At 44.3% G+C, this 71343-nt stretch overlaps 1 protein-coding gene across 4 annotated transcripts; it reads left to right on the top strand.

Moving 5' to 3' along the window:
• Positions 1–13489: 13489 nt before the first annotated feature.
• On the top strand, positions 13490–69189 carry XPNPEP1 (X-prolyl aminopeptidase 1). 4 transcript variants are annotated; one of them, XM_014785715.2, is made up of 21 exons: positions 13490–13596; positions 21014–21102; positions 27444–27568; positions 41377–41440; positions 42616–42720; positions 45923–46015; positions 46351–46494; positions 48245–48340; positions 50504–50585; positions 52106–52316; positions 53948–54037; positions 54648–54698; positions 56170–56228; positions 56361–56438; positions 58674–58745; positions 60346–60406; positions 62148–62217; positions 63141–63314; positions 64007–64083; positions 65327–65425; positions 68637–69189. In XM_014785715.2, exons 1-21 carry the CDS (start codon positions 13565–13567, stop codon positions 68763–68765), a joined length of 2001 nt encoding a protein of 666 aa, XP_014641201.1. In that variant the 5' UTR covers positions 13490–13564; the 3' UTR covers positions 68766–69189. The 4 variants fall into 4 exon arrangements, with proteins under 4 accessions (XP_014641201.1, XP_014641202.1, XP_087288694.1 ...); XM_087432568.1 differs by lacking the exon at positions 13490–13596 and adding an exon at positions 26513–26691; XM_014785716.2 differs by lacking the exon at positions 21014–21102 and having other exon boundaries at positions 13523–13596.
• The last annotated feature ends 2154 nt before the right edge of the window (positions 69190–71343 follow it).

The following is a 71343-nucleotide window of genomic DNA, read 5'->3' as shown; positions in this document are numbered from 1 at the left end:
TCCTCCTCCTCTCAGTTCTCCATCCCATATCCCATCCTTCACACTTACTCTACCTCAGTGGGAGGAGAGAGTTGTGACTGGACCTCGGGCTCCTGATCTCAGGGGAGTGGTGGCTTGGCGTCATCACTCTAGTTATTCGCTGTATTTGAAAACACTGCTGGGGATGGACTGGGATGCAATCTGGACCTGGTCATTCTTCACTTGATATTAGAATCACCCGATGCTAGAGCAGGAACAGGGCTTGGAGCACATCCAGTCTTCAATTTTACAGATAAGGGGATTATAGCCCAATGGGAACAGCTCAGCAGTTAGCAGAACTAGGTCTCCTAAGAGCCAGGACCCCTTCTCCTTCCAGTTTATCCTGCTGCTTCTCCGAGAGATTGGTTGGATCTGCTTTTCGTTAAGCTCTGTGCCAATCTCCCCCAACTCCCACTCCCATCACAGCAAAACTGCAGCCCCTTAGGGCATTTACAATTGCAAAGGTCCTGAGACACAAAGGAAGGTCCCTTTGAGGAACTGGAAGGTGAGGCTGGAGCCTAGAGAGAGGGGCACTGATGAGGTGGAGGGTTGGACAGAGCCTTGCCCAGCCCAGCAGCTTGAGGTTTTTACACTTTTAAAGCCTGTTTGTAATTGACAGGCCCTGAGAACTGGTGATCATGGCACACAACAAAATCTTCTTTAGAGATTTTTAATCTACTACATTTTTTTATTGCTTAACACCCACATGATTCCAATTTCACCTAACTTCAAAGAAGGAAGAAAGACCTGGGGGTGCTGAGGTCATTCAATAGAAACGTTTACTCTCTCTCCATTTAAGAGCAGTTCCTCCTTTGCTCTTACTTCCTCAAGCCATTCCACGGCTTCTTTGTGCCAGAGAGGTGGGGGAAGCCATGGGGACCGGCTGTTTTTACAGCTGTGCTGAACTCCAACCCGAGAGCCGTCCATCCCACTCCTCACACACTTGGGCAACTCCAGGGAAGAGGGAAAAGATGTAAATCACGCCCTCCCACATGTGTTCCCAGCTCATTTGTCTCTGAGCCTCACCCAGGGGGCTCTTAAGTTCTGACTATTAAGTAGTGAGCCGAAACTGCCAGGAAAGGTGACTCTTCAGCATAACAGTAAGGCCTACCCCATGGGCAAATCTACCCTGGTGTCTACAGGTGTGCCTTGCTTTACACAATAAGGGCATTGACAAAACCCTAGACTGATGGGACCACACACCGGTCAAGGCCACCACCTCATCTTGAGGAGGAAACGACTTTTCTCATAAGTTTAGTGAACTAGATGGTTTCCAAGGACTCCTCCAGTTTGACAGTCATAATTTTATGAAGATGTATAGATAGATATCAGATTTGTAAAATGTGCTGTGGGAGCTCACCAGTAATAATAGAGCTAACACTTATTGTGTTCTCCAGACACAGTGCCAAGTGCTTTTCTTGTGTTCTTTTGTTTAGTCTTCAGAATAGCCTTTAGAGTCACCAACTAGCAATTGATTAGAAGAGCTCATGTGCTACACTGCAGAGCAAACTAGATGACACTTTCTGGAAACAAGTAAAACCCAGCTCCTTGCACCTGGGGAGGTGAAAGGCCCCAGCTCACAAGACTGCATGCTGTTCCCAGACCTTTCTTTGTGGGGACTTGTGCCCTGAGGCAACACACTGTCTTTATTTCTCTTTGAAATCTGCAGAGGTCTTGCAGCATCTGCTGCTTATTCTGTGAACTTAGGCCAAAGGGAGGCCCTGCAGAGGCCCCACAGCCTCCTCCTCACTCTACTTTTTGCAGCACCCTGGTGTCCCTGTTTTGATCATCTGGTCCCTCGATAAACCCTCCAAGCCTGCAAAAGCCCAGTTGCCCACCAGTATTTGTCTATCTGTCTGGTACCTGTTTTTCTCTCTTTTAACCAGGGCCATGTAGAGTGGGAGTACTCCTGCAGACAGCAAATGCACCAATGCCTCACGTATGTCTCAGTTATCTGGATTGAGACTCCTAAATTCAAACACTTTAAGGAACTAAGCAGGCAATATGATGAGTGAGGCCCACTGGGTGGGCACTGGGTGGCACTGCTCAACTCCAGTCTGTTTTTGCAGAACTTAAGCAGGAACCACTGGCCCAATGTTAATTGATTTTTTAGGTGAAATCTCTTCATTTTTATGAGTTGGCAACTATTTAAAAAAAATCTTAAAATACCATGTAGGATAAGCTAAACACATCTACGGGCTAGACTTAGCCCTCAGGTACCTGATTCACCACCTTTGACAGAGATTTTCACTTGGGTGGGTTTTGTGGTGGGAATTATCCAGTGAATCACCTAATTCTTCACTTCACTTGGTGTGCGCATGGATGCAGCCCTCGCTCTTCAAATTATAATTGCCCCAGTGTTTGTTAAGCTGGGTTTGCACAGCTGACCAAGAGGCTGTGGGTTGAACTGACAAGAACCATAGAGGGGAATCCCAAGACCTGGGTTCCAGCCTTATTCTGCAAGAAACCAGTTTTGTGGCCTAGCTCACATGAATCTCTGGTTTTGAGCAACCTCGTTTATGAAATGAAAGCACTGGTGAAGGCATCCTTAGGTTCCTCCCAGCTCCAAAATTCCATTCATCTATGGCTTTAAGTGATTGAATTACTTTCTTTTGTTTGTATCTAAAATATCCAGACTAGGTGCTTAGAGACTCAGGCTTATCTTGCCCTGTGGAAACAAATCTGATTTACTAGAGTAAGGGGGACCTTTGAAATATAATTTTTTCAAATGGCTTCCCTAAAAGGAGAGGCTAGGAAAGGGTTCACTTTACAATGAAGTGCCACCTCACTTCCCCCATGGCAAAATTCATTAGGAATTTCATTTGCAATCTGGGGAGAGTTGATGGAGGAAGAAGGACAAATATATCAATAAAGAATAGTAAGAACAGACAAGGATGTGGAGCAATTGGAACACGTATTCATTGCTGGTTAGAAAACAGGTTGGCAGTTCCTCAAAATATTAAACATAGAGTTACCATATGACCCAGCAATTTCATTCCTACGTATATATCCAAGAGAAATGAAAACATATGTCTACAAAAACACTTATACATGAATTTCATAGCTACATTATTTATAATAGCCCCAAAATGGAAACAATCCAAATGTCCAGTTAAAATTTTTTAATTTATTTATTTTTGGCAAATAAAATTTATGTATATTTAAGTTGTGCAATGTGATGTTTTGATATATGTATACACTGTGAAATGATTACTACAATCAAACTAATTAACATATCCATCACCTCTCATAATTACTTTTTTTCCTGTGGTAAATTTCAAGTATATAATATATTATTATTAGCTACGTTCATCATGCTGTACATTAGGTCTCCATAACTTACTTATCTTATAACTGAAAGTTTGTACTCTTTGATCAATATCTTCTCTTATCTCCACCCCCCAGCCGCTGGTAACCACCATTGTACTCTGTGTTACTATGAGTTCAACTTTTTTTTGAGATTCCACATATAAGTGAGATCATACAGTATTTGTCTTTCTGTGTCTGGCTTATTTCACTTAGCATAATGTCCTCCAACTTCATCCATGTTGTCTCAAATAGCAGGATTTCCTTATTTTAAAGGCTGAGTAATATTCCATTGCATATATATACTACATTTTCTTTATCCATTCATCCATAGATGGATACTTAGGTTGTTTCCATATCTTGGCTATCATGAATAAAGCTGCAATAAACATGGGAGAGCAGATATCTCTTTGAGATAACGATTTTATTTCTTTTGGATATCTACCCAGAAGTGGGATTGCTGGGTCGTATGGTAGTTTTACTTTTAATTTTTTGAGGAACCTCCATACTGTTTTCTGTAATGGCTGTACCAATTTATATTCCCAGCAGCGGTGCACAGAGTTCCCCTTTTTCCACATCTTTGCCAACATTTATCTCTTTTTTTTAAATAATAGCCATCCTAACAGGTGTGAGGTGGTATCTCATTGTAGTTTTGTTTTGTGTTTCCCTGATGATTAGTGATGTTGAGCACCTTTTAATATACCTGTTGGCCATTTGTATGTCTTCTTTGGAAAAATGTCTATCCAGGTCCTTTGCCATTTTTAATCAGATATTTTTTTGCTATTGAGATGTATGAGTTCCTTATATATCCCAAATGTCCATTTGAATGGACAAATAAAATGTAGCATAGCCATACAATGGAATATTATTCTGCAATAAAAAGGAATGAAGCACTGATACATGCTACAACATGGATGAACCTTGAAAACATTATGCTAAGTGAAAGAAGCCAGACACAAAAGGTGACATATTGTATGATTTTATTTATATGAAATGTTCAGAACAGGCAACTCTATAGAGACAGAAAACAGATTAGTGATTACCTAGGGCTGGGAGGATGGGAGAAATGAGGAGCGATGCTAAAAGAGATGAGCTTTTTTTTAGGGGTGATGAAAATGTTGAAATTAGATAGTGGTGATTGTTGCACAACTCTGTGAACATACTAAAAACCACTTACTTGTACACTTTAAATGGGTGAATTGTGTGGTATGTAAATTATATCTCAATAAAGTTGTTTAGAAAAAGAATGATAAGGCTAAAAAGTATTTAAGCAAAGGGATGGATGAATAAAAAGTTAAACAAAGGTTAATGGGAAACAGGGGAAAAGAATGTTATATAACTAGGTTAAGTTACTAATATATCTTTGTAGAGATCTTCATTTTATTCTGAGAGGAGGCTGCTTTTAGCAGACAAATGACGATTAGATAAAGGGATGGTTAGCAATCAGAAATTGTGATTTTCATTCTTGGCTAAGGTCCTACACACATGTTTTTCTGAGTATTTTTAGGCAGTGTTTTAAAGCTCAGGCAGCCTGTTACTCTGTTTTTCAACTCCATTTGTTTGAGTTTGGCTGATTTGAGTTAGTAATGAGGATGCATTATGGCAAGGGACACTTGTGACATCAGTACCAACAGGGCTGCCAAAATTCTGGAGGCCTTGCCAAGCCCCAGTGAGTTGCCCCATGCCTTGCAAAATCCAAATCGCAAAACAGGAAGAGTGGAGGACTCGCTAGTTGGTGCTAAGTTTGGGGGATTCTGTGTTTAAGTGCCAAAGGTAAAAATATTCTGGCAAGAAGTGGTTGTTTTTTTTTTTTTTTTTAAAGATTTTATTTATTTTATTTTTTCCCCCCAAAGCCCCAGTGGATAGTTGTATGTCGTAGCTGCACATCCTTCTAGTTGCTGTATGCGGGACTCGGCCTCAGGATGAACGGAGAAGTGGTGCCTCGATGCGCACCCGGGATCCGAACCCAGGCCACCAGCATCTCAGCGCGCGCACTTAACCACCAAGCCACAGGGCCGGCCCAGAAGTGGTTGATTTAATTCAGTTGTAAGGGCAATTTCAGTGGAGCTGAAATCCAGGCCATGCTTTGCCAAATTCTTTAGGAGAAGGAGGAGTCACAAACTGGGATGTCTACAGAGGCCTGGCAGAGGAAATAGATGAGCCTACACAGTCAAATGGAAGGCTCCTTGTCCCACGTGGAGGGAGTGGCCCCTGCTCCATTCATGTTGCTTGCTGCAGCATAGAAGGAAGGACTAGGGTTGCCAAACCAACATTCTGATTTTCCAAAAGAAGCTGAAGATATGGATTTTTAAATAAATAACCTTTCCTTTTTAAACGTTGCTATCTAATTAGAATAAAAAATGCGACAACCCACAGAATGGGAGAAAATATTTGCAAACCATATATTTGATGAGGGACCTGCATCTAAAATATATAAAGAATATTTACAATCCAATAATAAAAAAACAAACAGCCCAATTTTAAAATGGGCAAATGATCTGAATAGATATTTCTCCAACGAAGACGTATGAATGGCCAATAAGGACATGAAAAGAAGCTCAACATCATTAGTTATCAGGGAAATGCAAATTAAAACCACAATGAGATACCACTTCACACCCACTAGGATGGCTAGAATCAAAAAGAAAGATAACAACAAGTGTTGGTGAGGATGTGGAGAAACTGGAACACTCGTACACTGCTGGTGGGAATGTTAAATGGTACAGCCACTTTGGAAAACAGTTTGGCAGTTCCTCAAAAGGTTAAACAGAGTGACCATATCACTCAACATTTCCACGCATAGGTATATATTCAAGAGAAATGAAAACATATGTCCACACAAAAACTTGTACATGAATGTTCATAGCAGCATTATTCACAATATCCAAAAAGTGGAAACAAACCAAATATCCATCAACTGATGAATGAATAAACAAAATAATATTCCATATAATGGAATATTATTTGTCAGTAAAAAGGAATCAAGTACCAATACATGCTCCAACATAGATAAACCTTGAAAACATTATGCTAAGTGAAAGAGGCAGTCACAAAAGACCATGTATTTTGATTCCATTTGTATGACATATCCAGAAGAGGCAATCTGTAGAGATAGAAAGTAGATTGGTGGTTGCCTAGAGTGGGGAGGGCAGAGGGAAATGAGAAGTGACTGCTAACGGGTGTGGGTTTCCTTTTGGGGTGATGAAAATGTTCTAAAATTGATTGTGGTGATGGTTGCACAAGTCACAATTTAGAAAATGCTAAATACCATTGAATTGCTTACTTTAAATGGGTGAATTGTATGGTATGTGAATTATATCGTAGTAAAGCTGTTAGGAAAAAAGCATATAGTGAGGGCCACACAAAATATATCTGCCAGGCTGCCAACTTCAGGCCCTCTAATGAGGACTCGATCAAATGCATGGTAGGTCTGGAAGGGGCAGGTCAAACCCGAATTCTTAGGAAACCAGAGAAAAGGGTGATCTGCAGGTTCTAAAGTCACACGTCTATTTAGTGGCAGAGCCAAGGCTGGAACTTGTCTGTTGACCTTCACCTCTAGGCCATGCTGCCTCTACCTAAAGCCCAGCTTTTAAGGCATAGTCAGAAGTTAATAATAAGGGAAACTGGTTGTAGGGTATATGGGAACTCTCTGCACTACCTTTGTAGTTTTTCTTTAAATTTAAAACTGTTCTAAAGCAAAAAGCTTATTTTAAAATAACAAAAACAAAACAAATAAAAGATGGTGTAAAACAAAAAAAAAAAAAACAAAAAAAAAAAAAAAAGAAAGGGATTGTGAGAAGCCAACATCAGGAACAGCTGGATACACTCTCCTCCCTTTCCCACATTTTACAAAGGTCCTTCAAAGACTTCTTGTGAGAAAGATAAACTATGGTAAAAAGGAATACTCCTTAAAGGAAGATACAAATATAGCGCTTCCCTGAGCCTTTCTTCTTATAGCGTGGGAGGGTCTTTGTGTTTCAGTCGCTTACTCTGTATGTTTCTTATTCATTTACACTCAGCTCATCAATATCTTGTTTGTGCAAGAACCATTTGATGTCCAAGAAACCCTCTGGGCCTCCTTAAGTTTTTTTTTTATTTGAACCAAAGAACTGAACTTTGCCAAGAGTAAATGGAACTCAGATATCAAAAGGTCTGAGTTCAGTTTTCATTGAGTACAAAGGGTGAGTGGATTCTGAACTGAGCCAAACTCATTCTCCCACTCTTAATTTACAGTACATTGTTTTGGCAGACTCTACAATCCTGAGAGTTGGCTTTTCTTCTCCCATTCCTTTCTAGGGTGTAACCACAAGCCTATCTTTCAGTTAACTTTACAAAAAATATGGCCATATTGTAACAATTTAAGAGAGCCTCACTCATCACTGTTCCTATAGCTATCAATTTTATTAGAACAAATTGAAATGTTTGAAAAGGTTAAAACCCTCCCCTGAGGTTGTAATTTTGTTTGATATCCAAAGAGAATTTCTGTTTTTTCAGTCTTCTCATCTGGGGGTTTATCAAAAGGGATGTTGCTCCCTCTCCAGTCAATGGTCAGGCCGTCAAACAGTTATCAAGTTGAATACTGGAAGACTACTACTGCTTGTGGTGCTCAGATTTGGAGGATGGAACAGGCTTTTCATTCTGTCGTCAAAGGAGAAGGGGTCAGAGAAATGACTATTACTTTGAGTTTCCTTTAAGTAAAATTAAAAATCTCAAAAAAAACCAAAGAAGCAGAGCAAAATTAAGATCACTTCAAATTCTGCCACCTCAAGAGAAGCATTATTAATACTTTGTGGATCATTTTCCTTTTATTCTAAAAAATGTATCCATCAGTACAGATATATGTATGTATATACATATGTAATTATAAAAATGGGATATTACACTGTTTTATAATCTACTGTTTCTATTTCTTAGCTCATGATTAATTATCAATGTTAATAAAATTATGTCTACTTCTTGCATACAATTCAGTTGTACAGATGAAACGTAACTTACTTAAATGATTCAGTGAGGAATCTTTTGATTGCAAGTGACAGAAAATCCATGTCAGACTAACTTAAACACAAAAGGAAATTTTTTGGCTGACATCTGAAAAGTCCAGTGGGAGATCTGGTTTCAGGCATGACAGGATTCAGGGCTCAAATAATGACCTGAGGTTTCTGCTTCTCTTCCTTTCTCTTTGCTCTGCCTTCTGCTGCTTTGGTGCCATCCACACGCTACATGTAGAGGCAGCTATTTCAGAGTATATGCATCCAGGTTCTTGTCTGGCAGAGAACAAGGCTCTGTTCCAGCACTCACCATGAAAATTTCATTGCACTGGTCTCCTAGCAATCTCTGAGCCTATCACTGTGGCTTATGCCTGGGTCATGATAGACTCCTGGAATCCAAGTGTTTCACCAAGATAACAGACTGAGAATGATGGAGGGAGGGAAGGAGGAAAGGATGGGTCCTTGGAGGGAAATAGGAGGATGGTTACCAGAAGGAGAATGGATGAATGTTGTGTGGCCAAGATAATGGTTGCACAATTCAAATACTTGGACATTTAGGACTCATTTTGTATTGTTTCCTAGGGCTTTCATAACAAAGTATCAAAACTGGATAGCTTAAAAAAAAATTTGTCTCACAGTTCTGGAGGCTGGCTGTCCAAGATCAAGGTATCTGCCAGGTTGGTTCCTTCTGAGGGCCATGAAGGAAAATCTGTTCCATGCCTCTCTCCCAGCTTCTGGTGGTTTACTGTCAATCTTTGACATTCCTTGGCTTGTAGACGCATCACTCTGATCTCTGCCTTCATCTTCAAAAGGTGTTCTCCCTGTGTCCAAATTTCCCCTTTCTATTAGTACACCCGTCATATTGGAGTAGGGGGTCCACCCTGCTCCAGTATGACCTCACCTTAACTAATTATATCTACAACAACCCTATTTCCAAAGAAGGTCACAATTTGAGGTACTGGGGGTTGGGGCTTCAACATATGAACTTTGGGAGGACACAATTCAACCCATAACATGTTTTCACACACTTAGGTTTCTGGCTGCACTTAAAACGCATCCAGTCTGAGTTTGATTGATGAATCCGGTTGCCTCCCTCTTCCTACTGCATCGACTAAGAGGTTGGACGAGGTGACCTCTAGGGTCCCTTCCGTATAACTTAGTGACTAAGTTTTTGGGGCTAGAAATCCATCCCATTGCCTGAATGTCCTCTACAGTCCCACCACTTACTAGTTTGCAGACTTTGGGTAAGTCATATATTAACTTCTGCAAACCTGTCTTCCCAACCAGTAAAATGAGGCTAACAGTGCTTCACTCATCGGGTTGTTGTGGGCTAGGCATGTGGTGCTCAGCAAATGTTAGTCAGTGTGACTGTTCCACCTTTTCAAACATGTGAGGGCTGCAGAGCCAGGAAAAGAGCCTGACATAACCCCAGTGTTCTCACTCTCTGGTGATAATTCAGCTCAACTTCTCCCTGAGTTCGGCAGAAAGAAGTTCAAGAGGGGGAGACGTGCTTTATTATCCTGCAAACAGGAATTCAAATCCGGTTCAGGGAACACAGAGTATTTCTCTTTCTTCTCTAAAGCCAGATGCTATAAATTCCGAGCAGACTCCTCCCAAGCAATGTGATTACGAAATACCTGTTCCCTTTAGGTCCCACTTATCTGTCTGTCTGACAGCTCCTTTTTTCTCTTACAACTTGATCTTTCCCACCATCTCTCAGATGTGGGCTGGAACCGGTCATTTTATTTACAACCTCTCTCTTTTTGGCTCCATAAATTTGGGGAAATGAAACAGACGTCTCCTGCTTTCCAAGGTGCCACATCTTTTAGTTCTTTCATACTTTTTCTATGGGGCCTAATTTAGCTTGTCTAAATGCTTATTGAATAACAACTAGAACTTTGAGCTCTTATAGGCAGCAGAACCTATTCGATACAGGTGTATTAGTTCTTCACTAAGGTCAAAGCAAGAGGTGTTGATCACCTTTAAAAACGTGGTCATTTTCATTAGCAAATATTTCCTAACTGCTGACTCTCTGCTGGGTGCTGTTCTAAGCACCAGGACATAACAATGAACAAGAGAATCACTGTCCCTACCCTTGAGGACTGCAGATTCTGGGACATTCATTCATGCAGAAAATATATAATGAGTACTTACTACATGTCAAGTATTGTTCACCATTAAACCAAACAGACACAATGCCTGCACTGATGGCTATGTTGTGTGTGTACGTCTGTGCGTGTGTGTTGGGGAGCGGGTGCAGAATACAATACATATGAGTAAATTTTTATGATGTTAAAAGGTGATAAATGCTATGGAAAAAAATAAAGCAGGTAAGGGGGATTAGGAATGTTGGTGGAGGCTTCCAATTTTTTTTTGTTTCTAACTTCATTTATTTTTTATTGAGGTCATATTGGTTTATAACATTATATAAATTTCAGGTGTACATCATATTTTGACTTCTGTATTGACTGCATTGTGTTCACCATCAAAAGTCCAGTTGCCATCTGTCACCGCACAAACGTGCCCCTTTACCTCTTTCACCCTTCTCCTACCCCACCCCATCCCCTGTGGTAACCACCAATCTGTTTTCTGTAGTTTTGTTTGTTTGTTGTCATTGTTTTATCTTCCACAAAGAGTGAAACCATAGAGTATTTGGCTTTCTCTGTCTGACTTATTTCGCTTAGCATAATGCCCTTAAGGTTCATCCATGTTGTTGCAAATGGCAAGATTGCATCTTTTTAGGGCTGAGTAGTATTCCACTGTATATACATACATATACATATAAAAAGAAGATGTGATACATACATATATATGCATGTATCATATATATATATGTGTATATATCACATCTTCTTTATCCATTCACCCATCAGTGGGTACTTAGTTTGTTTCCAAGTCTTGGCTATTGTGAATAATGCTGCAATGAACATAGGGCTGCATATATTGTTTTGAATTAGTGTTTTCTTGTTCTTTAGATAGATACCCAGAAGTGGAATTCCTGGATCATATGGTAGTTCTATTTTTAATTTTTTGATGAATCTCCACACTGTTTTCCATAGTGGCTGCACCAATTTACATTCCCACCAGCAATGTATGAGGGTTCCTTTTTCTCCACATTTGTTATTTCTTGCCTTTTTAATAATAGCCATTCTAACAGGTATGAAGTGATATCTCATTTTTTTTTTTCTTTTGTGAGGAAGATCAGCCCTGAGCTAACATCCACGCCAATCCTCCTCTTTTTGCTGGGGTAGACCGGCCCTGAGCTAACATCTATTGCCAATCCTCCTCCTTCTTCCCCCCTTTTTCTCCCCAAAACCCCAGTAGATAGTTGTATGTCACAGTTGCACATCCTTCTAGTTGCTGTATGTGGGACGCCACCTCAGCATGGCCGGAGGAGCGGTGCGTCGGTGCGTGCCCCGGATCCAAACCCGGGCTGCAAGTAGCGGAGCATGCGCACTTAACCACTAAGCCACGGGGCCGGCCCCTGTGGTTTTGATTTGCATTTCCCTAATAATTAGTGATGTTGAACATCTTTTCGTGTGCCTGTTGGCCATCTGTATATCTTCTTTGGAAAAATGTCTGTTCAGATCCTCTGCCCATTTTTTGAATTGGGTTGTTTGTTTTTTTGTTGTTGAGTTGTACAAGTTCTTTATATATTTTCGCTATTAACCCCTTATTGGATATATGATTTGCAAATATCTTCTTTCAATTGGTAGGTTGTCTTTTCGTTTTGTTGGTAGCTTCTTTCGCCGTGCAGAGGCATTTTAGTTTGATGTAGTTCCATTTGTTTATTTTTTCTTTTGTTTCCCTTGCCTGAGGAGACATAGTCAAAAAAATACTGCTAAGACTGATGTCAAAAACCATACTGGCTTTGTTTTCTTCTAGGAGTTTTATGGTTTCAGGTCTTACATTCAAGTCTTTAATCCATTTTGAGTTAATTGTTGTGTATGGTATAAGAGAGTGATCTATTTACATTTTTTTGCATGTGGCTGTCCAGTTTTCCCAATTATTTATTGAGGAGACTTTCCTTTCTCATTGCACAATTTTAAACAGGGTGGTCAGGCTAGGTTTCATTGAGAAGATGATACTTGAGCAAAGACCTGAAGGCAAGGTGAGGGAAGGGTGAGCAAGGGAGCCTGGATTATTTGGGGGAAGAGCACGTCCAAAGGCCCTGGAGCATGAGTGTCCCCAGCTTTTTCAAGGATAGCAAGGAGGCCACTTTAGCTGGAGCAGAGTGAGCATGGTGAGAAGAGAAGGAAAGGAGGTTAGGGGCAGATCAAGTAGAGCTTTTAGCCTGAGGGAAATGAGGAACCATTGGAAAGTGCTAAACAGAGTAGGGACAGAACTCAGACTTCAAAGGATTGACCTGGCTGCTGTGTTCAGGCTAGACTGTGCAAGTGCTGGGTGGCAGTAGAGAAGCCAATGTAATCAGTCATACCGTTGAGGCAGTAGTGACTGCAGACCAGAGTGGGGACAGGCGGAGGTGGTGAGAAGCAGTAGGATTACGGACAGATTCTGAAGTTAAGGCCAACAGCATTTTTTGACAGACCGAATGTAGGGTGTGAGAGAGGAGGCAGGGAGGCCTCCGGGATTTTGGCCTGAGCATGTGAAAGAATGGGGTAGCCACTGATTGTGACGGCAAAGACTGTTTGGTGGAGCACGTTTTTTGTATTGTTTTGGTGCGTTGGGCCAGGAGCGCGGGTCGGACATGGTAAGTTCGAGATGCTTATTACCTATCTAAGTGGAGTGGGCACCTGGATTTTGAGGCTGTCTGAAGAAGCGACTTTGTGGACATCTCTAAAGAAGTGAGACCCACTGAGGTACTTCCAGAACTGGCCACCTTCCCCTCCTCTCCTAAAGGCCGGAACGTCCCTGGAGGGCCTGGTCGCACCGCAGCCCCTTCTGCCGGCAAAGCCCTTCTTTTTCCTCTTTGGGGAACGGCGAGAGGAATGAACAGAAATCACGCGCCGCGGCACGGCCATCCCCTAACTCGCGGCAGAGAAACAAACAACGCCCCTTGGGGTACAAAAGTCAGCCGACTCCCCTCCTCCAGCACTGCTCAGCCCGAGCCGGGGCCGGTGGGCGGGGCCTGCGGTGGGCGGGGCTGCGGCGCGAGGGCACGCCACAGAGGGGGCGTGGCCGGCTCGGCGCGCGCGCTTGCTGCCTGCCCGCCGGCCCCTGCCGCCTGCTCTTCCGCGAGTGATCAGCTGGTCTGCGCTCCCCTGACGTGGGCCGCGGCACGTCACCGCCGAATGGCAGCCTCCAGAAAGGCACCGCGAGTAAGGTGAGGGGACTCTGCCGGGGAGCCGGCTTCCGGACAGCGCGCGGCCCTCGGGCCTGGGCGCGCGTGTTGCACCCCGGAGGGCAGGGACCAGCGGGTGAGGAGCGCCAGGCGGCCCCCCCGTCGTGCGAGGGCCCCGGCTTGCCCAAGCCCCCCGGAGCGGGAGCAGGGGAGGGGCGCCATGCAGCCCGGCAAGTTCCGGTTCGTTTCCAGCGGGGCCGCGGGCACCCCCGGGCAGCCAGAGCCCGGCTGCCGGGCGAGTGTTGGCGGAGCTGCTGCGCTCGGGCCGAGGGGGCGGGGGCAGACGCCGACCCCCGGCCCGGCTCGAAGGCCCCGCCGTTGCAGGAAGTTGGCCCCTGCTGGCCCCTCCCCGAGTGCGGGGAGGTGGGTGAGACCCTGCCCTCGTCCCTCTTCCCCGGGAATCTAAGCCTCAGATTACAACCGGGACAATACTGACACCTGCAATTCGCTTTACTGATCTGTCAGCGCCACAAAAATAGGCAACCGCGGGCCTCTCCCTACCCAAATGCTCTCAGAGGCTATCTAAAGAAATACTTTGGCATAATCTCCAGGAAAATCTCACCAGTAAGCTGCCCTGGGTTCTCCCTGGATACAGGGAGGTGAAAAGTATAATCCCCGATCTCACATTTAAGCACGTTTCAGCCCCCACAAGCAGGGTATTCTTATCAGAGCAGCTAACAAAGTGGGAGACTGAGAGATACTTTGCGAGTTCACAAAGGCCAGAAGCCAAACTCCCTGGGGATCCACATGGGGTCAGCCATCCTCTGACCAGTTGAGACTTGAATGAACACGCTTGGCAGCATGGCCAGACTCACTTGCTGAACACAGACCATGTCTTGTGTTTGTGAGTGGACAGATCCCACGCTGGCCTTGACCTGGACTTGACCTTGCTACAGATGTTAGGGATGAGTAGAGAACCAACCATCTGCTCTGTGGCAGGGCGTGGTGAAGTACGGCAAACCTGCATGTGGAAGGAGCTGCCTGTATGTTAAATGCTGGAAATGGAGTCAGGCAAGTGGATAATGATGAGTTAGGCCCTAGGCGGAGAAGTACCCTTTGAGGACCAAGGTGGTCTTTGCTGGATTCCTATAATCACAATGTTTTAGGGGCAGGAGGGTCTTTCAACATTAGCTGGTAGAGCCTCCTTACCTCACACAACAGCGCACTGAGAGGCTGAGAGAAGTGAGGCTGTTTGCCCCAGGCTACTCCCCTAGTGGCAGAATTTGAGTGCTATTCGGTGTAAAATGACTCAGGTTAGGTGATGGAAACTGAACTTAAATTAGCTTAAGTAGAAAGGGATTGAGCTGGCTAGTGCAGCTGAGTCCAGGAGACCAACATTGGCATCAAATTTGGCCTCTCTTTTCGCATCTCTTGGCTCTGATTTCTTCAGTGTTGGCTTCATTCTCAGGTAGACTTTCTCCTCATGGCAAGTTATGATAGTTCTAGGCTGACAGCCCCAGCAGAAATAGAGCCCTCTTCCGGCCCCGTGGCTTAGCGGTTAAGTGCGGGCGCTCCGCTGCTGGCGGCCCGGGTTCGGACCCCGGGCAAGCACCAGACGCACCGCTTCTCCGGCGATGCTGAGGCCGCGTCCCACATACAGCAACTAGAAGGATGTGCAGCTATGACATACAACTATCTACTGGGGCTTTGGGGGAAAAATAAATAAATAAAATCTTTAAAAAAAAAAAAAAAAGAAATAGAGCCCTCTTACCTCATGGTTGGAGCGGAAATCCCAGATCTGATTCTCACTGGGCTGACTTGATCCTTATATCCATCCCTGAACCAGTCATTGTGGCTGGAGGGATGGATTGACCAGGCCTGGGTCCCAGAACTTGGTGGGTTAGTGGGTGAGACTCATCTCAACTCCGGGGACTGAAAATGGAGAAGAGACGTTCTCAAAAGGAAAACTGATCAAAAGAAGGAGGGATGGATTCTGGGTAGGCAAAGACAATATCACTCACTTCCCCGCCTTAGAACTTGTTCCAGTCTACCCTTGTCTCACCTCATGAGGTGTGGTTGAACATCTTGGTGCTTGTTTTGCCCCATCGTGAGCAATAGACATGTGTGATTCTCATCTTGGACTGGGGCAAGGTGGAGGGTAACCAGACCCTCCTGGGATTTCTTTAAAAAAAGAGAGGAGGAAAAGTGTGCCATAACTATCTTATGCAGAGGTTGAACAGGAAGTTCTCTGCACACATGTTTCCCCTTAACCACCTCATGGCACATCATAACATTGAGAAGGTGTAGACTGCAGAAGTCCTGGGAGGGGCAAGAGCACTGAGCTGGAAGTTAGGACGCCTAGACTCTAGTTCTAGGCTGGCTCAGTCACCAAATAGCTGTGAGGCCTTGAGCAAGTTGTTTGATCTCAGTTTCTTTGTCTAAAGGAGGGAGCTGAGTTGGATGATCCCTGAGGTACATTCTAGCTCTTAACATTTTATGACAGCCCTGCTTTTAACTGAGAGCCTGAGAATGTGTCTGTCCAAGTAAGTGAAGGGTGGATGGATCTTGGACTACAGAGACTAGGGTGTGACAGGAGCAGGACAGCTGATGTTCAGCTGCTCCGTGGCTGCTTTTATCCTGACGGGAATGTGGAGGTGGTAATACAGGGACAGCTTGAACTCACGTTCTCTGTGATCATCACCTGTCACACCTGATTTCTGGTCTTAGCTTTGCAGCTACTGAGGTGTATGGGCTGTGGCAAGTTATCTATATTTCTTCTCTTGTAAAATGAACGAATAGAGCTACTTCTGTGTAACCTCCCTCCAGCTCTCTTGTCCTATGTCTGAACTAGTCACTGGGACCAGTTAAATTTGAGTATGTAGAGAAACTGACTTCCTTGGCTTGCAAACGTGCATATGAAGTCAAGGGGAATCAGGTGAGAATGTGACTTGTATCTCTGTCCAAGAAAAAGAGGTTTCTTACTTTGTTAAATATTATAACACAGCTTTATTGAAATACAATTTGTATAGCATACAATTTGCCTATTAAAATGTGCAATCCATTGGTTTTTAGAATATTCACAGAGTTGTACAGCCATCACCACAGTCAATTTTAGAGCATTTTCATTACCCCCAAAGAAACCCTGTACACATTAGCAGTCACTCCTCATTTCCCACTATACCACCCCAGCTCTAGGCAACCACTAATCTACTTTCTGTCTCTATGGATTTGCCTCTTCTGGACATGCATATGGAATCATACAATGTATGGTCCTTTGTGACTGTCTTTTTTCACTTAGCATAAAATGTTTTCAAGGTTTACTGTGTTGTAGCATGTATCAGTACTTGATTCCTTTTTATTGCCAAATAATATTCCATTGTATGGATAGACCACTTTTATTTATCCTTTCATCAGTTGATGACAATTGGGTTGTTTCTACTTTTTGGATATTATGAATAATGCTGCTGTTAACATTTGTGTACAAGTTTTTATGTGGACATATGTTTTCAGTGTTCTATACCTAGGAGTGGAATTGCTGGGTCACATGGTAACTCTGTATTTAGCCTTTTGAGGAACACTGGACTGTTTTCAAAAACTACACCATTTTATATTCCCACCAGCAATGGCTGAGGGTTCCAATTTTTCCGTATCCTTGCCCATACTTGTTATTGTCTGTTTTCTTAATTATAACCTTTCTTGTGGATGTGAAATGGTATCTCATTGTGGTTTTGATTTACATTTCCCTAATGAATAATGATTTTGAAAATCTTTTCATGTGCTTACTGGCCATTTGTATATTATGTCTTCTTAGGAGAAATATCTATTCAGAACCTTTGTCCATTTAAAAATTGGGTTGTCTTTTTATTTTTGAGTTGTAGTAGTTCTTTATATACTTTGGATACTAGACTCTTACCAGATATATGAGTTGCAAATATTTTCTCTCATTTTATGGGTTGTCTTTTCACTTTCTTGATAATATCCTTTGAAGCAGAAAAGTCTTTAATTTAATGGAGTCCAGTGTATCTATTTTCTTTTGTTGCTTGTGCTTTTGATGTCATGTCTGAGAAATTGTTGCCTAATCCAAGGTCAGGCAGATTTATGCCTTTGTTTTCTTCTAAGAAAACATTTATGCCTATGATCCTTGAGTTAATTTTTATATATGGTTTGAGGGTAGAGGTTCAACTTCATTCTTTTCCATGTGGATATTCAGTTGTCCCAGCATCACTTGTCGAAGAGACTTTTTACCTCCACTGAATGGTTTTGGCACCTTTGTCAAAAATTAGTTGACAACAAATGTGAGGGTTTATTTCTGAACTCTCAATTCTCTTTCATTGATCTATAAGTCTATCCTTATGCCAGTACCACACTTTCTTAATTACTGTAGTTTTATTAGTTTTAAATCAGGAAGTGTGAATTCTCCAACTTTATTCTTTTTCAGGATTGTTTTGGTTATTCTGGATTCCTTGCGTTTCCATAAGAATTTTAGGATCTGCTTGTCAACTTCTGCAGAGAAGCTAGCTGGAATTTGCTAGGGATCGCATTAAATTTGTAGATTATTTTGGGGAGTATCGCCATTTTAACAATATGAAGTCTTCTAATCCATGAAAATGAAATGTCTTTCCGTTTGTTTAGGTCTTCTGTAATTTCTTTCAACAATGTTTTGTAGTTTTTAGAGTATAAATTTTGCCACCTCTTTTGTTAAATTTATTCCTGGGTATTTATTGTTTTGATGCTATTGTAAATGAACTTTTCTTAATTTCATTTTTGGATTGTTCATTGCAAGTATATAGAAACACAGTTGATTTTTGTATATTGATTTTGTATCCTGCATTCTTTTTTTTTTGGTGAGGAAGATTGACCCTGAGCTAACATCTATGCCAGTCTTCCTCTATTTTATATGGGGGATGCCGCCACAACATGGTTTGATGAGCAGTGTGTAGGTCCATGCTCGGGCTCCAAACCCACAAACTCGGGGCCACTGAAGCGGAGAGTGCAAACCCAGCCACTACCCGACCAGGCTGGCCACGTATCCTGCATTTTTGATGAGCTTGTTTATTAGTTCCAATTTTTTTGTGTGAATTCTTTAGGATTTTCTATATTCAAGATAATGCCGTTTGCAATTGATATAGTTTTACTTCTTTTCTAATCTGGATGCCTTTTATTTCAATTTCTTGCCTAATTGCCCTGGATAGAACCTCCAGTACCATGTTGACTAGAAGTAGCAAGAGTGGACATCTCTGTCTTGTTCCTGATTTTAGGGGGAAAGCATTCAGACTTTTAACATTAAGGATAATGTTTACTGTGGGTTTTGTCATATTCTTGAGCAGGTTGAGGAATTTCTCTTCTTACGGTTTATTGAGAACTTTTATCATGAAGGGGTATTAGATTTTGTCAAATGGTTTTTCTGTGTCTATTGAGAAGATTGTGTAGTTTTTGTTCTTTATTCTATTGATACTGTGTGTTACATTAGTTTTTGTATGTTGAACCAATCTTGCATTCCTGTGATAACTCCCACATAGTGATGGTGTATAATCCTTTTTCTTTGTTACTGGATTCAGTTTGCTAGTATTTTGTTGAGGATATATGCATTTATATTTGTAAGAGATATTGAAGTGTTTTACCTTTGTTTTTTTTGGTGAGGAAGATTAACCCTGAGCTAACATCCGTTGCCAAACCTACTCTTTTTGGTGAGGAAGATTGGCTCTGGGCTAACATCCATGCCCACCTTCCTCTACTTTATATGTGGGACACCTGCCACAGCATGGCTTGAAGTGGTGCGTAGGTCTGTGCCTGGGATCTAAACCTGCGAACACTGGGCTGCTGAATTGGAGCTCGTGAACTTAACCACTACGCCACCAGGCCGGCCCTGTGATTTACTGTTTAATGAAAGAATATATGGTTCCCCTAGTAAAGAATATCTTATTGTGTCCAATGAAATTAAAGTAGCAGCCATCTGAGAGCAGGCCTGGAGTGATTGGTGAAAATGTCTGGTCTTGTTCTGGCTATGTGGTGGACTGAGCTAATGTGGACTCCTCTCCCTCTACTAACTCATGAAAATGTGGTAAAATTATAACAAAATTACCTTTAAGTTCATAGCTGAATAAAATCCAAAACCTTTTCTGTAGGCTATAACAGGCTCATTGTTATTTCTCTGATCTTGTCTCCTATCAACTTACCTCCCCATCTCCCAACACATACAACCATATCACACTGCCTCCTTGCTTTCCCTCAGGTATACCAGGCATACTCCTGCCTTAGGGCCTTTGCATTTGCTGTTCCCCTTTTCTGGAATGTTCTTCCCCTAGACATCCACATGGCTTGGTCCCTCACTTTTTTTTTAGGTCTCTGCTAAAATGTCATACATTAGCAAAGAGGCCTTGCCTGGCAACCTCATATAAAATAACCTTTCCCCTTACCTCTCTGACACTCTTTTCCTCTTGCCCTGCTTTACTTTATTTCATAGAACACATACTTACTACCTGACAGGCTGTATTCTTGTTTTGTGTCTGTTGCCTCTCTTCCTGTATCCTTCCCTCCCAGCACCCCTCCTTGCCCTCCCCACTGTAAATCTCTTGAGGTTTTGTTCGCTGTTTTGTCTAGAATAGGGCCTAGATTATAGAAGATTCTCAATAGATATTTGTTGACTTAATGGACCTGAAATAAAGAGAAATCTTTTTGCCAGAAATTTAGGGGAAGTTAAGGCCTGAGTGATAGCTGGTCAGCTGAGCCTGGGGAGGTTATCAGATGCTATAGGCCTTCATACCTGGGGTCCAGGGCATCAGATTATCCCCATATGGAGGGGGGAGACTTGTGTGTAGATCTCCGAGCTAAGAAATTAAAGTGAAAATTAGTCTCAGAAGCAAACAGTAGTGACAGTAGTGCTTGTACATTCCAGGACATGTCTCATTCTCATAGATAAAATAGTATTTACTAAAGATAAGCTCTTAATAAAAGATTACAAAGCACACAAGGAATGACCCACCAAGATGGAGCCAGCAGACCCAGCAAACTTGAGGATTACTATTTCAAGACCTTCTAATGGAAAGTCTGAAATGAATTATAAAATAAGGGCCCCAAATAATTAAAGCTAAGAGAAGGAATAGGAACCATAGTGAAAGAATAGGACACTATGAAGAAAAAACAGGCAAATTTGAGAAAGCACCAAATAGAACTTGTACATGTGGAAACTACAGTCATTGCAAATAAAATTTTCTTAGACTAGTTAAACAGGAGATTGGACATAGCTGAAAAGAATCCTTGAATTAGAGACTGGGCCTGAGAAGATTTACCTGCCATGGTGATATTTTATTTGAAACTTTTATTTATTTCGTTACTGACACTGGGGTGAGATTCTTCCAACTCACAAGGAAAACTTGCTAAGTCAAGTCCTCTCTGACTAAACCTTGCCACGTTTACTATGGTCAAAGTCTGCAATATCCTGTTTTTTTCTCTTCTTAAGGGCAAATCACCAGGATTTTCAGCTGAAAAATTTAAGAATAATTGAACCGAACGAGGTGACACGTTCAGGAGACCCAGGTGTGGAAACAGGTAATAATTTTGCCTATTAATTAGATGGAACATCTCAAAAGGATTGTAGGTCTTCCCACCCAACCCCAGTTTGGGAGAGAAGAGAAGGTCAGGGATTAATAATTGATCATGGCTGGAGGTGATGGGGCATGTATCTGGAAATTAAAAAGCATTTTGTCCTATGGCTTCCTGGGTAGTTGGTTACCATTTTTATATATTTACCACTTTTTTTAGATACTATGTTAGAGAATTATAGTTTTTGCATTTCCCATTCTGGAGGTGGTGGTGGAGATAGGTTATTATTGAAAAAGTCCTATTCTAATTCTTCTCGTCTCTAATATGATCCTTTATTGACTACCTTAGAGATTAGCTTTCAGTTTTCCTCATAAGATTATGAAATCAGAAAAGTTTATGTTATTGTGCTTTGTAAATTGAATGTGCATTCAGGAAAATCTTTTTGAGAAAACTTTCTGGAACCATTCCCTTTTCCCAGAACTGGTTAGTTGTCTTGTTGAGTTGCCAGAAACCTGAATTCTGAAAAGTGGTGTATGGCTGTATTTCTATCCGTGTAAGCCATTGCTTTTCTACGGATTACCCAGGAGAACCATAGCATTTCCTTTTAGCTGACTGAAAAAATTGATCCCTTGAAGCACATAAGAAGCCATGACTGATCTCTCTTTGGAAGATCAGTGCTATAATTACGTGCAATTTTAGGTCCTTTTTCTTTAAAAATATAGATGTAGTCAACGCATTTTGGGCCATATTAGGAGGGAAGAAAGGAAGAAGGAATGGAAAAAAGAAGTAAAGAAAGGGAAAAAGTAATAGAATCATCAAATTTAGAGTTTGAAGAGAACTTTCTTTTTATTATATATGAAGAAACACAGGTTCAGGGGGCTTCCGTTGTCTGAGATTGCAGATCCCAGCTGGAAACTGGAACCCACTTGTTTTGATTCCATTGACCTTAGAACGCTTTAAGAGAGCATTATGTCATGTCGCCTAGATAATAGGGTGTAGTAGAGCATGGACTTGGGAATTGGATAGACTTTGGGTCCTAGTTCCTGATGATCCAGTTGACTTGGGCAAGTATTTAGCTCCTGTTCCTTTATCTGTAAAATGAGAGTAGTGAAACTTCCTTTGGAGGATTATTGTGAGAATTAACCACTAATGTATGTAAAGCTTTTGGCACTCACTCACCACCACTAAAGCTACTGATGCTGGAAGAGCGGCTTGGCATCTGTGCGTGTGCTAAGATGCTGAAATTGGAGTAAACCAGCCCCTTCTATTTTTTTTTTTGTGAGGAAGATCAGCCCTGAGCTAACATCCATGCCAATCCTCCTCTTTTTGCTGAGAAAGACTGGCCCTGAGCTAACATCTATTGCCAATCCTCCTCCTTTTTTTCCCTTTTTCTCCCCAAAGCCCCAGTAGATAGTTGTATGTCATAGTTGCACATCCTTCTAGTTGCTGTATGTGGGACGCGGCCTCAGCATGGCCAGAGAAGCAGTGCGTCGGTGCGCGCCCGGGATCCGAACCCGGGCCGCCAGTAGCGGAGCATGCGCACTTAACTGCTTCGCCACGGGGCCGGCCCCAGCCCCCTCTGTTCTTATAGCGAGACGTGTAGGAATCTCATCTGGTGCTTCAGATCCAGATTCAAAGAATGTTTCTTGAGCTCCTACAATGTACCATATGCTGTGCATGGTGCTTTCACATGTTGTCATGTTAGATTCTCCTGGCCCACCCAATGAAGTAAATAGGGTGTGCTTTTCATGTATTTCCAAGCAGTGAAAAGTCTTGTTTGTGATAAAGGCTCAAGGTTTAGGAACTTATTTCTAAAAGTAGACCCACATATGCAGGAGACTTTTAAATGAGTCATTCTCTTTAAAGCATGATTTAAAATACCTGGCAGTGTATGGGCTAATGTTACATCATGGACTAGGCTTGTTGCTCTTGGCTTCCCGTTTCTCTGTATACCCTGATTAGCTCTTGGCTGCTTCTAACATTTCTGGAAAGTAATGGGAATGAGCAGATGCTATAATATGACATCTTCTAAGATCCTAGCTTTCTTCTTTCACTGAAGAGTCATTACTGTTTATTATGTTGAGTCTGAAAAAATCAGAGACATAAAGTTTTGACATTTATTCAGCCATCTTTGAGTGAGCATATGTATGTGTTAGGTGCTGGGCTAGATACATAGATTCAGAGATGAGGATGACCTGGTCCCTGCCTTAAAGAAAAGTGATATGTACACCTGTTGCACTGTTTTTCATGGTTGCTTTCATGATTAGTTAATTATGTATCTAACTCTAATATTTGTAAACATATAATATTTAATATGTGTTTACTGTTTCTAAGTGCTTTACGTATAGTAACTTATTTAATCCTCATAAAAATTACCCTATGGGGGTCGCCAGCTTCGGCTTTCATCTCCGTCGTCTTGGCTGCCTTTTCAACCACTGCTACCTCAATGGCTGAATCCTGTAATTGCTTCCACTCCTGTCCCCTCCTCAGCCCTAGCTGCCCACCCATTCAGTCACTTTCAAGGTCTGTTGTCCTTGTGGCTACAGCTGCCTCAGCCTCTTTTCCCATTGTATGCACCTCAGTGGTAGTTGTCTCCACTGCCACAGCCCGTTGCCTCAGCCGCTGCCTGTTGCTGTCTTCTCTACCTTTGCTCTTGCTGCCACTGCCCCTTACCACATCCTAGCTGTTGGTTATGGTATTGGGAGTTCTTTCATTGTGTCTGATAATGGTGACAAAGAAGTGGCTGCACCAAGGACACCAACCAAATGTGAAGGGCATGAAGATGAGGAGGAAGGAGCCAGGGGAAGTGTTAAGAGTGGTAATGGGGACAGGTGGCATTGTGGAGGGAAGTGTGAAAATGCCACTGTAGTAGAGTGAAGCTGATGATGCTGATGATTCTGGGGAGGCCAGTCAAGAGGAGGAATGTGACGATGAGGCAGGAGATGGTGATGAAGGTCAGAATGTGGTGATGAGGAGGCAGGTTATGGTGACCAGGAGACAGAGGTGTCTTTGCCCTGCTCCATTTGCCTTTGATGGTTTTCTGTTAGTAATTGAGGATTTTGTGCTTGCCATTGGTTCTGTTGAGTTTATTGATGAAGTCAGTGACTGACAATGTTGATACATTTAACAGTCAGTGCTATAAACACCCAGTCAGTGCCATCAAAATCCTTAAGTCAGAATATGCTCAAATAGAAGCCAAATTCTATAAGGAAATTAATGATCTTGAAAGAAACAATATTGGCTTCTATCATATATTTGCTCTTTAAAATTCCAGATGCTCCAGCTGCACTCCAGACTAATTAAATCATAAGTTCCCCGGGTAGTTCTAATGTGCAGTCAGGGTTGAAATACTGCTCCAAAGTTAAGTCTACATTTTGGCTTGATTCTTTTTAACGTTAACTTGCTCAGATATATGGTTTGGACACACAAGTCTATTCTGAAGCTCCTGAAATAGGTCGTAATGAAGTTTTCAGATGCTGGCAAACTTGTAAGGTCACAATAGGCTTCATTTTGAACCCAGTGGTGATGTTGGCATACGAACTTAGGTCAGATCAGATACTTCAGATTCCTCTTTCTAAGACAGATGAGAAATTATAGGTTCAGTAGATCAGACAAAAGGAGAGGATGCCCCTCTGAAAAGTGTTCAAGTGCAGCTGTAATGCCAGGAACATGGACAGGTTTGAGTTGTGAATAGGACCATTTCCAGTGACTCTCTTTGAGTACTTCTATCCTTCAGTGACTCCTGAGGTAGAGCGCTGAGGCTGGCAGCTGAAGCTGCTCTTGCAGGTTATAATTGGGGCACTTTTTCAGTGAGTCCTAAGATCAGTATGGCACCTTATAGGGAAATCTATTGGAGATAACCACAGTGACTGAGGCTTCTATAGCTCAAGGTGCTGGCGATGATGGAGGAGAAGCAAATGAAAATGTTAAAGAAAAAGAACCAAAAAGGGATCCATACCTAGCACAGTACAAGCCACAGTGAGTCAGGGTGTCAGTCCTTGAAGATAACCTGTAGTATAATGGTCTCAATGTAACTCTCCACTGCTTACAGCATTGTACATTACGATGTATTTGGTTAAGTAAAATATTTTTTATTTGTTTAAGGAATGGGCTGGCAAAATCCAAAACACTGACAACACCAAATGCTGGTGAGGATGTGGACCAATAGGAACTTTCATTCATTAATGGTGGGAATGCAAAATGGTGCAGCCACTTTGGCAGCTTCTTACAAAACTAAATATACTCTTAGCATATAATTCAGCAATCATGCTCCTTGGTATTTACCCAAAGGAGTTGAAAACTTACGTCTGCACAAAAACCTCATGGATGTTTATAGTAGCTTTATTCATAATGGCCAAAACTTGGAACCAACCAAGATGCTCTTCAGTAGGTGAATGGATAAACAAACTGTGATACATCCAGACAGTGGAATATTATTCAGCACTAAAAAGAAATGAGCTATCAAGCTGTGAAAAGACATGGAAGACCCTTAAATACATATTGCTAAGTGAAAGAAGCTGGTCTGAAAAGGCTATGTATTGTGTGATTCCAACTGTGTGACTTTCTGGAAAAGGCAAAACTATGGAGACAGTAAAAAGATTAGTCATTGCCAGGGGTTCAGGTGGTGGGGGGAGAGATAAATAGGCTAAGCAGAGAGGATTTTTAGGGCAATAAAAACTATTAAACTATTCTGTATGATACCATGATGATAGATACATGTCATTATATATTTGTCAAAACCTGTAGAATGTACGGCACCAAGAGTCAACCCTAATATAAACCATGGGAGATAATGATGTGTCAGTGTAGGTTCATGTAGGTTATAACAAATGTACCACTCTGGTGGGGGATCTTGCTGGTAGGGGAGGCTGTGTGTACAGAGGGGTATATGGGAATACACTTGCTGCTCAATTTTGCTGTGAACTTATAACTGCTGTAAAAAAAATCAATTAGAAAAATGAGTTGGAAAAACTCATTATTCTACTTGAATTCTAATAGTATAGTTTTGTGCCAATATATGGGGTGTAGTAAAACATGTATGATGATTGTTCTATAATTGGCTTTTTCTGAAGTTGTTTTGTTATGTACTCATGGAACTATAGCTATGATATAGTCATATATCTATGTCATATTTCTGTAGTTATCACGTGGTATGATTTATTGGAACCACTCACTGATATCAGTATTTTTTGAGAACTGGTTTTTTTGGAGGAACCGACTAAAGTGATTTGAGAGTCAGCCTGCATCATCTGTGCCTTTATCACATAGAAACAGTCTCTTGTACTCACTAGGAGGCAATGCTCTTTTGATTTTGACTACTTAGAAATTAGTAAAAGTTTAAGAATTTCTAGTAGGATTACATTAATGTCCCTACTATTTTCTTTTTAATAATTTTTATATTTCTGTATTTTTCTAGAGCTAGTGACTCCAGCTTTAGTTTTATTGGGATGATAGGCTCCGCGGGACCCCTGGAACTTCTTAGGGCCTCAGTTTGAAAACGCTGGATCTACTCTGCTCTTACCATATTTTAGAGAGGAGAACACAGAGCAGTGAGGCCCTGTCCCCTTCTCCCTGAGGTCGCACACCCCATTGATAGTAGGTATTCACTAGAGCACACGACTTAGACTTTTGACTTCTAGTAGACTGACCTTTCTACGAACCATTAATCTGTGGTTAACTATTTAACAAAAAATATAAAACATACTTTTTTAAAGCAGTCAAACTTAAGCAGTAAAACACAAGAAGAAGAAAACAGAAATCACTCCAAATCCTCTAACCAGAGGTAACCACTAATTAACACTTGGGTGACTGGCCTTTAGAAACTTCTCTCTGCCTATATACATACAGAATTTTAAATAAGAACAATCTATACATGTTCTTTTGTAATCTGTTTTTAGTCACCCACCAGTGTTGGTGGTATCTTTGCAAGTTAAATAGAGGCCTGTGTAATTTTTAATGTTTTCATAGTGTGCTGTTGTATGTATTATAGTTCGTTTAACCAATTTATGTATTTTCCCCATTTTTTTTACTACTATAAACAAAGATAAACATATATCTTCGTGCATCTGTTTATCTCCTTAGAATAAAACCCTAGAAGTGAAAGAGGTATCTGATATTTGGAATGATTATTAGTGGCTCAACCTTTCTTGCCATGAATGGCTGTTTGGAAGTGGTATCTGAGAACTGTGAACTTTAGAGTTTCTGGCAGCTTTGGTTTTGGTCTGGTGGTGGGGTGGTCAGTTTGAAGACGCAGCTAGGGGTAAGCACTTCTCTAGGGCTCCCTTTGAACTAGTCCCTGAGTTACACGGCATAGGCTGGTTTTGGAATAAACTCTCCTGTTGTTGCAGACAGCAGAATGGCTCCAAAGGTAACTTCGGAGCTGCTTCGGCAACTGAGACAAGCCATGAGAAACTCGGAGTATGTGACAGAACCGATCCAGGCCTACATCATCCCGTCAGGAGATGCCCACCAGGTACTGAATGGAGATGGGCCAGTGATGGAACTCATCATCCTCTCGTCTTTTTTCATTGTTTCCCCCCAGCCCCAGTGTGTTTGTAGGATTCTAGTTGTCAATCCACAACTAAGCATGTCCTCCAGGGCTTGGCACAGGGACCTTATCCAGTAGATTCTCACTGAATGCTTGTTAATTTGGCCCTGGCTTCCTTGTTTCCAGTGAATATAGCCAGCTTTCAATAAATTGTGGAAGAATTAACAGACAAAGAAAGGGACAGAAGTCTGAACCTTTCTGTTGTTGACACACTTTACCCCATCTCTTCTGCCACACTCTATCTCTAGCAGAATTGTCTGTCCTGCCTCCCTTCTCCCCTTCCAGACTGTCCCATCCTTCTGGGACATGGCCAGAAGAGCAGCCAGAAAGTCGTCATGGATCTGCATGCTAGCAGGTTTTAGGGATGATTCTGAATATCACCTCTACCTTTCCCCCAACCACCACCTTTGATGGAAACAACTCAGTAAGTGTCCTTTACTTCTGAGAATACTAGTGATCTAAATTTGGGAAAGTCGGATTTGGAGAGGTGGAGATTGCCTGTGATGGGGCTGAAGGGCAGAAGGATGAAAGGATTCTAGGATTTACTCTTTTAGGTCGTTGTGTCAGCAAGTGTTTGAATGCCCACACCATGGTCATGGTACTGTAGGGTTACAAAGATGAATTTAAGATTGAATTCCTGCTCTCACTGTGCTTATGTTTAGTAGAGAGATGAGATAGTATATCAAGTGCTATTCTTCCATAGAGTCATCATCTATACATATATTTTTTTTGCAGCCTTTGCTTATCAGCAAAGCACTGCCTTAGGTATGGTACCTGACACGAAGACAGGAATGGTCCTGGTCTCAAGAAGCATACAGTTTAGTAATGGAGTTAAGATATGCATACACATGTCTGTATTGCAAGGTGCCATCAACGAAATCTGGACAGAGGTGTGGAAGTTTGAGGGTGGGAAAGGAGGATGATGAGGGCTTCATGGGCAGGAGAGGCATTTGAACTGGACCTTGAAACATGGGTAGAGTTGGATAAATAGAGGACGGGGAAAGGATTCTAGGCAGGAGGATTAGTAAGAGCAAGGGCAGAGAAGCAGGGAAGCGTGGAGTGCTTTTCAGAAACAGTATGGCAAGTTCCCCTGGCAAAAGCCCAGGGAAGTAAAAAGCAATTGTGGGAAATATGGCTGGTGTTCTAGGATTCTTTACTTGCGGGTAACAGAAACCACCTGGAGGTACTTTGAGCAATAAAAATGCTTTATAAGGGTTTAGGGGCAGGGCCACTGCACTGGCACAACTCTAGGTTGTGAATAGTGGTCTCTTGAGTTGTGCATTGTCAGGGCCTCAGATAGGGTGTCTTGTGGAAGCTAAGGGCTGGAATGCAGCTGGCCTTTTAGAACTGGGATGGGAGGAGTTTCATCTCTTGCTGCAGATCAGTTTCTGTCTTTCTCAGGCAACAAGGTAGATTGCTGGCCACCCAACAGTTCCCCCATTTATATCTCTTTATCTCAATTCTCTTACTTTCAAGATACCAGATTGAACTAGAACCTTAATCCCAAATCCAGAGTCCTGGATGAGAACTTGATTGGCGTAGTAGCTTTGTGTTTACCCTTGGTCCTGGTTTGTGTGTGTGTGTGTGTGTGTGTGTGTGTGTGCACGTGCACGCACATGGTATGTGGGATAGCAAAATGTGGTGCAGACATGACTGATGAGGGTCCACCATGATGGAGGGGCTAGCAGATAAGAGTATTACTGTAAATTGAGCCAAGTTCCCAAAAGATGTCCACTTCAGTTGGCCTCCTTTCTGCCCCTCCCTACAGGTGCCAGACCACATGGTTGTGACAGTGTCAGGCTAGAGTTAACCTGGGGACAACATCAAGATTGGACTCCTGCCTGGAGACATGAGATTTCCTGGCCTTAGGACCAAATGAAGGGCTGAAATGAATAACCAAAGGGATTGGATGATTTGAGCCAACAGCATGAAGTTCAGGATACTGTGATGTTTTGAGAGTGGTGTTCCCCAAACTGTATTCTACAGCATTCCTCTTGGGTCTTGTAAGCTATTTTGCAAAAAATGTATTCAGTGGTCAAGAAAATAGTGAAATGAGCTGAACAGTTATTTTTTGTTTGTGTGTGGTAAAAAAGTTTGACATAAAATTTATCATCTTAACTATTTCAAGTGTACAGTACAGTAAACTGTATGTACATTGTTGTGTAACAGATCTCTAGAACTTTTTTGTCTCACAGAATGGAAACTCTATACCCATTGAACAGCCCCACCGCCTCCCCCACCAATCACCATTCTACTTTCTATTTCTAAGAGTTTGACTACTTTGAGTACCTCATATAAATGGAGTCCTGCAGTATTGTCTTTTGTGACTGGCTTATTTCACTTAGCCTAATGTCCTCAAGCTTCATCTATGTTGTAGCTTATGACAGGATTTGCTTCTTTTTTAAGGCTGAATTATATTCCATCATATGTATATACTACATTTTCTTTATCCATTTATCTATTGATGAACATTTAGCTTGCTTCCACCTCTTAGCTCTTGTGAATAATGCTGCAGTGAACATGGGTATGTAAATATCTCTTCAAGACACTGTTTTCAGTTCTTTTGGACATTTACCCAGAAGTGGGATTTCTGGATCATACAGTAATTCTATTTTTAATTTTTTGAGGAATCTGCATACTGTTTTCCCTCCAACAGTGCACAAGGGTTCTAATTTCTTCACATCCTTGCTAACACTTATTTTCTGTTTTTTTTTTGGTAGTGCCATCCTAACAGGTGTGAAGTAATATCTCATTGTGGTTTTGATTTGCATTTCCCTGATGATAGTGATGTTGAGCATCTTTTCATATGCTTGTTGGCCATTTGTATATCTTCTTTGGAGAAATGTCTATTCAAGTGTCTATTCTTTGCCCATTTGAACAGTTTCTTAACTGCAGGACTTCTCAGGGCCTTTAATATACTAATGTGCACTGTGCAACTGCAAGGAGAGAGGATGGAGTATTCAGCATTTTCGGTAGTTAAATGTCCATGGAATTCTGTGATCATCTCAGAGGTGGGCTAGGGGACTCAGTGTTCTGTGGAATTCCTTGGTCTATTGATCCACAATTGCACTTTTCATACCATGATGGGTTAGAACTTGTTACTCAAAGAGGTGAGAGGAAGGGAGATCAGTGTGTGGAGAGGAGAGGCCACTAAAGATGAGGGTTTTGCATGTAAAAGTGGATGAGGGGGGAGGTGAGAAAGTACGAGGTACTGGTCTAGGAGAAGTAGAAGATGGAGGTAGAAAGGAGGTTGGTGGCACGTGAGGAAGCCGTGGAGGCTGGGTACATTAATGTTAGATTTATTAGGCAGTGGGGAGGTGAGGAGAGACTGGTGAGGCTTAGGGTGGGGGTTGATAATGGAATTCTTCCATTCACCTCTGTTCTCTGGAATAGACAAACAAGGTTCACCATTTTCATAGGAACCAAAGTTTCGTCTTCACTAAGGACTGGGTGAGTAAGTAGGTTGGCCAACACAACTTGGGCCTGAGTCATGGTAGGAGGCATAAGTAGCAGAGGAGCTGGGCACCCCACCATTTAAGAAGGGCAGACGCTGGCCTTGTCCTCAAGGAACTCCTTTTTTCTTCTCCTGCCTGGGCCCCTCTGATGGGCCCTTCTCCACCTCCTGTCAGTCTTTGGACTTGTGCTTCCTGTTACATGGATTCTCTGCTGGATTGACCAGTGGTGCTTTTCATTTTTTCCTTTTCAAACATCAGGCAGCTACCGTGGGCTGATTTGATTGCAGCTGTCCTATCTCATTATTGAGCAGAATGGTGGTTCCTTTGGCTAGAGCACATTATGTAGCAGTTGGTTTGGGGTCTTCTGTAAGTCCTGATATTGGTCAGGGCTCTCCAGAGAGACAGAACCAGTAAGATATATATATAGATATCTATATATAGAGAGAGATTTATTATGAGGTATTGGCCCATGCAACATCAGCTCCCCTGGTTCTTATGCCTTGGGGTTTGGACTGGAACTATACCACTGGCTTTCCTGGTTCTCCAGCTTCCAGATGGCACCAATGATGTAAGTCTCCATCTGAGTCTGAAGGTCTGAGAACCAAGAATGCTGATAAGGAGGGCAGGAGAAGATGGATGTCCCAGCTCAAATAGGAGAGAGCAAATTCGCCCTTCCAACGCCTTTTTGTTCTATTCAGGCCCTCAGTGGATTGGATGATTTCCAGCGGGTGGTAAGGGCAATCTTTACTCAGTCTACTGATTCAAACGTTAATCTCTTCCAGAAACAACCTCAAAGGCACACCCAGAAATAATGTTTTACCAGCTAGCTATCTGGGAATCCCTTAGCCCAGGCAAGTTGAGACAAAATTAACCATCACAGTCTGCTAGCACATCGTTGACTGAAATTGGGTCTTGCCTCTGAAAGGGGTCTCATAGGCTGTCATGAGCCCCAGCCAAAGACTCCTAATAGTTCTGCTTTATTTATGAGCCTTTATCTCAGAGGAGGCCTCATTGTATGGAAGGATTTGACCTGTGAGTAATACTTGAATTAAATGTTGAAGGTTTCCGGATAAGAGTGTGTTAGAAGCTTTGTAGTATTGAATTTCAGTTTCAGTTTTCTTTTGCCTGGAGTTAGGATACAATCTATCTGTTTACTAGTAGGGGACGTTCTTGTAGCCAAGGCAAGTTTATCTTGATGTTCTTGGTCCTGGGTGCTGTTCCTGAGCCAACTTTTTTTTTTTTCTCATCATAAAGCTGGTTTTTGGTCCAATACTGTGATTGATTTTTAAGAGTTCTCTGTCTTTGACATTAGGGTGTGGTCTAATACACCCACAGCAATTCCTTGTTAAACTTTGGAAATGGCAGTGAGGCTGGCCAGACCACAGGTGATGATGTTCCAGGCTTTCCCTGAGCACTTCATCTCCTGCTAATGATCCTGGAATATCGGGATTGGATGGCTCCTCCCTAGATGAGGAAACTGAGGCTCTAATCCCAGCAAAATGTGTTTTCCAGCAACATCCTGAAAACACAAAAAGTTAAGCTTGCTCCATATTAGCTGTCACTCTTATTGTGGAAGTCACTGTTTGTTTAGGCTTCACAAACTTATATTCTTGTATTCTTGCTGTCCTCTACCCCCTCACCCCCATCATTTTTCTTTTATAATCTTGCACTGTCATTTCTATTGCTGTAGCTTAGCTGTCTGCCTTGGAAGGTGGGAGAAGTTGTGTTGTGTTTGGTGCATATTTCCTGACTCCCTGCTCAGGGCTAAGGATTGGGGCAAATGCAGAGGGCAGGTGGTTAGCATACAGGTAAGCATGTGTGCTCTTAAGACTGTCTGGGTTCACATGCCAGATTTGCCACTTAGCTAGCTGCTTGACCTCAGGCAAGTTATCTCAAATTCCTAAGTGTCAGTTAAACTTTCTGAGTCTAGTTTTCCCATCTGCAAAAAGGAGATAGTGACACATCCACCTCACTGAGCTATTGTCAGGATTAAGTGAGTTAATAGATGTAAATGCTTAAAGCATGTCTGTCACCTAGTAAATCTCATTGTATTCGCTGCTATTATTGTTGCTGTTGTTATTATTATTATAGAGAAGAATGAGGGAAAATATCCCCTTAAAGAGATTAAAGAGTAGATAAGCCATGGTCACAAATGCTGACACAAAATGGAAACTGGTAAATGTCATAGGAAAGGACTAGATCAGCACTGTCCAGTAGAAATGTGAGGCACATATGTAATTTTAAGTGTTCTCATAGAGCCATATTAAAAAAAGTAAAAAGAAACAGTGCAGTTAATTTTAATAATATATTTTATTTACCCCAATGTGTCCAAAATATTATCGTTTCAATACATCATCAGTATAAAAAATTATTAATGAGATATTTTATTTTCTTTTTTTAATACTAAGTCTTTAAATCTAGTGTGTATTTTACATTTACAAAACATCTCAATTTAAATGTGAGATGTTCATTGGGAATATTTGATCTGTATTTAGATCACAAAATTTACAGTTGAAAAAATGGACTTACCCAAGGTATTCTTTTTTTTTTTTTTTAATTTTATTTATTTATTTATTTTTCCCCCAAAGTCCCAGTAGATAGTTGTATGTCATAGCTGCACATCCTTCTAGTTGCTGCATGTGGGACGCGGCCTCAGCATGGCCGGAGAAGCGGTGCGTCGGTGCGCGCCCGGGATCCGAACCCGGGCCGCCAGCAGCGGAGCGCACGCACTTAATCGCTAAGCCACGGGGCCGGCCCCCAAGGTATTCTAAACATACTTAAAACTTTTCTAATAACTGAGTCTTGAGCATCAGTTTTAAAATTCATATTTAAATTAATTAAAATAAAATTAAATATTCAGTTTCTCAGTCACATTTCAAGTATTCAGTAGCCACACGTGGTTAGTGGCTTCTGTAATGGACAGCACAGATTTAGATAAAGTGTGGATAGAATTCATAGTTGAGAGGGAATATTTTAAGCTGGCAGGATTGAGGAAGTCTTCATGGAGGAACTCTATGTAAACTGAATGTGAAAAGGTAGAATTTAGATGCTTGGAGATAGAGAGGTACAAGAAATACCATGAGCAAATCCATGGAAATAGGGGAACATGAATAATGATAACTTTGTAAAAGAAGGAAAAATAGGGGCCTGGTTAAGGCCACTCAAGAGCTACCTGTGACTGGTCATGGGTGGCCTTGACCACCAGAGTCAGGAGTTTAGGTTTTTGTTAGGTAGTAGGGACTCATTGAGGGTCTCTGAACAAGAGAGTGACGTGATCAGTCAGAGGGAGCAGTGTTTTGTATGGGTTGGGGAAGGGAGACACTGGGAACTGAGAAACCTGTTAGGAGGCCATTTCAGGATCCCAGAGTCAGGGTACAGAGGGCCCGGACTTGGGTGCTGGCCTTAGGAGCAGAGAGGAAGAGAAGGGTTTGGAGGAGAAGCAATAGAACACAGATGGAGTGTGGGTCTGGCAGGCAGATGGCAGAGGGGATTGGGAAGTTTGGAACCCGAGAGTTTTTGTGGTGCCATCCACAGAAAGGAATGAGAAGTCCCGTGTCCCTTGTTTCGGTTCCTGTGGAGAGGAGGGGCATAGTTCGGGTGACTGTTAAGTGGGACTCTAGGTCCTTGCCAGGACTATGAGGACAAGGAGGAAAGCTTCATGTGTGACCTTCCACAGCAGCCTCCTCAGTAATAGAGAGGCTGCTGTTCTCTGTGGCTCTTGTTCCTAATTGTTTCATTTCAGGCTAGATTCAGGGTTGATGGCATTTCTCCTAAGGGTAGGGAAGGGAGGGTGTTGGAGAAATGAAGGGGAATCTTGAATTCTGTCTTTTGTATACTTTCCAAAACACAAATACACACACCCACACACTGTTCCATGCTAGAGAGAAAACACACCCCAAATGCATAATTGCGCAAGGACTTGGCACTTCAGGGGTCTGCTTCTCTCTGTCCTCTGTGACTCTAAGGGTTTTTTCTTTGTAAACTCAGAATAAGGGTTGTGGTATTAATGAATTTGGGCCCAGGGGGACTTTTACAGTGAGGATTTGTCCATTCTCTTTGGGAATCTGGATACTTTCATGTATCATCTAAGACAAATGTTGGGATGTGTGGGGACCACTGGCCTCAACCCAGGAGAATCATTGGTTGGGGCCAGAGGTTCGCCAGCACCTACTTATAGAAATCCGAATTCTTCATCCTCCCCATCTGTAAGGCCCCATATTCCACGTTTGGGCTGGGCTTAGTCAAAGGGTCACGTTCTGTCAGGGGTGACTCTGTCAGCTTAAGTTTTTGGCTGTTTATGGTTCCTCCTCCTGGAAGACATGAGTCAGATTTTCCCAGACTCTTTGGATCCTACTCCAATTCCTCCTGCAGTCGGCTTCCTGTTTTGTTTTGTATTTCTTAAACAGGCACTCTCCTGGGATGGGGGTAGTGATTTTTATCCCAGGGTGATTTTATCCACTGTATTAATTAGAATAATGCTAGCTGTGGTAACACAGCTCAAAGTTTCAGTGGCCCGGTACTGTGGAGCCTTATTTTTTGTTCATGTAACAGTCTAGAGTGGGTGTTCCTGGTTGGTGGGTGACTTTCTTCTACTAGGAAGAAGAGTGATTCAGGGATCCAGGCTCTTTCCGTCCTCTGATGCCACCATTCCAGCTGGTGGAAGGGGAAGGAGTATGGAGAGGGCACACCCATTTTTAATTTGCCCTGACTCAGGTATCATCTCCCACACACATTCTATTGGTGAGAATGAGTCATGTGACGCCAGCTAGATGCAAGGGGGCCTGGGAAATGAAGTGGGATGGATGGGAAGCCACTTTCTAGCAACTGTACGCTAAGGAAAGGGTGTGAATCTTTGGACAGCTATCCGATTTTCCCACATACCTTGACTTGGTTTCATTTAAGAGAGAAGAAAATACCAAAGTCTGGGAGTTACCTGATGTATAGGAAGAGGTAGCCCTTGTCTTCATCGACAGTCTAACCTGTGGGACTTCCTGTGGACACACAGCCCTTTACTCATTTGTTTTTGTTTTTGTTGAGAACCTAGTATGTCTGAGGCACTATGCCAGGCTCATGGTTTACAGGGGTGAAGGGTTGGGAAGGGGGAAAGATGTCACCCCAGTGTGGGCCCTAATAACTTTTAGACACGCTTATTTTGGCACTCAGCCATAAGCCTTGCTTGTCCTATTCTATCTGCATGTAGCCATGTTGACCTACTCTTCTTAAAATCCAGCTTTGGTCATGTCACCACCCTCTACTGAACTTGCAGGATAAAGTTCAAGCCTCTTAGTGTGATGCGTGAGGTCCTTGACCATTGTCTTTAGCCTACCTTTCCAGGAATCTCTGCTGCCACTCCCTTGAACTTTCCCCCTGCAATCAGGTTAATTAGCTCACCGTCTCCTCGTCTCCTTGCAGACCTCTTGCTTCTGGGCTTTCTCGCACCTTTCCCCTCTCTGGATTGCCTCCTGCTTCTCCTCACCTATCTGTGGTGGCCCAGGTCAAATGTCTGAGCTGGGTCTGATGGATTCAAGGCAGATCTGAGCGTGTTTAAAATTATAGCAAATACCATATTGCATATTCAGCGTGGTTTATGTGGCTGTTTATTAGGGCTAATGTTTCATGGATATCTGTCTTGTTTTGCTGGCCAGATTGTCCACTCTGAGAAGATACTTTCTTATGTTTCCTATGGAGTCTGTCTCATTGCCTGGTGCGTAGTAATAAGTGCTGCAGTTTATCGAAGCTTAATGTGTGCTAATTGCTTTATGTCACAACTCAACCCTCCAAAGTGGGCCTTATTATCATCCCCATTTTACAGATGAGGAAGTCGAGCCCTAGGTTTACCCAGCTGGTAATGGGGGGAGCCAGGCTTGAATGGGGGTTTGACTCCTGGGTGTAGGAGAATCTATTATGTGGTTGATGAAGGTAGAGGTAGATATGGGGCATACTTTGTGTTCCTTTTTCCCTCAGAGTTTATAATCCAGTTGTGCAGATCAGATGTGCACAGTCTGTTCAGAATCAGAGGTTACTTGGCAATGTGGCAAGGCCATTGGCTTTGAGAGATCAGATCTCAACTCTGCCACTTAGAGCAGTGGTGCCTTGGGAAAGTAAGTAAGTTACTCTGAGCTTCATTCTTTTGTTTTTTTCCCCAGTCTGTAAATGGAGAGGATGATATCTTCCAGATCTGCTGTTAGGATTAGAATTAGAGGAAATGAATGTAGTTATTGGTAACTCGTAGGTGTTTAGTACATCTTAGCTGATATTATTTGTTATCACCCAAGGCAGGGCACGGATAAATGCCAGTGTGGATGGCCCTGTAAGATTCAGAGATGTGGGAGGTCTCTGAAAGCTGGAGTGGGTCAGAAAGCTATGTAGAAGAGGGCATGTTTGAGTTGGATTTTGAGAGGTGGCTAAGGCTTTTTTTCCATAGTTTACAGATGTGCTTTATTTGGCTGTGTATTATTTACGTTATTTGAATCACATGCCAACATTTAAAAGTTGGGTCATCTCTCATGAACACACCTATATTTAGCTTCTCCTGAAATACTGAAAGTTGGCAATGTGTGGCCTGCATTCCAGCATGACAGGAATCAGAATTGAGCAGGAGCTGCTCTGTCTAGAAAAGATATCCCCTTGTCCTGCTTTACTCATTCAGTTTACCTGCCTGTACCCTAAGGCATTTGAACTTGAAACCCCAGTTATAATCCCTCCTCTCCTTTCTTATTGGATAATGCATTGGTTTCCTATTGCTGCTGTAGCAAATTACCGCAAACTTAGTGGCTTACAACAACACAAATTTATTACCTTACAGTTCTGGAGGTCTGAAGTCAAGCGTGGGTTGGCAGGGCTCTGTTACTTCTGGAGGCTCCAGAGGAGAATCCATTTCCTTGCCTTTTCCAGTTTCTAGGCTTGTAGCCCTTCCTCTATCTTCAAAGAGATGGCTAAGGTTTTAACTAGGTAGAGGGAAAAAGGTTCATCTCTCCTTCTGCTTGTTCATTTATTCAGCAAATATAGACTGAGGACCTACCATGTGTTTCCTGTGCCATGTACAGGGACGGCGACAAACAAGACAGACAAACACCCTAATCTCATGGAACTTACATTCTGGGAAGTGGGGGCAGAGGGGGGCAGGACAATACAATAACAATGTCAAAAAACTTCATCAAGAAGAGAAACATCTAGAAAAAGTGCTATACTGAGAGGTAAAAGAGACCAGGTGGCTACTTTGGCTGAGTTGTCCAGGCACCCCTCTCTGCAGAGTTGATATTAGATCTGAAATGTAATGATGAGAAGGAGCCATGCCATGTTCAGAGAGAGACTTTCATAGGCACAAGGAAGAGCATGTGCAAAGGCCCTGAAGCAGGAATGGGCTTGGGAAGTATAAAGAGCAGAAAGCAGGTGGTGTAGCTGGAGCATCGTGAGTGGCAGGGAGAGTGGGAGGAGACTTCTGAGAGGACAGCAGGGCCAGATCAAGTGGTGCTTTGGGGACTGGAGTGAGGTGTGGATTTTATCATAAATGTGATGGGAAGCCATTGGCAGGTTTTAAGCAGAATGCTAACATGATATGAGAGAGAGAGAGACATTTTGAAAAGCCCACTTGGAGTGTGTGTGAAGAGTGGATTGTGGGGGCAGTGGTCCAGGTAGAGATGTGGAGGCTTGGACTGAGTGCTGGTATTGGAGATGGAGAGAAATGGATGGTTTTGGAGAAAAAGCCAGCAGCTGTGCTTTGTGCCTTTTTTCTGTCATGCTGCGGCTTTGGTTCATTTTAGACCTTTGGCTGTTGTTTAGGAGAATGTTCCTGGGCTTCGCCAGCTTCATGGCTGGGGGAAGAAGAGTGGGAGGCCTGGGCCCAGTGCTTGTCTGGCCTCTGCTTAGCCTGTTGGTGTGGAGGTGACAGCTTCAGTCAGCGATGTCTTTCTGGCGTGTTGACCACTTAGGTCATGTCTAGACATTCTTGCCCCTGACCTCATCTCGATCTCAAACCAAACATGTCCACCTGCTATTAATTCTACCTCCCTTTGGAGAAATCCGCCTCCTGCCTTTGCCAGTGGGCAGCTCTAGGTAAACCCTTGTGGGTGTCCTATCCCTCCGCTCAGGCTTGCCCAGAGAGGGGTGGGGCATTCCTCGAGAACTGTGTCCCTGAGTGGAAGAGTCCGGCCGGACCAAGATCAGCAGTATTTTCTCTGCCAGCCCTTCGCCAGCGTCCTCACTGTGTGTCACAGGTGGGAGAGCCCTGAGCCAGGGAAACCTCCTTGTTGGTTGAGAGTGTCATCTCTGTGTCTTCCCCATTGTGCACTGTGATTTTTAGCGCAAGAGTTATTTTTGCTTAGTTTTCCCAGCCTCTTAGATACTTTTTCACCATTCAGGAAGAAGAGATTAATAATATCTCTTCCATTGCACATACACAGCACTCTTGGTTTCTGGTGAGTTGTTTTAAACATTAACTTACTGTTCCTTACAACAATCGTAGGAGAAGGGTGAGAACCCTCCTCCCCGTTTTTGCCTTTTTTTTTTTTTAAATCTTGCTCCCAGCGATTACTGGGTTAATACACAAATGAGGATTCTACAGTTCATAAATGATGCTGGTGGCCATTTTTTTCTGTGTTCTTAGTGCTATCTATTAAATGGCCCTGTATGTTTTGGGGGTAAAACATGTGCCTGCTTTTGCTTTTAGCAATCTGAAGTGACTTGTTTTAGAAATGAGGAACTGAGGCTGAGGGAGGTGATGAGACTTGTTGCAGACCACATAGCTGGGCTGCTAGAGGGCAGGTGTGGTCTAGATCCCTGTCACGATTCTCTGCTGGCCCTTCGAGCATCTCCAAGGTTAGTGGTCCTGTGGATGGTTTGAGGCTGTGATTGCAGCTGCCTTGGTGAAGGGCGCATTTCTCAACTACATGGCAGGAGTGAAACATGGGTGCTTTCTTTTCCCTATATCATGTTGACCTAATGCCTTGGGGTCCAGCTGGCAGCACCATTCTCTATCCTAAGCGTTCTTAACCCTGCCAGGTCCTCTAGCTTGGGAGAAACCTGCTAACTGTAGAAGGAGCAGTGGCTCTGGTCTCAAGCAGACCAGATCCTGGCCCTGCTATTGACCTGTCAGTGGGCAAATTACTTAACAATTCTGTCTTCACATCTCGGTTTTCTCATTTGCTATTGGTCTTATCCTGGAGAGTCATTATGAGGATGAGAAATGATGTGTCACATGGGGGCAGCATGGGGTAGGGCTTCAGACTTGACTCTGGAGCTGACTGCTCAAGTTCAAATCCTGCCTCTGGTGCTTACTAGCTGTGTGACTTGGGGCAAGTTACTCAGCTCTCTGTGCCTCACTGACTGTTACCAGAAGCTGCATACCTGGGCCTCATACCTCTGCCCAGGAATGAGAACCTTTTACTTTCTTCACTCCTTAACCCCTTACATTCAGAGGCGAGGGGATTATCAGCTGGGAAGGACGTGGATTTGGACATGATGTTTTATTTTACCGAAGCAAGCCTCTTGGGTTAGAGGAAGCATTTCCCCTGGTTCCCTAACAGGAAGGGACAGGGTCTGCGAGGGAGTGATTGGTGACACTACCTTGGAGGGGGGTGCAAACAGGAAGTTCAGAAACAAACTAATCCCTAAAGAGACTTAAGTTAGAGAATTACTGACACTTAAAACAGAAATACCGCCTTACATTTCAGAAAAATAACACATGCCTAAATGTCAGTGGCAAGGAAGGGAGAAGGCTATTGCTTTGTTTTTTGAGTAAGATCTCAGGAAAGAGCAATTTTGATCTGTTTCTCTTGACTTGCTTTGTTCTCTAGATGAGGAAATAGAGGCTAAAGGGAACAGCTTTTTTAGTCCTTAATTTGTAGGGTCTTCTGCTGTGTACACCTAATTTTTATTTATTTTTTATATTTTTGGTGAGGAGGATTGGCTCTGAGCCAACATCTGTTGCCAATCCTCCTCTTTTTGCTGAAGAAGATTAGCCCTGAGCTAACATCTGTGCTAATCTTCCTCTGCTTTGTATGTGGGACACTGCCACAGCGTGGCTCGATGAGCCGTGTGTCGGTCTGTGCCTGGAATGTGAACCCCGGGCCGCCGAAGCAGAGCATGAGAACCCAACCATATGCCACCGGGCCAGCCCCTAATTTTTATTTTTTAAATGTTCAACTTACCCTTTCAGGTAGACTGTCAGTTCCTTGAAGGCAGGTGCGAATGATTTGCCAGGCTTCGTAGTCCCTGCTGGGCCTACAGTCAGCGCGTGACTGGTTGAGGTCCAATTTGTCATCCCTTTTTGTTTTCCAGAGTGAGTACATTGCTCCGTGTGACTGTCGGCGGGCCTTCGTTTCTGGATTTGATGGCTCTGCGGGTGAGTTGCTGAATTCTCTGTTCTTTGTGTACTTTTGTTTGACTCCCAAAAATAACTGGCCTGAGTTTCAGCCTGTGATATAAAATCAAAAAGAAAATGCAAACCAGACGTTCCCCATTGAGCCTCTGTAGAAAGGTGTGAGTTCCTAGCATCTCCCAGCTCGCTAAAATCACCTTTTAGTAACTCTTTTCTCTATGCCTTTGCTTTTAAGGTTTTAAAAAATTTTTATTTAGAAAAAATGTTTTTGCATTTTTTATTGGATATAACGTCATACAGAAAATCGTATCAAATAAACTGAATATGTCTGTGTAAGTAGCACTCCAAATAAGAAAGGGGACACTAACTGCACCCCAGAACCCCTGCCTTAGCTTACTGGTCCTGTATAGTTCTCCAAGTGCTTGGCTTTTGGTTTCTCTGTTTTCTCTTTCAGTTTAGATAACAATGGTTAATGTAGAGCTACGTTGGTGCCCTGCCCTGACTTTTCCTCTAAAGGAAAAACTCTGTGCCCTTGAGTTTTAGGGTGATTTTCCCCCTTCAAACTCCTATCCCTGAAGCTAGCTCGACTTGGCAAGTGCTCCTCTCTCCTCACAGTTAGCCCACTGCTTCCTTTGATGTAAGTGCTTCTGTGGTTGACACATTAGGATTGGTTTTGGCTGGCACTTCTCCTGAAAACCCTGAAGTCAGGTAGAGGTGGGAGGCATGAGCTGCCTGCCAGTGATCCCTGAGTCAACGTAAACTTTCACGGGGTCTGGTTGGTCTGCCTTGGGAAAGGTGAAACAGCTCCTTTAGGGGGTCTGGTGGAGCAGATCACAGTGATTACTGCACAGGAACCATGTCCACCGCTGTCTTGTTGATTATGAGCCAATTTTGGCTGTAGGTCTTCAGTCCTCTGTTCTACTTGCCTTGACTCATACTGTACAAGTTGGGTACTGGGCTGCCTCAGGACTGCTTCATTCAGAGCTTGACCCACAGCTGGTCGTCAGTGGTGGTGTCTTTTCTTGCCTAGAGGTTTCCCTGGAGTCAAGGGCCCATCTGCCCCACCAAAGTGGTGGTGGGAGGCTGGAGCCACATAGGAGCTGGTGCCTCTCACAGTATTTGCCCGCCTGCTGCCATTTTGTGCAGCTGCTGGGTGGTTGTAAGAAGCTTTTCTCTTTTTTTTTGCTCCTCTGCTCCAGGCACGGCCATCATCACAGAAGAGCATGCAGCCATGTGGACTGATGGACGCTACTTTCTCCAGGCTGCTAAGCAGATGGATGGCAACTGGACACTCATGAAGATGGGTGCGTAGAGGCATGGCCAGCACAACCTTAGTTGGCCAGCTTTGGGAAGGGACCCTAGAGCTCCTCAGGGCTTCTGGATCTTAACCCTTTTAAGAGGGCATGGACCCTTTTAAGAATCTAAGGTGTCTTAGTCTGCTTGGGCTGCCATAACAAAATACCACAGACTGGGTGGCTTAAACAACAGAGATTTATTTTCTCAGTTCTAGTGGCTGAAGTCCAGGTTCAGCGTGCCAGCATGGTTAGGTTCTGGTGAGAGCTCTCTTCCGAACTTATAGATGGCCGCCTTTTCACTGTGTCCTTACATGGCAGAGAGAGCGAGAGTGAGATCTCTCTTGCTCTTTGTAGAAGGCCACCAGTCCTATCCAATTAGAACTCCACCCTTATGACTTCACTTTAATTATCTCCCAAAACCCTTGTTTTCAGATATAGTCACACTGGGGATTAGGGCTTCAGCTTATGAATTTTGGAGGGACAAAGCCAGTTCATGGCACAAGGAAAACAAAGAAAATGGCACGCTTGTATATACATACCATTGTGCGTTCAATTTTGGAAGGTCCTGGTTCAAGATACTTATTTTAGTGAGGGGAACCTGAGGGCCAGAGAGGACAGTTGATGTGCTGCAGGTCACGTAGCTTGCCTGGCATTTCACTCGTGCACTGGGGGCCTTTCCATTGCTCTTTGCTGCCTCATGACTCCAAGTGAGATAAAAATAAGGGGCCACTGGCAACACGAGCTAGGAAGTTGTCCCCCTGAGGATCTCTCTGAGGATCCAGGACTTGCTTCTGGCAGCTCAGCTTTGGAGAAGAGCAGTGCGCAGGACAAGAGCAGGGGTCTGGAATTTTCTTGGGCAAGTTATTTCACTTTCATTGCTTCAGTTTCTTCATCTATCAAATGGGATGATAATAGTAAGTACCACATAAAATGGTGAGGATTAAAGAAATAATATGTGGAAAGCATAGAGCTCAGTGACTAATAAGTGTGTGTGTACTGGGGTTTTTTGTTTAATTTTGTGCTGTGTGTATTTTTCCTTTTCATTAAAATAGGCTTTAGAAATATGGTTTTAGTGATTTACAATGGTCTCTCCTTCCTGAATTTTGAACTTGAGGAACAGAAAATAAGGAGGGAAGAAAAGCGGCTACCAGTGCTAAGTGAGGAAGAGAAGATACCTGATATTTCTTGTTTGTTGTAGGGAGTAATGAGGAAAGCAGGTTGTCAGTAGACTCACAGTTCAGGAAACAGAGGGCTGTTGACACTGAAATGAATTGAGACCAAGATCCAAGCAGCTAGCTGACTGAGGGGTGTGTGTGCCTGTGTGTGCACCACACGCTCTCCATATACATATATGTGTGTTGTTTGTCTTACGGAGGAGTTTGGAACAGTTTTGTCCTGGCAGTGGACTTATGTTAAATTTCTATTTCTCAAAAATCTTTTTAGAAATACAGAACACTAAATCTACAGGTGGATTGTTGCTGCAATTGAATTGTCCGCCTCCCCTACTTGCTCACACAGTCTCTCTGTCACGTACACACACACACACCCGCACAGAGGCAGGCATTTGGGGCTGTGGGGCTGTTATAAATGGACAGGCTTGTGGCCTTTAAACTTTTTGATTGCATGCCTCTGTTAATGGCTTGTGCATCCTCAACATATATGTATATTTGTTTATATGTTATATATATGTACTAGTGTCCATCTGTATTTCAAATACGAGCAAAGATTAATTTCTTATTTTTTAGAAAAAATAAATACAAATAGATGTTGTAATACTTTCTGCTTGTACACTAGTGGATCATGTAGTGTACCCTGGGGTGTGGGCATCTCTCTTTGGGGCCCACGTCTCCAGTTGTCAGGTCTGTTCGCTCTTTGGGGGTCAGAGTGTCCGAGGTGGGAATACTGTCAGCCTGTTCCTTAAAGCAGGTATGTGGCGGCCCCGGAGGGTGAGTCCTTCTCCCTTCCAAGCCCCTCTGTTTGCTGTCTCTTCCCTAAGGCCACCTTTCCTCAGGCGTCTCTCCGGCGTAGGGAGATTCTGGGGCTTTGGTTGGTGAGTGATTCATCCCTGGGGTTGACAGCCAAATATCTGTTTGCTAGGAAATCATGTGACTTCATCCTGTGCAAGTTATACTAGGGGCATTAAAAGAAGCTTCATTAGTAAGTGGCTTGTTTAGCGGTTTGAAAAAAAATAGGAAAGAATCAAAGAGCAAAATAACAACTCAGTGCCAGCTTTTAGGCAAGTTTTTAGAACTGAGATTCATGAGCTCATTTCTTTATAAACCTTGGAACTTCCCTTCTGTGGTTATGTGGTTATCAGTAGTAGTCAATGGAGAAAATAATAATGATAAGTACTATTTTAGAATATGTGAGCTTTCACTCTAAATATACGTACATTTCACCAAGATATTAATTGTGTAGTAAAAATCTGATTAGTTAAAAAGTATACACCCCAAACATAGAAAATATTGGCTTGGATTAAAGAAAAAACTAGAATATAAAAAATAATTTGAGTTCCCTTCTTGAAGCTTATTTGGTGTCCTATGACTAGTCTCTTAGAAACAGAAAGGGCTGTTTGCTCTTGGGAGTTGGGAAGTGTAGGGAGCCATGTTAAAGATGATAATTACAGGTGCCTGTGTGTCCCTCTTATAATCTTTGGAAAGATTTCTTTGCTGCCAAGACTTGTGTTCAGCCGTCCAGTCAGGCCTGGTCGTGGGGTAGGGGCCTTCTTTCTGCCACTGTGCCTTCCAATGAAGGGAGGGCACCGTGGCATGTGTTTGCCTTACCTGGTGTGGGGTGTGAGGGAGGCCCCCAGCTCCCAGCCTTCACCAAATCATCACCCAAGTTGTCCTCAAGGGACCGGTAGTAGTAAAGTGACCAAAGGCTGATGAGATGATCTGCAAGATGATACCATGTACCTATGTTGCATTGATTCCCAGGTTGCCATTTTTACCAGGGGTCAAATGAAAATCTTGCCTTTTTTTGGTCTTAACCCTTAACCCTTAACTTATGCTTTCCTTATATACTATCTTACACTTCTTGCAGCCTTCCAGGATTAAGGGAGTTCAGATTTTCCAAGTGCTGCCAATCTACCTTAAAGAAGACGCTTAATAAAGACCCTGCTATCATGATGTCAGTGAATTGCATCTTTCTGGGCAGGACGAGGAGCTTGGGCTCACTGGGAATTGTTTCTTATCAGTTTTTCTCTCCATAGGTCTGAAGGACACACCAACTCAGGAAGACTGGCTGGTGAGTGTACTTCCTGAAGGATCCAGGGTTGGTGTGGACCCACTGATCATTCCTACAGGTGAGTGAGCTTGGATCCTTCTGGCTTGGGTGAGGAAGTGGGTTCTAGATGCCTCTCTATCCTCCTTGTTTGCTTGTGGGGTGTGGAACATTTCGGGGCTCAACGTGACTTGATGTCACGATAAAGGTCAGAGTCAGGAGAGGAGTTCTGATAGAGGCAGGGGAAGGCCATTGGTGGTGAAGATGTCCTCTTGCAGTTCCTCGTCCTGCACACCCAGCACCGGGCCATGGGAGGATCCTTTCAGAAGGCGCCTGGCTCTCAAGGCTCTGCTGCCTGCCTCAGCTGAAATGGGCATTCAGTTCACGCATGACTGGCCCACGTGTGTTTTTCCCCAGATTACTGGAAGAAGATGGCCAAGGTTCTGAGAAGCGCCGGCCACCACCTCATTCCTGTCAAGGAGAACCTTGTGGACAAAATCTGGACAGACCGTCCTGAGCGCCCATGCAAGCCCCTTCTCACGCTGGGCCTGGATTACACAGGTCAGAACCATGCTGCACCCAACGGGGTCCCCAGCCATCATCCCCTCCACCTGTCACCGTTGTCTCCATCCCAGTCCTTTGAATCAAAGTCAAGCTTGAGCTGATGGGAGGATTTTGCTCTACCCTGGCACAGTGGGGCATTTGATGAAAACAGGAGCTTTATTTGTTTCCGCTGTGGCCACCTACTTGCCACTGCCTTCAGCATAGTTGATTCTTGCAGAGCTCTTCCGGGCAGACCTTTGGGTGCTGCTAAGAGGCTTTTTTACCACTCAGTTGCTGACTGCCCCTCTAACATGTCTGGTATTGGAAACAGAGCCTAGAGGTTTCTAGGTTGCATTTACTTTTCTTCTGCCAGCGTTTGTAGGTTTACCTTCCGAAGCCTCCTGCCCTCCATTTTGTACCTTCTGCTTTAGAGGCTTTGGGGTGTGGTTGGGTTTCTTTGGCCTGTGTGATAGTGGTGGGTGAGGAGCAAGTTCTGTGAACCATTTGTGGGAGACAAAAGTGAGGATTTATGGAACAGTGAGGGGTGCAGAGAGAGGCCTGGGAGGTGGGGCTGCAGGGGAGGGAGGCTTGCTATAGAAACAGAAGAGGAGAGGTGGATGGGGATGTCTGGAATGTAGGCAGATTGCCCAGAGGGGTCCTGGGAAGAAAACATTACAGCCCAGACTCTCAGCCAAGTTTGAAACAGCATTCCCGAGCTCATCTTCAAAGCAGCGTTTGCTTGTGGGGGCAGCCCCCAGCTTGCTTTCTTTGTGACACCCTCACCGGAGGGTATCACAGATTGGGGGGGGTGGGTCCAGTGAGTGGCCCAGGGTCAGCTACATATTTTCTATCAGCATGTTTAGAATTTGTTTTTTTGAATTTTTTTTAACTGATGCAGAGGCTCTGACTTATTGCTTGTAGGCGAGGGGAGAGCATATGTTGCTGATAAGACTTCTGTTCTGCAAACATGTGAGTGCCTGCTATGTGCAGGATACTGTGTTAGGTGCTGGGTGAATAAGACAGTTGCCTACCCTGTTTATAGGTGGCTGTAACCTGAGTCACAAGTGCCGTTTCATGGTGGGGTGGTGTGATGGGGTGAGCTCCTCTAGGGCTACAGTTTCATTCTGGGGAGCAGCAGGGAGGCCCAGCTGTCTCTGACAGGGCAAGTGTGATTTGGAAGTAGTAGTCACAGTGAGTCAGACTGTGGGGAATTCCTAGGTCTTAGCTCTGAAAGGGGAGTCTCACGGCTCCAAGAATGTAAAGTGGTGGGTGATATTCCCCTGACCTCTAAGACTGGGTGAGTTTTCTTTTCTGGGTAGTATGTTCTCAAAGCTCCCTGTGCTTGTTCTGTTGCATCAGTCTTTATATAGAAGTGTAAACAATTGTTGGTTTAATTGTCTGTCTTCTCTTCTAGATTGTAAGCCCCTTGAGGGCAGGGACTGGATATCACTCAGAGCTGTAACTGCAGTGACTAGCACAGTGTGTGGCAGATATCTCTGCCTGGGAAGTTTAGATGCTTCATAGACATTCGTTGGATGAACAAATGAATTAATTTTGCTGGGAGGCAAGGGGCTCTTGAAAGTCGACTGGCTTAGAGAGAGTCACACCTCTTGTGTCGGGTTTGAATCTAGGCCTCCTGTCTGCTTAAGCAACATGCTTCTTTTAAGATGTGGTGCTGGTTAAGAACGTTCGGGATGGGTTCTTTCACTTGGCTCCCGCAGGTCCCTGAGACCAGGGCTGGAGTCACAAGCACATTTGCTTCTTGCAGGCATCTCCTGGAAGGAGAAGGTTGCAGACCTTCGGTTGAAAATGGCCGAGAGGAACGTCGTGTGGTTTGTGGTCACTGCCCTGGATGAGATTGCATGTGAGTGCTCTGGTTTCACTGTTTGGGCTTGTTACCCAATCTCTCCTTTGGTTCTCTGGGAATCTGTGTGTTCATGCCATTCAGCTTTCTGAGTGGCCAGAGAATAAGCCAAAGACAGTGTCACCAAATAGGTGTAAGATATGTCAAGTAGGATGGAGAAAGAATTATTGGGAGTAGGGGAGGGGAATGTAGCCTGGCCCAGAGTAATATTACAGCCAAGGGCTGATGTTAAATCTCTGGTGATGTCCACCTCTAGCCAGTCTCTTCAGGACTGTGACACCTCTGAGGAAGGACATTTCCTCCATTTTATGTCTGTCAACATTCACCTGTCTCTGTAGAAGTGGGATCATAGGAGATTTTTTTTTCTTTAGTTTTTCTTTTTCTTTATACTTTTCCCCAAGGCCTTCACAGTAAAAATGTTCTAGAAATGTTTCTACCTCAGAAAACTCAGGAACTGGAAATTCTTCACCAAGCCTTTTGATATAATAGCAGTTTCTCAATCTTCAGACCTTAAACCACCCTCATGCAGTTATTCAATACCTTCTGTCGTCTTCTAGAACCTGCAGCAAGCTGGTTGAACCTTCCTGTTCTGTCTGCTGTTTTCTGACTGGATTTGACCTAGGGTGACTGAGAAGAGGCACTGCCTTATCTTTTTAGTTTCTCACTAGAGAAAGAGACCGTACCACACAGTGTCCTAATTCTCCATTCCCCAGCCCCAGAACTTTGTCAAGTGTATCAGTGATTTGTATCCCTAATTTACCTAATAACCTCAGAATCAGAGAAAATAACATATAAAGCTAATTTCTCCTTTTCATTAGTAAAAAAACCCATCCCCATTGTGGAAAACCTGGAAAATGCAGAGAAAGTAGAGAGAAGAAAAAAATCACCTGTAATCCTGTTACCCAGAGATAATCACTATTAATATTGAGTGCATATATAATTTTGTAGTTTGGTTTTTTAATGTATTAGTATATTCTGGACATATATAAGCATAATTTAAAGTGAATATTAAATATCCCATCATATGGTTATACCAACATTTACTTAACCATTCCCCTAAGGATGACTTCTGGGTTATTTCCAGTTTTCTTATGATTTTGTTATGATGCTGCCATCAAAATCTTGGTGCATCAAAATCTGTGTCTTAGTTTCTGGTGATTTTCTTCTTCCTATTTCTGGTTGGGTTTTAGGGGTGGTATTCAGCTTAAAGGATCTGTATGTGGTAGGGCTTTTGACCTTCTTGCCATTTACCTGCCGGAAAGGTTGTTCAGTGGTATATGAATATGCTCATCTTGCCACACCCTCGCCAGCCCCAGGTACGTACTATCATTTTTTAAAAAGTGCTAGTCTGATAGGTAAAAAATGTTGCCTCATTGCTTTACTTTGAGAAACCATTATTTAAAAATAGAGGCAGTACTTTTTACACCAGGGTCTTTTTTTGTAGTCTGAGCCTCACGAGAGAGCAAGCATCAGGCAGCTGGAAGCTCTGGGACCAGAGCTGTGTGCTCTGCTGGCCCCTCTGCTTTCTCAGACATACAGTGACCTCACCAAACGCCCTGCCTCTGGCTGTTGGCGGGTCCCTCACCCAGCCGCACCACAGCCGACCCATGGGTGGGCCCAGGCTCGGGTTTCATTCATGGGCCAAAGCTCCACTGACTCACTGCTTTTGTTCCTCTGCCGGAAGCTCCGCCTCCGTGGGCTCCTTGACTCTTACAGGGAGGGCCTCATTTGGCCTCCCTCGGCTGGGTCTCAGTTTGTTCCTTTAGATCATTTGCCTCAGAAGAGACAGTGCTTGGCTCCTTCCCCTTTATTTGGGAGCACCAGAGGTTTTTTTGCTGCAAGCTCAGGCCTGGCAGGTCACCACCAGTCGGACCATTTCAACTCTTTGTTTCGAGGGCATTTCTGGTGTTTTCTGACTAATAACTCTTCCATTCCCTTCTCGGGACAGTCATGTGGAGGCAAAAGAAAGGGTTCTGGTGCCATCATTTGGCCGACATGAGCAATTGCAGCTCAGAGGTGTAACCAGGAAGTAAGGTTCCCTGCTTTTCTGAGAGATGCCGCCCAGTCTTTCCATAGCAAGCCAAAGCTCATCCCTCCTCCTACCAGCTACCCCTTAAAAATCTCAAGTCAAGCAGGTGACAGGGACTTTATTTTTTTTTTCAGGGCTGTTCAATCTCCGAGGGTCAGATGTGGAGCACAATCCGGTATTTTTCTCCTATGCAATCATAGGACTAGAGACGATCATGTGAGTGTTTGCCCCACACCTGAAAGTCCTTGCCCACAGCTCCTCGGGGCCCTGGGCTCCCCTTTCTGGTCCCAGCCCACCAGTCATGCCTGACTGATGCGCTGCTTTTTCTTGCTCTGTCCTTTTACTGCCTTTTTTCCTTCCCCTTCTTGTCTTCCTTAACAGTAGATATTTATTTATTTCCTGTCTCTCTTTTAATCCCCCCAATGATTTGAAATCTGTGAAAGTCTCTATGGTACTATAAGATAAAAAAATAAGTAGGCGAGGACATCAGAACAGAGAGAGTGAGATTAGTTCACAAAATTCCTGCTGCAGAGTCTTGTTTAGCCCACACATTTGATTCCAGGAGTTTTCTAACAGCCAGAGGGGTGTATAGGTTCAGTTATTCAGTCCTGGATCCACAGTGCACATAAACCCAGTCAATTCAAAGACTCGGAAATGACGCAGGAAAACCTTGAGTCGTGCCTTATTGAATTGTCAGTTTATCTTTTAAAGCATTGCTTGGGGCCTTCCTGCCATTGCTCTTCTATTTGGATGGCTTTCTGCATTCAGACAGCACGTTTACTGAGTGGCTGTTCTGTGCTAGGGTCTCTAATGGGTGTTGGGGTGAGTGAGACAGACAGGGTCCCAGGTTAGAGTTGGGGAGATGAGCGTCTCCTCGGGGGATTCAGGCACATAAGTGGGCACTGACTTGTCAGTGGGATGGGTACTGGTGGTATAGGAGGGGCCTACCTAGACTTGAGGGTCAGAGGAGACTCTCAGGGAAGGTAATATGGAAGCAGAGATTAAGGGTACGTGTGAGTTAGCCAGGTGAAGGAGGGACGAGGAGGAGGGGGAATGGTGATCTAAGCATTTTCAGAGGCTCTGGGCAGGAGAGAGCACAGTGCGTGTGGAGAACTCGGAGTGGTTCAGCGTGGTCGGGACATGGAGTCTGAGGCCAGAGTGTGAGCTGGGGCTGTGTAAAGGAAGGCCTTGTGAGCTGAGTTCAGGAGCTTGGGCTTATCCTGAGGACCCTGGGGAGCTATTGAATGAATTTTTCCAGGGACCTATATGATCAGATGTATAAGTCATAAAGAATAAAATGGTTGTGAAAAAAAGGATGGGTAGGGAAGACTGGAGGCAGGGAGACCCGTTAGGAGGTTGTGGCATTAATCCAGGTGAAAGATGGTAGTGGCCTGAACCTGGGCGGTGACTGGGCAAGGCTATAGCTAAAGCTAGAGAGATTTGAGGGAGATTTAGGCTGTGGGTCCAAAGATCTTAATGAAAGAGGGAAGCAGGGGCATCAAGAAGGACAGCGCCCAGGTTCTGGCTTGGGGAATTGGGTGATGGTGGTCACATACACAGGGACAGGGAACGCAGTTTGGAGAAGAGGATTTGGTCAGGGAATGGGAAAGAAGGAAAAGCTGCTTGGTTTTGATTGCCAGAAGATGGAGCCTGTTGTGTATGTGTGGGTCTGTGTTCTCATCCCCCCACTCACATGCCTGCCTTTTTCTGTCACCTCACTTCTGGCCCCTCTGCAGGCTCTTCATTGACGGTGACCGCATAGACGCCCCCAGTGTGAAGGGGCACTTGCTTCTTGACTTGGGCCTGGAAGCTGAATACAGAATCCAAGTGCTTCCCTACAAGTCCATCCTGAGTGAACTCAAGGGCCTGTGCGCTGACCTCTCTCCGAGGGAGAAGGTGTGGGTCAGCGACAAGGCCAGCTATGCTGTGAGCGAGGCCATCCCCAAGGTTGGTAGTCCCTCTGAGGCCCATCTAAACCCTGCCATACTCCAGCTGCCAGGCCCTTCCCAGCTCTGGCATTGTGAAGCTTTGTCTTTGAAGCAGAGGTTGTTCAGGCAGATCTCCAGGACTGGCTGTTATATCAGAGGTGTTGTCTCCCTGGATGAGCCCTTTGGGCTGGAGCCATATTAAAAGTCTGAGGGCCCCTGAGAACCCATTGAGTCTTGTGTTTTCCAAAATGTGGCATGAGAGATGATTTTAGGTGATACACAATAATACTTAGGTTTATTTAAATATATCTATTTTAAAAGCATTTTAGTGTATACTAGAAAAAAATATAACTAGCATATGAGACCACATATTATAAAAATTATTTCTTAAGTCAAAGTTGGATTTAATACACTACGTTTATTTAAAGATAGTCTAAAGAAAGTGTTAAGCAAATATGGGTCCAGGGGGTAGGCAGCTAGGGTAGGAGCTGTGCAGGTGGCATGGGTGTATCGGAAGTCTGGGAAACACTGCTCCACACTCCCCTCCCTCACCGCATTTTATGGCTAAGGAGACCTGAAGGCCCAGGGAGGCTTCGGGAGTTGGGGATTTGTCAAAGGTTAAATGGTAGTGATAGCCCAGCCCTCGCCTGAGCCCCTGCTGAGTGGTGCTAGCAGCTGACACCTGTCCCCTTATATTAACTAGGGTTTGGGGCAGGACTGGAATCCAAGCCACCTTAGATATAACTTTTTTGACTGTCCTGCCCTGGGCCTCTGGCTGCCAAGTGCCCTTTGGCAAGGCCAACGATGTCTTCTCTTCTCCCCTAAGCAGTGGGCTATCCTGGGAGGAGCCCTGGCCTGGCCCTCTAGACCTGGCTTGCCATTGCACCCCTGTCACTGTCACACTGTGTGCCACTCAGTTACTCAGACCTTTACTTCCTTGACCTAAGTGGGGATCGTGCCTTCTTCGTTTCGTGAGGGGTATGTATGTGAGAGAGAGAATAGGGAGGGTGGAGAGAGCCCTTGGAGAAGCCCTTGAAAGCCCTTGGAGAAGCTCTGTGCAAGTGCAAGATGGTGCTAAATCCCCCATGCTATACATAGGGCTGGATTCTAGCTTGTTCTCAGCTTGGGAAGGGTCTTCCTCAGCCCTTTAAGATCAGACCATTAATAGTAGCTGACGCATGATTCCTGAGTGAGAAGAGGGAAGGAGCAGGAGCCCTCCCTCATCGGTCATGTGCATCCTCAGACGGGGAAAAAAGCCTCCTTTGTGCAGCAAGAAAGGGGTTATGTCGGTCAAGCTTTGATCCGTTAGTGAACTCTGACCACGGCCATGGAGGCTTGAAAAGCAGTATCTTGCTGATGGCTGGCAGCCAGCAGTCTCAAAGAGCTAAGCGGGTGCGGGATAGAAGAGAAATACCTTGTTTGATGTACTTTATCTTTTTGGATGAGCTCAAACCCTTTTTGTCATGCTCAGAGTTATCAACAAAAGGGGCAGATCTTCAGGCCCCAGGGGATGGCTGGGTGGGTCCTGAGTGGGAGCTCTTCAAATGATTAGTCCTAAGTGTGGTCCTAAGCTGGGTGAAGAGGTGATTGCCTTGGTCTTGGGTGAGTGGAGCCAGGCTTGATTTCCCATATTACTGCCCTTTGCCCCAGGATCATCGCTGCTGTATGCCTTACACCCCTATCTGCATTGCCAAAGCTGTGAAGAATTCTGCCGAATCAGAAGGCATGAGGCGAGCTCACGTGAGTAAAGCACCTTGTGCAGAAGAGAGGGATGTGTGGTGGTCAGGAGGCTCAGCTCCCTCACCTGCTGTGTGGCATTAAGCCTGGCACAGGTTGGAACCTCTCTGAGCCTTCCAGAGGGAGTTACTGAGAGAATGAAATAAAGTACTCGATGGGCTAGATCTTTACAAAATATAACATGCAACACGAAAAGAGGTATTGATGATGATAGTGTAGATGATGGTGGTGATGTTGATAATAATAATGAAGATGAAGCCTCTTAAAAGGCCCAGATTGTGTTTCAAGGCCAGCAGTGGATCTAGAGAGATTTGGGGCCCAGAGATGGCTTTTGATAGTGGCCTGTCTTTCCTGCTTGTGTAGGACAGGAGTGAACCCTCTGAGGGAGCCGCGTGTGCTCCATGGCGGGCCCCTCCCTGACTGTGCTTGAACTGCTGAACAGCAGAGGAGCCCTTTCACTGTTAGTGGGAATTGCTGCAGACTTGTTCGCTGATTGCTGATAGTTTATGGCCCTGTAGGAGCAGCCCTTTCGGTATCACACTAGGGCTGGGCTCTGAATCTGCCCATCTGATTTTCAGTAATAACTTAGGAAATGTCTCCATTGTTTGCACAGATTAAAGATGCCATTGCCCTCTGTGAACTCTTTAACTGGCTGGAGAAAGAGGTTGGTTCTTAGTCGTTGTTTAACACATGGATATAGATTATTCAGAAATTATCTACATGTGATTCTAACCGTGGCATCCTCTATGCTCTGATGACCATGAGGTCTAAGATCTTGATCTAATTTTAGTATTTTCTATTTAATAGTTTGTGGAAATTTGGTATGTATGTGTTTAAAAATTTTTTAATTTAGAAAATAGTAACATGGATGAAGAAAGAAATTCCTTAACAGAGTAGATCCTTTTTGGGTTAAAGAATTGTCTTGTAACTAAATGTAATGTCAGTATAAGGAAAAATGATTCTCATGATATTATAGGCAAGCTGATTGTATTAAGAGAAAAAGATCTTTGTGTACATTCTGAACTTCAATTTAAGCCATAAAACTTTTTATGTTAAATTGACTCTTGGTCATCAGTTTCTTGCCCTTTCATTTCTTGTAGTTGCAGGAGGGTGATTTCTTTGTGCTGTTATTAAACAATATCATATTCCCTTTAAATATTATATAAACAACTCTTTAAAAGTAGCTTAAATTGGAAAAAGAAAATATCACTCTTATTCCCATCAGTGTAACGATGTTTTTCCCTCTGGCTATTGTTCACCTGCTTAAATCATTTTTTCAATGATTTTTTTCATTTTTACATGTCTTTCAGTGTACAGATATGATTTTGTATTTTGTCTATTTTATTCACTTGGTGTCATAGTGTGAGCATTTCCATGTGCTTTGAGGCCTTAAAAAAAAGATCCAAATGGAGACTGTGTTTAGTGGCTAGACTGATTTATTTACCGCTTTCTCCTATTTTCAAATGTTTAGATTGTTTTTAATTTTTTTGCACTTATCAATAACTGTAATATTTTTGCATTTATCTTTTTTTTTTTTTTTTTTTTTGTGAGGAGATCAGCCCTGTGCTAACATCCGCCAATCCTCCTCTTTTTTTGCCGAGGAAGACGGCCCTGGGCTAACATCCATGCCCATCTTCCTCCACTTTATATGGGACGCCGCCACAGCATGGCTTGCCAAAGCAGTGCGTTGGTGCGCGCCCGGGATCCGAACCAGCGAACCCCGGGCTGCCGCAGCGGAGCACGCGCACCCAACCGCTTGCGCCACCGGGCTGGCCCCCGCATTTATCTTTTTTATTCATTTAGGGTGACTTTCTTAGGATGATATCCTAGGAGGGCATGCTTTTGAATTTTTAAGCTTTGATGTATTAAGTTTTGGGAGGTTTCAGGATATAATACTTAGGCAAGATAGTTGAGTGAAAAATTAAACGGATAGAAACCCTTCTACTTTAGATAACTTGGGTAAGAGTCTTTGGAAATTCCCTACTTGTTAAAGATGAGACGTAAGCTGTGTCCTGTAGAGGGACAGTTGGGATATGGGAATTGAGGAAAAAGTTAGCTTTTAATGCACCTCCTTTAACATGTAGGACACACATGAATTTATCCCACCAGATGATTTATAAGCAACTTCCTTATAGGTGCCCAAAGGTGGTGTGACGGAGATCTCAGCTGCTGACAAAGCTGAGGAATTCCGCAGGTAAAGTTCCATCTGGGGGCCCCATGAACCTTGTACTCATTTCCTTGGTGAGTTAAATGAGGCGGGAGGGCCCTGACTCTCAGCACAAGAAAAACGTTTACGCCACTCTGCTCTGTGTGTCTTCTGTTCCAGGCAACAGGCTGACTTTGTGGACCTGAGCTTCCCAACGATTTCCAGTACGGGAGCCAACGGCGCCATCATTCACTACGCGTAAGGCATGCGGAGGAGCACGCTGCCTGGCTTTGCTGCTGCTTCTGCACAGGAGCCTGAGCAGGGGAGAGACATTATTTTACCAGAGGCCCCAGCAGCACCTCCGTGTGTCTGTTGAGATTGTTCTTATATGGGCAGTGGGACCTTTGAGGTCTTATTTTCTCTAAATCCTCAAGCCTCTGCCTTTTGGGAGCCTCCTCTTAGGCTCAGATGTATGGCGTTAACACTCTCCATGATGTAGTCAAGCAGGTTGTCTCTCTTCCTTCTGAGGTTGCAGTATCTGCATTCATAGCCCTTGAATCTCGATGAGTAGAATTTTTTTTTTTTTTTGTGAGGAAGATCAGCGCTGAGCTAACATCCATGCTAATCCTCCTCTTTTTGCTGAGGAAGACTGGCTCTGAGCTAACATCTATTGCCAATTCTCCTCCTTTTTTCCCCCCCCAAAGCCCCAGTACATAGTTATATGTCATAGTTGCACATCCTTCTACTTGCTGTATGTGGGACGCGGCCTCAGCATGGCCGGACAAGCGGTGCGTCGGTGCGCGCCCGGGATCCGAACCCTGGGCTGCCAGTAGCGGAGTGTGCGCACTTAACCGCTAAGCCACGGGGCCGGCCCCGAGTAGAATTTTTTAATGATTTTCTTTCCTGCTAATGGCAGCCTTCTTGATGCACTAGTCCAAACATCTTGTGAGGTCCATCACCTCCATACCAGAAAAACTTATCACTAGGTTGTGGAGCACCCTGTTATGGTTAGGGAGATAATCGGCACCCTCTCTTCCCTCCCCATAGGCTTGAAGCTTGGCACCTTAGCCTATGGGGATTTTCACCAGATGACCTATAAGAGCCCATGAACCCACAGAGCCGAGTGTCCCTGCACTGTGAGACAAGAAGGGCACTGATAAGTTTAGGACTGATAGATCCGCCTATGCAGATGGTGGGAAATGGAGCTAGGCTTGGCCATTGGGCTTCAGGTTCAGCTTCGCTCAGCTCAAATGGTTTTGCCTTGTGTTGGGCATTTTGAGTTCTTTGCTCCCATTTGTGATGTGCACAGTGAAAGAACATGTGGTCTATCTCACTGTGCTGTACTTGGACACAGATTTTTTTCCTCCCCTTTTTAATAATTGCTTTTAGAGTTTTTAGTCTTGGGGCAGATTTTGAAACTGTGTGTGGGAGACAGTCACAGATGTCACTGTACAGTTCTCTTACATTAATGCTTCTGTTCCAACATTAAATATCAAAAGGACTTCAGTTTTTGTCTTATGTTTAACTCAGGTGGTGAATTTCCTGGCTGGATACTGTTCTAGAATTTTGCCTATAATTAACACTTTAAACAATTTCAGACCAAGGAGGGAGAAATTTGCTTCTCCTTTGGTCTTTCTTCACTGTGGCTCTTGGAAGCCTGTTGAGAGGCAGGGCACTGGAGCTGGGCCCATGTCCAGTTGTCTTTTTCAGTCATTTGGCTCGAGTGCACACTGGCTGCTCTTATTGCTGAAGAGGGGGTGGTGCCTGGAAAGGAAGGACAACCTCTCTCAGCTGCAGGAAAGAGACTTGGAATGCTCTCATCCCTTTTAACATTTTGCAGCACAGTGATAACGTCTGGAAAAGGCATGGGGAGATCAGATCACTTTATAAAAATGCCTCATGTTCATTTGAAGAAAGTGCTCCAGCATAAGAGCATCACGATTCACTCCTTTTCCCAGCAGAAATTCCTTTAGTTTTCTCCCAGATTGGGACATTCACCTCCTGCCTGTCTGGTGGTCTGGGAAGCGAGTGGGGAGGCACCTGATGGGGTCAGGACTGAGGGAGGGTTTTGGAGGCTGAGGCAGGGGCCTGGGAGCCCCCTTCAAAAGACAGGTGACTTTAGGCTGCTCTCTTCCCAGTTCCCAGGGCTCTACCTTGGTCCTGTTGCTTCTATTGATTATTATTTTTGTAGCTTTTACAATGATCTCATGAGCACCTGTTTTGTTCCAGACACAAATGGAGGTAGATATAAAGAAATACGGTATTCTTCCTTCTCTTGAGCTCTTTATCTAGTTGGGGAGATAGGTTGACTGGGTCTTTGAATAGAAGGTTAATATTAGTTGAAATAATTAACTTATTGGGTAACTTTATTTTGATATTATTTCAGACTTACATAAGTTGTTAAGAACAGTACAAAAACTCTTGTATGCTCTCCTTCTGGATTCAGCAAGTGTTTACATATGTGGAATAATTAATTTTTAATTACTTTCTTAGGCCGGTCCCTGAGACGGATAGGACCTTGTCACTAGATGAGGTGTACCTCATTGACTCGGGTGCTCAATACAGGTAAGTGACCCGGGGCTGCCGTAGAACTTGATGCCGTTGAGTCAAGACAGTTGAGTAGCTGGACCAGCCAGGCTCCAGCCGAGAGTGCTCAGCTGGTGATCTCGTTCTGTGCCAGCTGCTGATGGGATCATTCCCGTGTCTTGTCCTTTTTTTCACCCCTAGTTGAAATAGCCCAGTTGTGACTCTGTTCCCACAAAAGACTCTTTGATGGAAATATTTAGACCTTGGCCAGAAGTTATTAAATACCAAATAAATAACTGAAAGTAAGCTTTTAAAATCATTGGAAAGTCTTCTGTCTCAGCCCATAAACTGCCTGCTCATTCCCTGGACTTGTAGTGGCCCCAGGGCCATGTGATGTGAGGGCTTAATTTTGAATAAATGAATGCCCCTGAATATCCGAATTTCCTTCTTCATGTCTTGCTGCTTTCATAGTCATCCTCTAGAATAGTTTCTCAGAGAAGAACCTGAAGTTTGGTTGGGTCTTGATGTGGAACCCATGAAGAGGAGCTGAAATAGGTGTTTTCTGCATTAAGAGCATGAGCAAGGCCTTTTAATGCTCCATTCCACACTGTAGTTGGGACTGTGGCTGATGGAGAACCTAATTATTAAATGAGCTCAGCAGATACCTGGAAACCACAGCCTAGCTGTGGGTGTTAATAATAGTAGCCTAGAGCTAAGGGTATTGGGATTGCTTGGGGCATAGTGTTACTTCTAAATTTTATCAGGATTTTGAAAGTTATCTTTTCTGTATTAGGGGTGTGGATTAGGGTGTTCTAAGAGATGTGCTTGGGTATTTTTAGGGTCCAGTAAACCCCTTGCCATCTTGACAGGAGAAATTGGAGTTTAGCCCTCGTTTGCTAGAAACAGGCTCCTATTTCCTTTGGCCTCCTCCCTGTCGTTCTTAACCCCAGTGATGGTGTCTCCCATGAAACAGTCCTCACATGGTAGACCAAGAGTGTGTGTGTCAGGGCCTGACTGAGTTCACTCCTACTACATCGGGCCGTCCTTGCATTCATTCTTTGTCTCATTTTATTTTTTGTAACAACTTCATTGATTTGCCTATTCTGAACATTTCATATGAATAGAATTATATGATTATATTATATTCTGGACATTTCATATAAATGGAATTATATGGCTTTCTGTATCTGGCTTCTATCACTTAGCATAATGTCTTCAAGGTTCATCCTTGTTGTAGCGTGTATCAGTGCTTCATTTCTTTTTATTGCTGAATAATATTCTATTGTATGGATAAAACCACATTTTGTTTATCCATTCATCAGTTGATAGACATTTAGGTTGTTTCTACCTTTTCAGTATTATGAATAATGCTGCTATGAACATTCATGTACATTTTTTTATGTGGACGTGTGTTTTCAGTTCTCTTGGGTATTTACCTAGGAGTGGAATTGCTGGGTCATATGGTAACTCTATGTTTAACTTTTTAAGGAACTGCAAACTGTTTTCCAAAGTGGCTGCACTATTTTACACGTCTGCCAGCAGTGTATGAGGGTTCTAATTTCTCCACATTCTTGTCTGTCTCATATTTGAGCAAAAGCTTACTTTGACTGAAAACTAATTTGTCCTTTCTTTTGGACAGGGATGGAACCACAGATGTGACCCGGACCATGCATTTTGGGACCCCTACGGCCTACGAGAAAGTAAGGTGGAGCAGAAAACTCGAGAGGCCCTCTCTGCTTTCTTAAGAAGAGCGTTGCTTTTTTAAAAGGGATTGTATAAATAAGTAAAAATTATATATGGTATGGTAAAATAGCTCATTACTGTGGAGTCAGGCTTATCTGCTTTATGACGTCCATGTAATTAATTACTGGAGAAAGTTTAAAAGCATTCTGTCTGCTAAGGTCAGAGCAGCTCAAATTCAAGTTTAAACAGCTTTGGCCTTCTCTTGAGTCAGGAAATCTCTTTGGGGGTGGGAGTGGGGTAGTGAAATATATGCTTTTTACAAACAATGTCTAGATTTGATTCTGAAAGCCACCTCCCTTCTTTTTTCAAGGTCACTGTTCCTATGTATAGGCTCAACTCTCTAGGAACCCTCTGAAATGACATACACTGCTCAGTTTCTGGTCTTTCTGTCATGGAAAGGAGGAAGCAGCTGTGAGGTAGAGAGATGTGTGCCAGGAGTTGAGGCTGAGCTTTAGATCTTCTCCACCGTTTACTGGCTCCGTGACCTTGAACGAAGCCCGTAGACTATCCCTAAAAATGGGGATAAAAGTACCTGCCTCCAAGGCTGATTGTGAAGGCTCCATGAGCCAGCAAATTCCCTGATCATAGTCACTGCCCAGCGAATGTTGGTTGAGTCTCTGAGTGAATCTGTTTTGCCAGGGAGCTCCTTCAGGAAGGTTATCCAAGGAAGAGAGTTTTATGCAGTGTAGCGGGGTGGATTTCATAGTTTTGGTCTCTTGCCTTGTCCATTTGTAGGCACCAGCACCTTAGAAGAGTTTGACCTTGGGTTCAGATACCTTCGGTGTGACTCTTGTGCTGTGGAAAGAGCCCCAGACTAGAGTGAAGAGAGTGGAGTTTAGTCCTGACTCTGCACCTTACTGGCAAGCCACTGACCTTCCAAACAGCACTTTTCTTGTCCAGGCAGTATGGATAACCTCTGAGTATGCATGGTGGTAAGGAACACAGATGTTGGAGCAGGACCACCTGGCTCTGAGGCCAGATGCCGCCACTTAAGAACTGTGCGACCTGGTGTGCTACTTCATTTCCCTGTAAAGTGAGGATGACAGCAGTGCCTCTGTCCTGAAGTGTGGGGTCAAGTGCACAGGGATTAGCGTTGTGCCGGGCACAGGGGAGTGGCTCAGTGAATGCTAGCTAGTGTCGTCAGTACTTCTTAGTACTCTCCCAGTCTTTCCAGGGCACAGATGACATTGAGTAGGTCAGAATGTTCATTACAAGGGAAAGACTTGTGGGGTCATCTCTCTGATAGTTCTCTTTTCCTAAATTTAATTTCAAAATTTTCTGGAAAATTGATCCCAAGGCCAAGTTTTTTTTCCACCACATTTTTTCCTTTTTTTAAAAAATTTTTAAAAATAATTTTATTTATTTATTTATTTTTTTTCCCCAAAGCCCCAGTGGATAGTTGTATGTCATAGCTGCACATCCTTCTGGTTGCTGTATGTGGGACGCGGCCTCAGCATGGCTGGAGAAGCGGTGCGTCGGTGCGCGCCCGGGATCGGAACCCAGGCCACCAATAGCGGAGCGCGCGCACTTAACCGCTAAGCCACGGGGCCGGCCTACATTTTTTCCTTTTTACTCTGATTTTCTCTGTGGCGTTGCTAAAAAACCTTCAGAGGCAAGGTTTTCTGAACTACCAGAAAACTACAAGTTGAGAGCGTCTGTGCCCGTTCTGCAACATGCCCCCTGGGTTTTCTTTGGCAGGAATGCTTCACATATGTCCTCAAGGGCCACATAGCTGTGAGCGCAGCCATTTTCCCAACTGGAACCAAAGGTAGGTGGTTCCTTCTGTCATATGGCAGGTTTTTTCTTGTTCAGGCATCAAACGTGTCTAAGTCTGAGTGGAAGAACATGTCCTCGCCTCGCTGTCTCAGCCTCCAGCCCACTTCAGGCCCAGCCAGGGCAAGTGAGGGTGCCACACCGAGTGAGCCTCCTGGACCCTCTGACGGAGCTGAGAGCCTCCCAGGGAGCCAGGCTTAGCATGGGGCCCTGTGTCAGCTGTATGCCTCTCTCCTGACCACTTATGGTGTTGGATAACTCATGTGGTTGGCTCCCAGGAAAGGGCAGCAGGGCATGAAGGCCTCAGGGCCTAAATGGAAGTTGGTGCAGCCTTCTGTCTGCCCTTCAATGCTGAGCCAGTGTCTCCTTTCAGGACCCTTGTTGGGATTTATTTTACTGGGAGCCTGATTTCAGATATGTACCTCTTTGTTTGGGGACTGGTGGGTGGGGTATCGGACGGGGAGTTGACAAGACCTGCACCTTGAATCTGCTTAGATTGGGCCTGCACTCATCTCCCTGGGCATCAGTTTCCTCATCTCTTATGCCTGTCTGCCTGCTTACAGTCTAGTTAGAATCTCACCTTTGTAATTCTGAAACCGTGGCGTCCCACAGCTGGGAAGGGAATGTCTATGTCATCTAACGCAGCCTTTACCTGCTGCAGGTGACCATCCCCTCACTGGCATCCTGGACAAATGATCCTCCAGCTTCAGACTGAGCTCTGAGCTGCCCTCCTCAGGAGCTCTGATTGTTAGAAAGTTCTTCCTTGTGCCGGGCTGAAATCTGAACCCTCCAGTAACTTTTACCCACTGGTTTCTGTTTCACCTTCTGGAGCCAAACATAACAAATCTAATCTCTAAAGTGCTTTGCAAATTGAAAAGTACTATACAAATATCAAGTGGTTCTTTGTGTGTCTTTCAGGCCACCTTCTCGACTCCTTCGCCCGCTCAGCTTTGTGGGATTCAGGCCTGGATTACCTGCATGGAACGGGACATGGTGTTGGGTCTTTTCTGAACGTTCACGAGGGTCCTTGCGGCATCAGTTATAAAACGTTCTCTGATGAGCCCTTGGAGGCAGGCATGATTGTCACTGATGGTCGGTGTCCCTCACATAGAGGGTGTGCATAGATCCTCCTGCCTTTTTGAAAGCTCTTTGTTGTTTCTTATATTGTAATTATTTTAAAGTAAATTGGAAATAATTTTCCCCTCCTGTCACCTTGAATTAAACAACAACAATAGCCTTTTATAATTATAAATGTGATACATGTAGAAAAAGTGAGACTGAAAATGAAAATCATTTGTAATCCAGCCACCCAGGGGAAACATGACTTAATATTTTGATATGTTAGCTTTTGGTCTTTCATATATGTATATATCTTTTTCTTATCATTGAGATCATACTGGACATATTGTCTATATTCTACTTTCTTACTTAATGTATTGCCCTTTGCTATGCCATTACCAAGTCCTCGTGAATATATTTTAATGCCTGCATCATCATGTCTTAGGGATAAGCACCGTGATTATTTGGCGGGTACCCTGTTAGTGGACTCCCTACCCTGCAGCCAGTTTTCGGGAACTTCAGAGCCTTTCTCTCTGTATCTCAAGGGCCTGTTAAAAGTGGCCACGTGGGAGGAGGAGGCATCTCTAGGCTCTTGCATGCGGATTGAGTGGGCTCTTCCCCTGGGGGGTTGGGGGGGCGCGGCTGTCATCCCAGGTTTGAAAGCTTCTCTGTGCAAACATCCTCATTATGGGTCGCTTCTCATTTTGGGGTTTGGTTTGTTTTAGAGCCAGGGTATTATGAAGACGGGGCTTTTGGAATTCGCATTGAGAATGTTGTCCTGGTGGTTCCCGTGAAGACCAAGGTGAGTAATTATGTATTTATTTATTTTTAAAATTTCCTTATTCCTTAGTGGGGAAAGATGAAGATTTTTGTGTTTGGAGCCAAGAGTGTGCCATTCTGGGGCCAAAATGGAGCCTCCTTCCCCTGATATCAGGGACTTTCCTGGAATTTACTCTCCTTTGTAAAGCCAGAAAGAAAATCCTTAATGAACTTGGACCCAGAACTGGAACTCATGGAGCCCTGACAGGCCCCTGGTTGATATGATCCGGGGCTCTGAGTTTACTAGAGGCAGCTTCTTGTCACGAAGCCTCCTGTGTTCCGGGGGTTGGGGAGTGTGCTTGTTTAAGGGTTCCTCGGAGACCCTGAATCAGAATCTCCAGGGCCGGGGCCTGGAAACTGTATTTTCAATAAACACCCAGGTGATTTTTGTCAGGTAAAGCTGAGGAACCCTGAGTTAGCCCATGGGTCAGGCCCCACAGGCAGGCAATAAGACAGGTGTGTTGCCCTCTGGAAGACAGATATTTTGCTCTTTCCCTCATCAGTATTACCAAGAGTTTGCAGGGCTTTAGGTGCTAGGCTTTACCTAGAAGCTCTGTTTGCTCCTCCTCCATTGGTGATTATGGAAACTGAACAGTTGGTGCGAAGTGGCTTCCTAAGCCTGCAAGGAGGTTGACTGGAGGGATCTGCTCTCTGCGCCCACATTGAAATCACTGTTCTTGAGAGTGGCCTCTCGCCTCCTTCCCAAAGGCCCTGCCAGGAACAGAGACCCAGCATGCTCTTGTGTGCCCTGGCTGTTCCATATCACATGGAATGGACAAACCTGTTATCTGTCACCTGATGGGCCTGGCTGGGTCAAGGCAGGCCACATGGTTGACTATTAAAGTGATTTTTGGGACTTATACCCCAGCAGAATCTTGAAAACCAAAACCAGAGGTTCCCCTGAGCCCAGACGCCCCCATGCCCTGGCCCTACTTCCTCTCCATCACAGCAGACATTAGCCTTGTGGACCTGCTGCTGGGAGGCCTTCATTTGGGTTTTCTGGTGGCATAGGCTATTGTTTGCACAGCAGAGCAGCTCTTGGAAAGTGGTGTCAGCTGTGTTCATCGTGCCTCCTGTGCCTATTAAAAATGGTGACCAGCTAACCACTTCTTGATTCCTAGTTACACCTGGCTCTGAGAGATGGTCATGTCTGGTGGGAATGACCTCATGGTGGTTCATTGTGGTAAAGAGGAGTAAAAACTTCTGTTTTCTTTCTTTTCCCACAGTATAACTTCAATAACCGGGGAAGCCTGACCTTTGAACCTCTAACTTTAGTTCCAATACAGACCAAAATGATAGATGTGGATTCTCTTACAGACAAAGAGGTAATGAGAGGGAGTCTTCCAGGGAGGGAGAAGTGTGGAGGGTGGAGAGCTACCCTATATTCTCTACTCCATTCTCACTTTTTAAGTTAGAGGTCTGAGTCTGAATATCCTAGGTCCTTACAAAAAGCCAGAGGGGTGGTGGGGCCTGTTAGCCATTGCACATGCCAGATTGTTTTCCTCTGTTGCATGAAACATTAAGGAAATGAGAAGCAAAATCTATTATATGCTAGTTTTCAAACAGATAAGGAGAGAGGTGGTCCCTGCTATTCTCATCACTCCGGGGCATGCAACCCTTCACAAAGCAGGAGCACAACGGTGCTCAGCTGTCAAGCTCAGAGGATTACAGGTCTTAAAATCCCTTGAAATTCTTGGGTGGATCCCCAGGCTCATGAGGCCAGGTGAGGTGGCAGGCCTGGGGACCTGGAGTGAGGCTTTGAGGGATCAGGCAGGTGATCAAGGTCAGAGCAGAGACAAGGGTCAAAAACATGGCAGTAACAGCACTGGACAGACAAAACAGTTTCCAAGCTAGGAAGACGGAAAGAGGCCAGAGGGACATAAATTACAGAGCAAGGCAGATGGTCAGAAGTCTCGGCAAAAAGCAAATGAGTGGCAGGAGCCAAAGGCAGGACAAGCATGGCCGTTACTTGAGGAATAAGATGTTTCTGTTACCTGAGGCAGCTGCTGGCTTCATCCTGGGGGCCTTTGAGCGCGTCTTGAGGCAGGAACGTATCCTCAGTGGGGCCTGCTTGGGCCTCGTGCTTGGCGCTAAAGAGAAGTGCCTCTGAGGCCAGAGGAGCCCCCTTCTACAGGACTGTGGAATGGAATTCTCCCAGCTAGAAACCTCTTCCGCCTTACCCAGCTCACAGATGGGTGACGGAGCAAGGTCATCCACTTCTTGCTTAGCTTTCCTCTCTGCCTGGGCACCTCTGCTTGACCATCAGTGCCCTTGGCTCAGCCCAACATCCCCACTCACAGGACCTAAACGGGCCCTGCCAATGCAGGTTTATTCAGCTTGTAGGTGGATGCAGAACAGGAAATTCAGCCTATCAGCAGCACAGTGTCAGGTGTGTCTCTTCAGTGGGAAGAATCCCTCCAGCAGTCCAGGGACTTTTCTCCAACCCCCTTAGGGGATGGCTTAGGTGAAGGGGCGACAAGATACATAAGTGGGCACAGGAGCCACCCTACTTAGAAGCCTTGTGTCCCACTGGAACCAGTATCTCTTGTAATGGCCCTTGGGTACAGCTTCCAGGGTCTTGGCAAGGGGCTTTCCAGTAATCAGTCATTTCACATTCTTAGAAGCCCAAGGTTAAGGCTTCTTACCGAGTAATTCTAGGTCACAGTCCTTCCTGTCCACATAAAGTGTACTATCAGGAGGCATTTCTCCCATATGAAATGTCACTTTATCGAGGGAAATACATGAGGAAGGTTAAGCGAGGCCATTTTTCCTTGAGGGAGAAAGAGTTTTGTTAACCTGTGACTCAGGCCATCCAATGGTATTGGACGTAGACCAGTGGGCTCTGTCTTATCCAGTGGTTCATTACTGTACTTTCCATACCAAAATCACTCAACTATTATTTTGGTCAGTTAGTTTTTATAGGGCAGATAATATCTTCTTACCCTGGGGATCATAAGCATTTTCCACAAATAACAGTAGATGACAGTATTTAATATACCAAGCAGGGTAAATTTATTATCTCTTTCAGTGAAGTGGTCCCTTTCCATATACTACTTAATAAATTTGGGGCTTCATTCTGTCTGAAGGCACAGTAATGCCCCACAACAAGAATCTGTTCACTGGGTTTTTAAAATACCTGGTCATTGCCCTTTACCATCTCCCAGACAGATTCTCTTATCAGTCAGTTCAGGGACTTTTTGGGTTGGGTCAGCATTCCCATCATTTGTCACCAGATGGCAGCAGAGGACTTTGGTGGGACGTGAACATGGGCAGCTGCAGACCGTCAGGGCCTTCGGGATGATTCTCAGGCCCGCTGAGGCTGCTCCCCAACCCAAAAGGGCCTTGGGAGTTGCGCTGTGGCCCCAGGGTTGGCTGCTGCTGTCACCTTCACTATTGAGCCGCTTTGGACAGCAGGTTGCCCTGTGGCCCTGCCTGGCCTTGCTGCTGATCCATAGCAGTTTGCTTCCTTTTGACACTCCTCCCTCCCCCCACGCCCCGCAGGGGCTGGTAGGCTCTTACCAGTGGAGAGGGGAGCCCTGGCTGGGTCAAAGCTGCTTGACGACAGCACACTATCTGTCTGCCCTCTGTGCCCATCTCAACCCCTTAGCTGGGCTTTGGTACCTGGTCCAGACTGTGTGTCAGTCTTGCCAGCCTCGCTGCCGCTTCCTCTCTGGTCAGGCCCACTTCAGAGACAGTGAAGGGAGTGGGTTGTTGTCCTCTTGGTAGAACTCGCTTCCTCCAGCCTTCATCTCTCAGAGCCGGGGGAGAGATTTCACACTTTTACGGCTGCAGGCCTTTCGCCCTCAGGTCCAGTGGATCAGCCCCCACCCAGGCACCAAGTCCTCTCAGACTGACTTCCTTTTTATCTCTGTTTTATCTCCTGGTGTGGTGGCCACATTCAGTTGAGGGTCTGAAGGTCAAGCTTACTCCCTACCCCACTCTGCAGGGCCACGGTCCTTGACCACCAAAGGTTTTGGGTTCGTCTAGACAGCCAAACTCACAAGACCCACGTCCTAGTTTGTTTAGCTTTGTCGAGGGATATCGGGTAGGAAACTCAGTGTGTTGGCAGGACAGCTTCAGGTGTGTCTCTCAGCACGAGTCTTCACAGCAGTCGAGGCCACACGGGTGGGTGCAGCAGTGGAGACCCCCTGCCTGGTCTCTCTTGTAATGGCCTGTGGGTATGCCTTTTCGGGGTCCTGTCAAGGGGATACCTGGTTACAAGTTACTCTGTGCTCAGGGAAGCCCAAAGCCCATGGCTTGCCATCAAGTATTTATGGTTTCCTCACAGTCATTGACAGTCCACATGCCGTAGACTGTTCTGGGAGCATTTTCACCATCAGTGATGTGGCCTGGTCCCATCTGTTTCCAGGGAAATAGAACACAAGGAAGTCACTTGTCCAAGAGCAGGGAGAAGGGTTTTGTGCTCCTCTGCTGTCATCTTGTGCTCTCAGGGCGTGGGCCCCTCGCTGTTGGCCTGTGTAGCCTCTGGTGAAGGTGTGGTGGTGAATACCTGTCTCTCTTTCTCCTCTCTTGCAGTGCGACTGGCTTAACAATTACCACCTCACCTGCAGGGACGTGGTCGGGAAGGAGCTACAGAAGCAGGGCCGCCAGGAAGCTCTCGAGTGGCTCATCAGAGAGACACAGCCCATCTCCAGACAGCGTTAATGCCTCCCTGGGTTTTGTTTTTGTAAAATGCTCTGGGGAGAGGAAGAAACCTGGCAGAGCCCTGACATCTTTCCCCTTTCCTCTCCTTCTTCCTTACCTCCCCTTTTTACTTTTAGACTCTAAGAAGAACTGACAATCTTCTCATCTTTGATATTTTCTTGCAAACACTCGATCTTTTATGATTTTTTTAAAATTGTTGAGAACGAGCTAAGAATAAAATTGCTGCATCAGAAGGAGGGTCCCCACAAAGCTGAGCACTCGGTCAAGGGTGACGCCCCGAGCAGCTGCAGTGAGCTCTCTGGCCAGTGGTGGTGGAACAGTGACGCTCTGTGACGGTCAAGTCCCAGGTGCTAGTACAGCATCCATGATCGCCTTCATGCTCATGGGACTGTATTTATGACCAGTGAATAAAGTGTCGAAACAGCTTTGTCTCAGCGTCTCTTTCCTCATGGCCCTGCCCACCCTGCAGGTCAGGTGTGCTCATCTCCAGGGCTGGTGGCCGCGGGGGCAGACGTTGTCTAGATGGGAGGCCCCCTTTGTGGAGAGATCCCTGCCCTCCCTTCATATTTCCTGGCTTAACTGTAAGCCTTTTTGTTTCTTTTCTCTAGAAAACCTAATGTTTTGGTGAGTATTTTTATCAGTTTTTCTCTGATTTTAAAATGTCATTGGTATACATAAAACAACAAAAAATCATAACGTCGCAAGTGCTGATCTTCCGTGATCCACCCCATAGTATACGTTGCGGATATCCCACCCGTAGCACCACAGTGCTCGCCGTTTCCTTCCTGTAGACAACCTTCTAGAAGCAGCAGGTGCCTGCAATTCGCTGTCCTTGGGCTTTCTCTCCACTTGCGCACGTGAGGCAAGCCCCGATGGTTGGCAGAGTTAACGTCCCTGCGACCTGAGACCATCACGGTTGGGGATAGGAAAACAGACTCCCTGACCCCTTGGCTGGGACGTCTGAGGCGTGGGCTACACTGTCTCCTGGCGATTCCCAGGAGGCTGAGCCCCACTTGCTCACTGTGGTAACTTGTTCAATAACACACCCTCTGTTTTCTTCCTTTCACCTCTGTGTTCACTTCCTTTCTGTGTTCCCTTCTGTGTTCACTTTCCCTTTCTCCCACCAGTGTTTCCTGGGGCCATCTCCCAGTAAACCATTTCCATGCAAATCTTTGTCTTAGGGTCTCCTTCTTTAGGAACCCAACCTAAGACATACCCTCTAGATATAACTACTATTATCTGCTGTCTGTTTTTGCTGATTTCTTTCTTTGTATTTAGTTTTCAATAACATAGAATGAGTATATTTGTGTGTATAAAAGAATATATATGCACACACACATATATCACATGCATAGACACTGGGTCATTCTATACATATTATGCAATTTGCTTTCTTAACTTGAAAATATATCCAAGTTATTTTTCCATATTGGTACATATGGATCTAATTATTTTTGCTGACTGTAGACTATTCCATTGTATGGCTACGTTCCTTTTAAAACTAGTCTCATTAAATCTTAAACCATCTCTTGGATTTGGATGGCTTTGAAAGATGAGTAAATACAAGCATACTTTGGCCATTCACCACAGCATGGCTGGCAATGTCGTTTACTTTCTCCAGTTGGGGGAGCAGAAAAATGAAATGAACCAATCTATATTTACCATTCAGAACAAGGATGGCAGCAAAGAAAATTTTACTAATAGAGTGAATCTAAATTGACAGAGTGCCTAAAAACAAACTTGCCAACGTCTCCACCGCCCCTCGTCCCTCCTTTTCTCTCAAGGATCATTGATTCCAACTTGCTGTGTGGGAGGAGGCAAGATACATGGCCAATTTTCAGGTTATATTTGTAATGCAGCCTCACAGCAACGGGATATATTTTGATCCACCAAAGATCAATTCCTGAATGCCTTTGGTTCACACTTGCTCATATTTCTAACATGTTCCATAAGATTGGACTTAAAAGAGATGTTTCTCCTCAAATGACGGGACGTATTAATCATGTATCTCATTGGTCATCCCTCTAGAGGTCAGAAGTCCTCCCCTTTAGGACTCAGACCACAGTCTCTCCTGTGGTAGCCTGGAGGTTTCCCTCTGAGGAAATAGGAGCCATGAATTGCAGTTGATTTGAAGTTTAAATAGACCGTAACTTAAGTGTGATGGCAACTCTACTGTTTGTTCATCAGGCTGTTAAGCCTGTCACTTCCCAAGGCAGCCTCGGAGCAAAGTTTTAATTGGCTCAAGCCCAAGAAGCAAAGTCTCCCGGTGCCGGGTTCCTGGAGCTGCCTGTCTGGACCTGCAGGTCTTGGCATTAAGTCCAAGAGAAATAAACTAGGCGAGATGGCCCCAGAAAGATTGAGGACCGAATAAAACTGTAGTGTGCAAGAGCTCAGAGGGAAGATGGGGAGATAAAAATGTGGATCAAAAGAATCACTTTTAAAAAGAAAAATGTTGGATGCAAAAACAGGCATTATGCTAAATTTGTGGAATAACTACAGGGAAGCCAATCTTGTTTCTTTGTCTTGCTCACTATCCCCTCGGGAAGTTTTAGGTACAAGGTAGTGAGGATTCAAGGAA

Source organism: Ceratotherium simum, chromosome 6, assembly GCF_057802395.1.
Source record: "Ceratotherium simum simum isolate JZ-2026a chromosome 6, ASM5780239v1, whole genome shotgun sequence".
Taxonomy (NCBI): Eukaryota; Metazoa; Chordata; class Mammalia; order Perissodactyla; family Rhinocerotidae; genus Ceratotherium; species Ceratotherium simum.
Note: the sequence above shows the minus strand (reverse complement) of the source record. Positions and strands in the feature narration are given on the sequence as shown.

Coding starts and splice junctions, on each gene's coding strand:
- XPNPEP1 (XM_014785715.2), top strand. CDS start 13,565: ATGGCAGCCTCCAGAAAGGCACCGCGAGTAAG. Junction 27,569..41,376: donor CGTCAGGAGATGCCCACCAG/GTACTGAATGGA, acceptor TTTGTTTTCCAG/AGTGAGTACATTGCTCCGTG. Junction 58,746..60,345: donor GACTCGGGTGCTCAATACAG/GTAAGTGACCCG, acceptor TCTTTTGGACAG/GGATGGAACCACAGATGTGA.